The 72,089-nt window shown below is 35.5% G+C and overlaps 1 protein-coding gene and 1 pseudogene across 1 annotated transcript; both read right to left on the reverse strand.

Moving 5' to 3' along the window:
• Positions 1–2,801: 2,801 nt before the first annotated feature.
• Positions 2,802–44,957, reverse strand: LOC109436815 (transmembrane protease serine 11E-like). Its single transcript, XM_019715642.3, has 10 exons — positions 44,827–44,957; positions 29,625–29,749; positions 25,558–25,679; positions 23,519–23,586; positions 20,452–20,615; positions 17,302–17,340; positions 15,267–15,444; positions 14,098–14,357; positions 13,344–13,486; positions 2,802–6,813 (listed from the first exon to the last, which is right to left on the reverse strand). Exons 1-10 carry the CDS (start codon positions 44,832–44,834, stop codon positions 6,652–6,654), a joined length of 1,269 nt encoding a protein of 422 aa, XP_019571201.3. The 5' UTR covers positions 44,835–44,957; the 3' UTR covers positions 2,802–6,651.
• A 20,449-nt stretch (positions 44,958–65,406) lies between these two features.
• LOC148759283 (U6 spliceosomal RNA) lies at positions 65,407–65,495 on the reverse strand (annotated as a pseudogene).
• Positions 65,496–72,089: the final 6,594 nt, after the last annotated feature.

A 72,089-nucleotide genomic window follows, 5' to 3' on the forward strand; every position in this document is an offset into this window, starting at 1 on the left:
AAATGACATTCTTTCAAAAGGGAACAGAAAATTAATTTACTAACAATTGACAAGTGAGCTTGAGTTTAGACAGTATTCTATAAAATATTAATATACTAGAAAAGTGTTAGATGTGGGATGTGAGAAAAGGAGGGGGAGTCAAGAGAATAGCAAGTTTTGGGGCCTGAACAGCTGGAAAAATGGCATTGACCAAGACAGGGAAGACAATGGCTATAACATCAAGAGAAAAGACATGTTGCATTTGAGACTGTTATTAGACATCTGAATGGAGAGAACCAACAAGCAATTGGACATATAAGTTTGGATTTGCGGAGTGAGGTTTGTTCTGAAGATAAAAATCTAGAAATATCATGTGTATAGTATTTAAAACAATGAAACTGAATGAGATCACCAAGGAAGAGTAACAAGGTCCTAGCCCTGGAGTAACTCAACATTGAGACCTTCAGGACAAGGATAGCAACCAGAAAATAAGACTGGCTTATGAGTACAAAGTCTGAGGGTAGCAGGCAGTTGGGAGTATGTTGTGCCCTGGAAGACAAAGAAGAAGATTAATGAAGTGGCGAGGGGGCGGGGGGGGGGGGGGGATCACCTGTGCCAAATGCTATTGATAAGATATGTAAGATGAGAATTCACCATTAGATTTAGCAACATGAAGACTATAAATGTCCTTGCAAAGTGCAGTTTTAGTGAGATTATAGAGCCAAAGTCTGAAACGTGCTTAAGGAATAATGGAAGGAGCAGTGTAGGAGATAGTAAATATAGATCATTCTTTTCGATTTCCTCCAACAGTCTTGGAGCAGCAACTGATGGAGAGAGTGGGGTGAAGATAATATTTTTTCTTTTTTTTTTCTTTTTTTGGTGTTTGTTTGTTTTAAGATGGAGGAAATAACAAAAAGAAAATTGACCATATAGGAGAGGGAGGGAAGAGTTGCTGGAGCAAGTTCCTTAAGTAGGTGAGAGAAGGTAGGAGAAAGTGGAGAGAGTGCAGGTATAGAGATCAGCTTTCAATCCAAGTACCTGATCAACAGGTAGGAAGGCCAAGTGTGAGGTTGTAGCTGCTGGTAAATGGGTAGAGATAGTGGAGAGTCTCTCACAAATACTTCATTTTTCAATGAAAGTGGATGGAAGCAAGATCATCAGTGGAGAATGCAGATGGATAAGCAGGTGCTAGGGAGTTGAAGAGAGGAAAAGATGAGAAATAGACATCTAGGAGAAGGGGAGAGTGAACGGAGCAGTATAGTATGATGGTGGGGAAGCATTAAGAGTATGCTGGAGAATTCTGATCATGAATTTGAAATTTGACCATTCAGTGTGGTTGTGTATTCTTCTCCTAACAAATTCAACTTCATGGTATAGGAAAAGAGAAGGTGGAGATATGGATTTCGTTAGAGTTATAGTAAAAAGCAAGTTTCACAGAGAGGTAAAACAATAGAAAAGCAAGACAGGAGTAAAAGGTATATGCAAAACTGTTATTATAGTAATTGACTGTGGTATTAATTTACGCTGAATATGGCTGTGTCAAAGACGTACTGATTAATGAATGAATCATTGTCAACTAAGGAAGATATACTTGCATTTCATAGGCCTCGCTCTTTTACTCCACCTTGAGAGTTGTACAATAAAAATTGTATTAGAACAAATGAATTATAGAGTCATAGTTATAAAAACTAAGGCCAACAAATATTTATTGATTATATCCCTCTTTTGGAATTTATTCCACAAGTAGAGCATAGAAGCTGATACAGATGTATCAGAAAACCATGAAATATATTGTATATCAGGAAGTGAATTCAAGCATGAGGATACTCATCATATAAACCATGTCGTTAGTGTGTTTTTTTGTATGTGTGTGTGTGTCATGTGGGAAAGTGGAAAACAAGATTTTTATATAAACTAATATTGGGTATTTGGAGGTACTGTGTTAAAGTCCAGAATTATAGAAATTAGAGCATAATACATTCATAAAGGCAATACTGTTGGTTTTTTCTATCCAAAATAATTTCTTCTTTCCTATTTTATACATGTATTGCTATGTTTGCTTATTGTTATTACTATCTTCAGTCTTTATTTAATTCATCTTTATTGAGCACTGCTATAAATAGCATATTTTCCTATGGACCAGGAAGGTTATAAAAATGAAATCAGTCATGTTCCCTACCCCTCTGGCACTTACAATCTAGTGTTGAATTCAGAGCTATTCACACATATCTATAAAACATGAGTAGAGAGTATAGGTACACAGAGTATTAAAAATGGTAAGAAGCAGTCTGGAAAGAATATGGAAGTTTCTTTTTAAAAGATTTTTATTAAAAATATAGCTAACATGCAATATTATATTAGTTTCTGGTGTACACCATAGTTACTCAACATTTATATACCTAAAGAAGTGATCACCATGATAAGTCCACAACCATCTGACACCGTACTATGCTATCACAATATTATTGATTATATTCCCTATGCTGTACATTACATCCCCATGACTTATTTGTTTCATACCTGCAAATTTGAATCTCTTATTCCCCTTCACCTTTCTTCCCCTTTTTTCAATTGCAGTTGATATTCAATATTATTTTATATTAATTTAAGGTGTACAGCATAGTGGTTAGACATTCATATAATTGAAGAAAGATCCCCCTGACTAGTCTAGTACCCACCTGGCACTATACACAGTTATTAGCATATTATTGACTATATTTCCTATGCTTTATTTTACATCCCCAGGACTATTTTGTAACTACCAATTTGTACTTCTTGATCCCTTCACCTTTTTTACCCTGTCCCCAATCCCCTCCCATCTATCACTCCAATAAATCTAGTACCCATCTGACACCATACACAGTTAATATAATATTATTGATTATACTCCTTACACTATACCCTACATCCCCATGACTACTTTGTAACAACCAATTTGTGATTCTTAATCCTTTCACCTTTTTCACCCATTCACCTAACCCGCCTCCCATTTGGCAACCATCAGTTTTTTCTCTGTATCTATTACTGTGTTTCGTTTTGTTGTTTTGTTCTTTAGATTCCACATGTAAGTGAAATCACATTGCATCTGTCTTTCTCTGTCTGACACTCCACTCAGCACAATACCCTCCAGGTCCATACATGCCACAGATGATAAAAACCCATTCCCTTCCATGACTGAGAATATGGCAATTTCTTAAAACACCAAACATGTACTTACCATACAACTGTTAATATACTCTAGGCCATTAATCCCAGAGAAATAAACACTTACGTTCACAAAAAAACCTATACACCTACACGTAAATGTTATAGTAGCTTTATTCATAATATACCCAAAAGCTGTAAACAACTTTGCCCTTCAATGAGTGAATGCATAAACTGCCATATATCCATACCATGAAATACTATGCAGCAGTAAAAAAGAATGAACTATTGACACACACAACTTGGATTGATCTCTGGGGAATTAGGTGGAGTGAAAAAGCCAACCTGCAAAGGTTACATACTGTATGATTCCCTTATGTACCATTCTTGAATTGACAAAATTATAAACAAAAATAATAGATTAGTGGTTACCAGGGATTAGAGACTGGGGATACAGGGAGGGAAGGAGACAGGTGGCTGTGAGTAGCATGAGGGGTTGTTGTACTCAAACTATTCTGTACCTTGACTGTGGTGGTGCTCACATAAACCCACATGTGATAAAATTTCATGGAACTAAATACACACATACAGACATAATTGCGTGTTTTTAAAACTGGTGGAATCTGAATGAGGTTTATGGATTGTCTCAGTATCAACTTTCTTGTTGTGATATTTTATTATAGCTAAGCAAGATATCACCATTGAGGGAAACTGGATAAAAGATACACAGGATCTCTCTGTATTATATTTTTCAACTCTACGTGAGTCTACGATTGTCTGAAAATAAAAAAGCGTTTTGGTTCGTTTTTTTTTTTTAATAGTAATTTCAGAAAGGAGGAAGTCTTCCTCAACTTCATCCACTTGAGGGAATCAAGGAAGGGTTCATGGAGGAGGCATCATTTGAACTAAACGATAGATCCTGATATAATCCAGTCACCCTATGATGAATAAGGTCTATCATTTTTAAAAGTTGAAATGAAAATTAGAATAACAGTCAGAAAAAAACTGGACAACATGTTTTGGAATGATCCCAAAAAAACTTCTTTTGTAGAATCAGAATTAAAAACAAACAAGAAAAAATAGCCCATTCTGTTGGTCTAATTATCTCTTCATTTCAAAAACATTTATTCAATCTATTATGATCAAGTAAGACTGTAAATTCATTACAACAGTTACAATAGCACCACTTGTCAAGCACCTACTATGTTCCAAGAACTGTGCTAAGCACTCAAACGTTGCCTCATTTTAATCCCTACTGCAATCATTCCAGGTAAATATTAGTGAGTGTTTAAATCACAAGCTTTAGTCACACAGTTAGTGTAAAATCTGGCAGTACTCATTCCTTAAAAATCAAAGTGTAAACAAAGTGTAAACAATAATTATGTTTTCCACATCATACAAAAATAAAAGATCAATTTAATAACATTTATTGAAAGACTATTATTAGATACAAAGCACTTTACTAGGTGCTGTAGGAAGAGAGATAAAAGATATAGAACCGCTTGCCCTCTGTACAATTAATAAATATTATTTGTCATGACTTAACTTTCTCCGATGAATTGATTAAAACAGACATGTCTAAGAATACTGAAACCCTTTATAGGTTATCTTTCAAAAGATAATATCTTTCACTTTAAAAATATGAATCTGTATTATCTATTTCTCTGTGCATATAAAGTTTGAACTATTAGTCATATTTTCACTGTGACCCAAGCTCAAATTCTCCAACTTTTGTAAAAGAAAATATCAAAAATATTTTTCTGAGGAATATGATGCCATATTCTGAGGAATACGAGGAATGTGATGCCATTCTAAAATATTTTTCTGAGGAATATGATGCCATTCTAAAATTTGTCAATTTAAATCTCTTCAAGTTTGTTTGCAGAGCAGATTTTAATGTCACATGTTAATAAATTTTATTTTATTTTGGAAATACCTACAGAAATCTGCAAAATAATAATCATATTGCCAGTTTACATGGATTCATTTTTAAATGCCTTTTCAAATATGAATTGTATTCTTTCTGTTTTACAAGACACTTTTATTATTACTTGAAGATACCTTTCTTCCTTGTATCTTCCTGTAGCTTGCAGATGCCACCTAGAGGCCCGATTGCAGAATGTATGAAATAAGGGGGACCAATTTTTTAATGGAACACTGAAAGTAATTTACTTTGAAATGTACTTTAAATCTTTGTTTAAAATTCATCATTTCCTTTGATCTTGTTTTCTTCTCAAAATGTTTTATTAAATGGAATAAAAACAGTTTCTGCAAAATTTTTAACTATCAATTCATGCCAGTTTTCGTATTTTAGCCAAGTGCCTGAATTTTATCAGTTCATAGGCCAATGTTATTTGGGACAATAAAAGTCAAAATACTAATGTTGGTTTTCAAAGTGGTGTGGTGTAATACAGAACTTGTATGAGTAGCTTTATACAATTGAGGGAAGGATAAGGAAAGATTCAGTGAAATCTCGCCATCAGCATGATGTATGTCACAGCACCATACCTAACTTTATAATGGCCTAGACCACTTGAATGATGTGTCTCTAACAGCTCATCAGTAATTTACCAAAACTAAAATTATGAAGGTGGCTACTATTAGGCTTTTAATCTTTCATTTTGTATCCAAGCAGTTAGCAATTCAGTGCCATACTAGATTTAGCAGGAAGTCAGCTTCCAGGGTATCTGCTCTATACCTTCCCATCTGGACCCAGATAAGCCCGCCGTGCAAGCCTGGGATGAAACCACAGCAGCGAGGGAAGAAGATCTGCAATTATTTCAGAATGTTGGTATGAACTCCTAGCTTCATTGGCATGATTATAATACATAATTTTAAATAAATATTATTCACTTTAAGTTATTCAGAACAAATACATTATATAGAATTTGTATAAATATTGTCAGTTGCAAGAAAATAGAATCTTCCCCACATTTATTTCTGTAGTTGTTTGACACACACACACACACACACACAAAAGCTATATCTTGGTTTCTCTCTATATTTCCTTAACTTAGTTCCTATTCTTTTTTCATCATGAAGTATTTGACCTTCTGCTGTCTCTGTTTGACCTTCCATAATGAATATAATCATTTTCCTCATTCTGCTGAGAAAAAACAAAACACCCAATATTTTTATGTATATAAAGATGTAGTTTTTCCTTTTTATATTTTCTTTTATTCTTTGTCCTGCACCTTGAAAGTAGAAATTTACTGAAATGACAGAAGCTGGGAAAATGAAGGAAGGGATCACTACTTATTGTATATATGCATGAGAAATTTATGTCTACAAGGCAAAAATTTTAATGACAGAAAACTGGAAAATAAATGAATATAAGTTGAGACTGAATCCATCTCACAGAAGCAGGATGCTCACATGTGGAGCAGAGCTAGGATGGAAATTATGCATCAGGCACACAGTTTCATTCTATGGTCAGATCCAGGGGATCTGCAAAGCTTCTGCAATTCTGTTATTTCGAAGAATGGCTAATGAACAAAAATGCATTCCATTCTACTAGTTTTTTCTCTCTTAGATACCAGTTTGGGAAGTGATCCAGTCCCGGAGGGCAGTCACTCTTGTATAAACACCAGGCTTATTGGGTTGCCCGCATTCATCTCCCCAGCTCACTATTCCAACAAGGTACCAGATATCTCTAGCATCTGAACTAACCAGTGGTCCTCCGGAATCACCCTAAAGGAGAAGGAAGAGATTAGTAATTAATAATTCGTTCACTATGGAGGAGTTTACTATTTCTCTAACTTGAGTTTAATGAAAGGGGGGCTTTCAAACATCTTCAGTGTGTTCAAATGCACAAGTGATTCCCTCTAAGTCAGTAATTCACATAAAGGAAGAGCTCCACCACCTGGAGAATTGGCTTAGCCTCAGGGTTCAGAACACTGATATTAAAGTCTCCATCTCTTTGGAGAACAGTGTTCATAACCTGTCAGGTATGTCAGACAAAATAACTATCCATACTGGTTGCCTCTTTATCAGTGTGACACACCTCCCGAAAGAAGGGTGATGAGTCTATCACTGATAAAGAGCACAAACATTAGAGTCAGACACCTGGGTTTAAATCTCAAGTCTGGCTCTTCCAAGCTGGCTAAGACCTTTAATTTACTTATTTGTAATGCTCTTAATAATACCTACCTCTGAGGATTATTTTGTAGATTATGTAAAACAGTGGGCAAAGTGATTAGCATAGAGCCTGGCACAAAGCAGGACTTAGTAAATACATATACAAAACCACAAATGCCAATTGTGTATTTCTTGTGAACTCCAGAAAGCTATTTCCTTAAAAGGGTCATAAAAACAAGGGACTGACTGATTATTCCTCAAATTCCTGGTATCATTAAGTATTAAGCACTCTATGAAACTCTTAATTAATTAATTAGCATATTATCTCATTAACTCCTGTAATTCTGGCAATGAAACATGGGATTAGGTTTTATTTTCTCCATTTAACAATAAAGAAACTGGAAGTCATACAAATTCTAGGCAGACCAGTTTAGGATGAAGAAATAGTTGATGCCAGAGACAACAAAGTTTAACTCTGTTTAAGAGACAGGAGTAAAGGAGTCTGAGAATAAAGTAATCAAAGAAAAAAGACGGCAAAGTACTTAACAGCAATACAAGATGAAAAATACAGTGATGTCCAGCAAGTATCAAATAGAGAAAGATATAGTCTGTTCTGCTAACACTAGTTAGCCCACGCACTGTTGGTGAATTGGGAGTTGTGTCAGTATAAGATGGAAGTGATGGTTTATATGTGTTTGTCTCACTCAGGGAAGCCAGAATAATGGGAAGAGAATTATAATCTTTAGGAGAAAAGGAAAAAGCTATCAACTCAGCTATTCATAGGCAGAAGCCTTTGGGGCCCTATTTTAACAAAATGTTTAGAAAGTGCCTATGCCTAGAATCACCCCCCACACATACACCACCACCACTACCACCACTACCACCACCACCACCACCACCACCACCACACATACACAAAAATGCACAACCCAGCCTGGCTTAGTTCTTAGATCTTGGCTTATTGCACTGCCTTCTCTGCTCAGGGCTACATCCCCACATGCATTGTGTCAGCCCCAGGAAGCTGGTATTTCTCCTCTATTGTTTCTGTGCATTTTTAACATCCCGTAAGTCAGCCACCAGCCAACCTGCGCATTCTACCTGCCTACACCATCCAAGTTATTTTTCAAGATACAATTATTTGTTGTTGTTTGTTCTCTAGTTACAAAGTTGCATAGCTTTTGCAGGATCTGTTGGTCTGTCTCTAACCCTATTTTTCCCATAAATTCTAACATTTTTAGTGAGTGGTTCAGTGAGAAATAGAACCAGAAGTTTATTCAGGGATGCACATAACAGAAACTTTTAAAATTAGAAGAAGCCAAACCAGGAAACAATTTTAGTGATCAAGATAAGAAGTAATGAAGGAATAAAGTGTTAACAGAATGAATGGCGACAAAAGAAATAAATCTGGGAGAAATATTCTAGGACTTGATTAACTCCACATGAAGGAGATACAAGAGTGAAAGATTCCAAGAATCCTGATAACATAAGTGAGAAACTTGAAAATGGGAAATCCCGTTTAACATTTCATGATGCCCATTGAGTTTGTCATTACACATATACAAATTTTAGTCTTATATTTACAACTTAAAACATATACACATAAAGAAACATGGGTTGGGAGTAGACAGAAATATGAGACTAAATTTGGACAAAAGGTTAGTTCTGGACATGTAGATTTAGAAGTCATTAAAGTGACAGATGAGTTCAAAGAAAAGATAGCTTCTTTCAGTAAATATATAGAGAATAGAAAAATTTCATCTGAGATCTGAGTCTTGAGACAAAGCCAGGCTTAGACAGAGGGAGAGAAAGAAGAACCAAAAGAAGAGACCAGAACTGAGTGCTTGGAGAGGAGGGGAAGAAAACAGCATGTTTCAGAACCATAGAACCAAAAGAAGGATCATATTTTAACAAAGAATAGGTAGCAAAATGCCACTGAGATGGGAAAGAATAGGAGACACAAGTAAAGATTTTTGCATGTGAGGCTATTGATGATTTTTGTGATATTAAAACATAGGAAGCCAGTCAAGTGACAAAATTGTCGGTGCTAGACATAAAAGAAAAAAAACACACAAAAAAACGATGGGTGCCAGTTCCCTCCAGAGATAGCAAAGTAAAGTACTGTAATCCAGGGCTAAACTTGGTTATCCATCTTTAATTTCCCAAATTTTTAAAGAACATTCATCTTTAATACCATCATCAAAGTAGCATTGTAGAATACGGGATATATTTTTCAGATGAAATTGTATGACATCTATGATTTATTTCAAAATAGATCTGTAATTTTGGAGTGGAGGGGAGGGCTGAGAGGATTGTGTTAGGATGTACAGGGAGGAAATAAGATTTGTTATGAGTTTAAAATTGTTGAAGCTGGGTGATAAGTACATGGGGGTTCATTTTACTGTTCTCTCTACTTTTGTGTGCATTTGAAATTTCTGTAACAAAATTAAAAATGAAAGACTAAAAAATAATACAACTGTTCCTCTGATGCTTTTAGGAAGAAAGTTACTATAAATAGAGGCTGAGGTGTTTGAATGAAGATCGTAAATGATGATCACAAATGTGAAAGCACAAGATGTTTTCAATGGTTTTAGTAAAGTTGGAGGCAAGTAGGATGAAGGTGATTAAGATAGAGAAGATCTACAATAATGTCTAAATAATGATTATAGATTCTGTTTTCTATGACTATCAACAAGACAAATAAAATAGAGTTGATTCTCATTATTCATGGTAGCTATGTTCTATGAAATTGCTGTAAACACTGAATTAGTGAATAGTCAATCATTGCTCCTAGGAGAACTACAGGGCTAGGTTTCCATGAGTCTCTAGTCAGGTTTTTGTCAACTAATCAATACATAAGCACCTCTGATGTATGTTTTCTGTTTAAAGACACATTATTTAACATATATTATTGATTAATTAACATTGAACTCACAGCCAACAGAACTAAAACTCATGCCTAATGAAGTTTACCTAACATACACATTTTCTCCATAAAGCACATCACAGCCTTCTTGCACTTCAGAACTACAGTTGGGGACTATTTTAAATAGCAAAATCACCAACAAAAAGCAGAAAAATGTGGCACTACATAGGCCACAAAAAGGACATAAGTTTGTGGTACTAAAGCCAGAACAAGAAGGCAGCATCACTTTTTACAACCTGAGGTGGGAGCATGCTCATTGGGTGACTCAAGCTATTTGCCACTTTGCGTGTGTTCGAGAATGACCATGAAAGCGCCTTGAGTACTGACTTTGAGATTTTCAAACAAATCTTAACAAGTAGGTAAATTCACAAGTATGGAATCTGCAAATAATGATAATTTAGTGTATTTCCAGTGACATTTTTATTAAGTTGGTTTATTTTAGTACATTTATTTACAGAATCAACTTGAATTTTCTGTAGAATTTTGTAATGGACCCACTCTACATTGTTTCATGTCTTGCTTCGTGAACAAATAGGGCCTCAGAGCAGAAAAAGAAACACAGGGAAATAAGTTCAGTTTTGAGCATTTGCCAAAAGTGTGCAGAAAGGTTACAGTTGGGTAAAAGAGTTTAATGTAACCAACTGAACTAAAGTGACCGACTCAGAGGTAAACGTTGGAAAAGGACTATGGTGAAGTCAGCTGTGCATTAAGGGAAGTGAAGCCCATGAATGGAAAACACAGGTGCAGTGTGTATGAGAGAGAGGAAAAAATGGAAAGTTGCAAAAAAAAAAAAAAAAAAAAAATCTTAGAAATGAATGATATCCACTCTATGAATCCAAACTGGAAAACATAAAGAATACCATGAAATCTCAAAGACCAATATGAGGCTTAAAGAGCACATTAAATATTAAGTCTGTCAAATCACAAGATTAAAATTATAGGCGTATTTAGAGACATACCCAAGGAATCAATTATTGATTCCTTCAAAGATTTTATCAGCAGTGTTCATAAAGATGTAGACGTCATGGTTGTCATACCTGACGAAAGCACAAAGTTGACAGCGCTAGCCTATGTACTGGAAAGCAAAATCAAGGTTCAAAAAGATGTCTGTGCTCTGGACCCAGATGGAATAGACACTCCTTTTACCCAAACAAAATACAGATAAAAACAAAAACAAAAGATCCTGGGCATTAGAAATAAATATAAAAGGATTCTGAAAGGTAGAGCAAAGAAGGTCGATAAGCCAAGAACCTCAGGACTCAAGGAATGACACAGGAGTGAGCTCCCTGGACCCTGGTTTTTTGTTTTGTTTTGCTTTTGTTTTGTTGTTGTTGTTGTTGCTCCTGCTGCTGTTGTTGTTGTTGTCCTTTCATTTATCCTGGGCATGGAGCTGAAGAAACCAGCAACCTGGCAACAGGTGCAAATGAAAAAGAAGCCTCAAGAAAAAGTTTGTTTCTCTAATCAAAGAACCAGAAAGGAAAGTAACCTAGGAAGACAGAAAAACATTTAGACAATATCCTCTCTACTCTAGCCAAACACAGAAAACAACAAACAAAAAACATGTGGCCCCATCCCAGCCCCTGTCAGTACAGGCTATGTGGGGAACTTGGAATTCCACCCTTGCCATTGTATTGAGGCCCAACGCCCCCACCAAACTGGTGTCAGAGAAGACTGAGTGGGGAGCCAGACTTTCATTTTTGCCAGGTGACAACAAAGGCTTCCTCCAACTTCCCGGTGGTGACCAGCTGGGGAGATACTAGAGCACCATCCAGTGGTAATGAGGTATAACTCTCCCTCCCACTAGCGTAATACCAGAAGAGACCTAGAAGAGAGTCAGGACTCTCACTAGTGCCAAGCAGGAATGAGATCACTACCCCATGCTGTCAGTGGAGGCCCCAAAGGGAACAGTAACAAGGTGCTCCAGCCAGACTGATATCAGCAGAGGCCTACTGAGGAGCCTGAAATTCCACCTCCATCCAGCAAAATGAGGCACTACTCCTCCACCCAAGTGTCAAAGGAGGATGAGTGGGGATGAGACAGCACTTCTCTATCCCCTCCAGTGTCATGTCAGTAGAAGCCTGCTAAAATACAAGATTTAAATAACATCCAGACTCTTGTAGCAATACTCAAAATATCAAAGGTGCATTTGAAAATCACTCTCATACCAAGAACCAAGATAATCTTGAATGAGAGAAGGTGATCAACAAACACCGACACTGAGATGATACAGATGTTGGAATTGTCTAACATAAAATTTTGAAGCAGCCATTGCAAAAATGTCTTCACAAGCAATTACCACCATGCTGGAAACAAATGAAAAAAATAAGAAGTTTCCACAAAGAAATAGAAGATATAAAGAAGAGTCAAATGGAAATCTTAGAACTGAAAATACAATGATCAAAATAAGTATTTTAGAAACTTACTGGATGGTCTTAACAAAAAAATAGAGATAATGGAGATGATAGAATTAAAAATCAGTGAACTCGAAGATACGATGATAGAAATTACCCAATCTGAACAGAGAGAAAGAGAAGTTGAAAAGAAAAAAATGAACAACAGAAGCTTAGGGTCCTATGAGACTATAACAGAAGAACTAACATTCCTGCCATTAGAGCCTGGAAGGAGGCAGAAAAGAAGGTGGGGCTGAAAAATATTCAAAGAAATAATAGCTGAAAATTTCCCAAATTTATCAAAGAACATGAACATGCATCTGAAAAAGCTTAACAAACCCTAAACAGGATAACCCAAGAGATAGTCTAGTCAAAACACTAACAGATAAATAAAAATAGAATTCTAAAAAAAAAGCTACTGTATGATTCTATTTATATAGCACCCTTGAAATTACAAAGTTATGGAGATGGAGAACAGTTTAGTGACTGCCAAGTGTTAGTGATGAGAGAGGGATTAGGGGAGGAAAGTAGGTGTCACTCTAAAAGGAGATCTTTGTGGTGATGAAACAGTTCTCAACTGTAGTGGTGGTTACATAGATCTGTACATGTGACAAAATGCCATAGAACTAGAAGCACACACTGTACCAATGTCAATTTCCATATTTTATATTGTCCTATAGTTATGTGAGATGTAACCATTGGGGAACATTGGGTGAACAATACATGAGACCCCTTTGTACTATTTTTGCAAATTTCTGTAAATCTATAATTATTTCAAAATATAAGATGAACAAAAATTGTGCAGCATGCTAATAGGTCAGACTACTTACCTGGCATGCATCTCTTTTTCCTTTCAAGGAACCAGCACATAACATTCTAGGAGTTAAGGCATTATTGTAAACTTGAGGTTCATTACAGATTTTAGTGTCTATGAGATTCACCTGTACTTGCCGAAGATGATTTTCACTGTTACCTAAAGGGAAAAAAAATAGTCTCTATATTTGTAGATATACATATATTTTATAAACCTGAAGAAAGTCTTTCATAATTATTGGACAAGATGTTGGTATAGAATCTTAGGATATGAATTTTTTTTCAAATATAGTAACATTTGGGGAGAGAATTCTTTCCTGTTTTAAATAAAAATTTAGATGCCTAGGAAAAAACCTCAAGTTGTTTAAATAATTTCCATTCCATTGTTAAGCTTAGAAGGTATTTTGGGGTGGGGGTGGGAAGGAGGGCATAGTGGTTTTAGGATTCTCTGATCTTCATAATTTGATATATTAATGATCCCTAATCTCTTATGCTGTTAATTCCCTGGTTAAAAAGTTCAAAAATATTTATTCTTTCAGACACATTGCCAAGCACTATTGCTACAGTAGTACTGATGCACTTGACAGTAACCTAAGGCATAAAGGAATTCATGTATCTTCTAAGTGACTTGGTTTACCTGCAGGACCTGACTTGGCCCAGGTTGATATGACCAACCCACTAACATATTTTGGCATAAGACATTCCATTCTTTGAATGCCTTAGAATACTAAATTAGATTACTATGATTTGAGTTTCTCTTCAGATCCTCACCGTCATTTTTCCGTGCTCCAAATCCAGTCACAAATACCTCATCACCTGGCTGGAACTCATGGGATGCATCAGGGAGACAAATTCTGTGTACTGTATTTGTGTAGGGAACAGGGCTAGAAAGCTCTGCAACTGAAATATCATAGTCATGTGATGGATATTTGTATTTTTCATGGATAATTATCCTCCGGATGCCTTTTTTCATTTTTGGAGGATTTATTGTTACTCCAAAGGAGGCAGTCCATCTGGATGGGTCATTATACCTGGGGAGGAAAGTATGAAGAATAAGTTCCACTCTACCATGCTACCAATATAATGATTTCTACTAAGCAATTTAGTGTACAGGTGTCAGTATAAGTTTTTCTTTTTAAAATTATAGTTTCTGTGTATAGAAATAAACTCTTTCCAATCCAAGAATCAGGTTCATGGGTCAGATCAGGTAGAAATGCCACAATGACATGTTTCTTGGGATATACATGCTGCTTTGCATGCTGAGTCACCCACTCCAGATCCTAAGACCTTTAGACATTTCTGGGCATCAGTGACTCCAAGGGACTCACTATATTTCCAAGGATACAGGAAAGCATATCCTGTACAGAGAGAACTAAATGTATTCTATGTGCACCATGTTAACTAACTACAAACATACATACACATTTCTCTGAAAACAAAAATGGCTACACAAAACTTGAACAAAGGATTACTATACTGTAAGCATTTTACACTGGCTTGAAAGGTTTCCATTCCTTGGAATATAGCTATTCATCTGCATAATTTGTTACTACCAGATTCCTTCACATTTAATTGTCATCATGTGAAATTTCCCCATTGGGGTCAAACCTACAATCTACCTATCCTCCATCTTTAATAATATGCAGCAGAGAGATATGGCTCTTCTCCAGCTCAAAGTCCAAAGATGACATTAAAATTCCTGCTCCCTTTGACAAATTATTATTATTTATCAATGGATAATTTACCTACAGGGACTTCAGTGCCATTTCCATTTTCAGACTATAAAACGTCTTACTGCAGTTTGTGTTTCCCACTCTTTGTGACATATATGTTCTTTACTATATACTAAACTCTTTATCAAACTTCATAAGGTATTTCCTTCTTCCCAAGCCCCAATACACTCTGCTTACTCCCAATCGCTCTGGAGGTTCAGGACTTACGTTCTAAAGCAATGAGCGGCACTCACAAGCCATGTGCCATTAATTAAAGTCGCTCCACAGCGATGGATCTCATCCCATTGCAGGCTAGCTTGCCACGGCCATTCACCCTCTTCTACCTGTGTCCCACCAACAATCCTGAGACTCTGTTTTGTAGTTTTACTTCTTCGAGTCCCACAACCTGCCAAAGAGAGATGATGCATTAGTTAGCAGTTGTTTTTAAGTATCAAATTATGTTACTATGTCCCAAATTTCTGATACTTTGTGCTCAAATAGTATCAAACATTTTCTCTTGTTCTTACCTTTCCTTAAACTGTGTGTTTCATTATTTAACTTTTATTCATCATGTAAGATTTAAATCAATCATTACCTCCTCTAGGATGCCTTCTCTAACAATTCCCTATCCCAAAACTGCATTAATTACCCCAAACTGCATTAATTATGACTTTCTTAATGCTTCCATTAAAAAAAATTCTCTTTCTTGCTCTCTCTCTCTCTCTCCATATATACATATATATACACACACACATATATATATACACATATATATGTGTGTATATACGTATATATATACATGTATATACGTATATGTATGTGTGTTTGTATATGTGTATATATATGTGTGTGTGCGTGTGTGTGCGTGTGTGTGTGTGTGTGTATATGGAGAGAGAGAGGGAGTGCCATATATATATGTGTGTATATATATATATATATACTGGGGCTGCCAAAAAACTGTATACAAGTTGACACTTTGGACACAATGGAAAACAGATAGTTTTCTGTAATCAGAAGTGTCTGGGCACTGGTGGTAACCACGTTGAGCACCTCTCATAATTGCAAAAGTCAAACATGACTTGTATTCATCTTTTGTTATCAGTATATATTGAGTATTACAATTTTAATAGTTTTTTTCCTTTCTTAAAATGTGTATACATTTTTTTGGATATATATAATCTTCTTCAACATTGTTTATTACAAGGTTTCTCAACCTTGGCAGTATTGACATTTTGGGATGGATAGTTCTTAGTTGGTGGGGGGGAGGGGCTGTTCTGTGCATCATAGGATGTTTAGAAGGATCCCTGGCTTACACATACTAGATACCAGTAGCACTTCCCACACAAAAAATGCCACCGTGGGACATGATCTCTTGGGGATCAAAATTGCCCTTGTTTGAGAGCTATTGTTTTAGAATTATGTGTTCATGCACTAGTCTTGTACATCTAGTCCCATTAGAATATGAGCTTCTTTAGGCAGGGATAATGTCTCATCCTTTTTATATCCCTATTGCATAACATAGCACTAGCACATAATATGTACCTAATATTGGTGGCAAGAATATATGCCATTTAGGTCATGGGATTATCCTTTGGTTCCATGTTTATTGAGTAGTACATTGTCTTCCATCTTTAAAAATACATGTAAATGTATTCTGTACTAATTCTGTAACTATCAAATATATTCTCCAAATCCTGGTGGAGTACTTTGCTCTGAGGAAAGGAAATACTAGGCCTAGCATCAGTACTTTTAAAAAATGAGAAATATATTATCTGGGCCTTTAGTAATTTCATCAGTATATACTCCAACCCAATAATTGACTGTGGTTTCCATAATATGGGATTAAAAACATCAAGAAGATTTTATTTATTGTAGAGTAATGCCTTTCTGCCTGTAGTTGAAAAATACCGATGTACAGATTACTTTTGTATAATCTTTAGAAAACTTTTGTGAGAGTATATTATAGATATCTTTAATCAAAATATTAAGAAGTATTTTTTGTCTCTTCTTTAACAACTGCACAACTCACTTCCACTACACATCTGCCATGGGTCCCCCGACACATTCACTCCAAAACACTACCAATTTTATTATTCTTTAGTAATAAAATGTGCCTCAGAGATAAGATAAAGCACCATGAGCTGTGCACAGATGAATCAAACTTTGTTCTGACCCTATAACATCACACAAAGTAAGGCTAAATGATTTAATGTTAACTCTTTACATTCAAGTAATGTAATTTTAATAAATATATTAAACTTACAATTGTTCAGAAAGTTGTCTGTTTCTGTGTTGTTGATTTCTGAAATACACAGAAATGGTGAACAGGGTCAGCATATCAGAATTTCATAATGTCTCTGAATACTTCAAATACTAAAGGCTGCTTAATTCCATTTTAAGATAGTATCTCTAGATTGTGAAAAAAGTAACACAGTTAGTTTATCATAGATGTGGTATGTGCATTGCCTTGGGGGAAGGGGAGAAAAGGGGAGATCTGAACAATGTTTCTTAAACAGTGTGGATAACAGTCACGTAGGGAACACTGTCCTCATTTAAATTCCTGTTCCTCTTCACATTAATTCTGATTCAGTAGTTTCGTATTGAAGCCCAGGAATCTGAGTTTTATACCAGGGAATACATTCAAGTAGCCCGTCTCTTTGGGTTGAATATTGGTCCAAACCACAGTATTGATTCCTCAAATGCAATGATATTTTTATTGACCATTATTTCAGATTGATTTATTAAACCTGTAGGCATAGTCCCATTTGTATTAACATATCCAAGAGGCATCTCTATAAATTAGTTCTCACTCCCATTTGAAACCAGTGTTATCCCTTTATAAGTCTTCTTTTCTGCTGAACTTGTAGCAAGAAAATTTACTCTCATATTGTCATTCAACTCTAGCCAATGGTTCCTTAGCTTATTGACTTCTCAAAAATTGGGCCCAAACCATAAGCAAACAATAAGCCAACTAACAGATACATAAAGCTCTAAGCACTCAAATGTCCTGACTCAGGAGATTTCCAATGACCAAAAGTATTCTCTTTGAACATGGCAAGATGGGAGCTCCAAATGCAAAAATCATGATGTTATTTTTTCTTTTCGATTTAATAGTATTGACTTATTACAAACCTGTATTCTAGAAAGGCTTCTTTCTGACTTTTTCTATTCTGGCTGTTTTGGGGAGAAATGGCGAAAATAAGATAGAAGTGACAATTTGTTCTTAGTAAATATTAAAAAGCACCACCACTGATCTCCCTCTTTCAATTAACCTGTTCCCTTCTATCTTTAGCTCTTCTTAGAGAAGGTTCTGGCTTTGCATGTTGATGCTACTGACAGGGTCAGCTTCATGGATTTGTGACTTGTGTATCCACACTGGGTCCTGCACTCAGCATGGCCTTGCACTTGGTTTCATGTGTGCGGTCTTGAATCTCTTAATAATTTTATCTCATACTTGTGTTTTGAAAGTGAAGTCCAGTATGAAAATGGAGTATGGCATGAGCAGAAGAGATACATACAATACGTATATCCACAGGTTTTTGTCACCCCATTTATATATAGTATTACTAATACTCTACTAATTCAGGATTCTGGTGGACCCACAATGTTCAGCAAACTCCAGGTGAGTACAGAATAAGTGTGTGATGTCTACCACTAAAGTAAGCAGAGTGCAATGACAGTCCCAGGAGGCCGTGTTTTCTTTTTCAGCCAGAACTTGCTTAGAAGGCGGAAAGAAGGCAACAACATTCTAATAGACATGAATAACCAAGGGACCCTATCGTATTCTTTCTTGCTCTCATTATTCTTTGTATTACCCAACAACTTCTGCTAAAAATAATGACGTAGAAGGACTTTTTAGTCCACCCTCACTTAAGCTGAAGGTAGAGCGCATTCATAGAATGTGCATGTGTCAACAAGTGAAATAAAAAAGGTCAAGTTAGCCTTGTACAGTGTTTTCATTGATCTGGTAAAAACCGAAATACATGTATGTATGAGCTATGAAATACAGTTGTATAATTTTTGTGATTCCACATAGAAGTTAAATGCTCTTATATTTGCATTTTAAATTGACATTTCATAGTATGAAGGTGAACAGTAAAACTCATGGTAGTAATTTAAATTTTTAATTTTTTTTATTTAGAATGACATTAATTAACAAATAAAAATACCATGACAAGTCAAAAGACACCATGAAAGAAAAAAAGTCTTATATTTTAGTACCTTTAACAGTCTTTTTAAATTGCTTTTTGAAGAGTCCAATATTTTCATTTTGCGCTGGGCCCACAAATTATGTAGCAGGCCCTGACTAGTGAATTCTCCATTTCTAAGCAAGTAAGGGTAGCTGACCATCAGGTTAGGCCCCTACTTAAGTCTACCAGCTTTTATATTAGCACTATGTATTCACTCTTTCTATTTGCCCCCTATGGTCTAGTTTCTAGTGCTGCCATATTACATACTGTATCCACTAGCCATATATGCCTACTGACCTCTTGAAATGTGGCTCATCTAAATCGAAGTGTTCTATAAAAATAAAATATACACTGGATTTTAAAGTCTTAGTATAAAAAGTGCATATAAAATATCTCATAAATTATTTTTACATTGACTACTTGTTGAGATAATAATACCTTAGATATATTGTGTTAAATATACAAACTATTTAAATGAATTTCACATGTTTACTTTTACTTTTTTAGTGGCTACTAGAAAGTTTAAGATCATACATTTGGCCTGCACAGTATTTCTATAGACTTACATTGTTCTATAGCTCATGACTTGGCTCTTAACCAGATTTTTATTACTACTGAGGAACTCCAACGTTTCTTACTTTCTAGTAGTGAGGACCTATCACTGCTTAATTTGTCCCCTGCCCCACAAAAACATACAAACAAACAAAAACAAACCCTAAGACTTTTTATATTCAATGTAAAATATACCAAAAATATTATAATTTTTTTTCATTGGTAAATGATCTAAGGGAAGCTATAACAAGGTATATCAATAACATTAGAAGGCAAATATGTGGAGGGCATGAACCTTTCACACATCACACTTTCAGAACATAAAATATATAAAATACAAGCAACAAAAAAGAAGAGGAATAAATATACAATGCCACTTTCTCTGTTTATCATTAAATTCTATAGCTAAAGTGTAAGGTCCAATATAGAAATAGAACCCAGGCCCAGGAGTTAATGACAGACTTGTATGGGAGGCATAAGTTTGGGATAGTATTAAAAATTTAAATACTTTATTAGAACCAATTTGGTCCCAAAGAAATGTTCTGTTTGTTGTAAGACCCTATAACTAAAGGACATCCAAAATACTTTTTAAAAATCATTGCCTAAGACCAAACTTAACATGGAGCTATTCTATGTAAGAGAATTAAGCTATATAAGAAAAATAAACTTACTTTTTATTTCAACTGATTCAGGATCTAATTGAGGGGGTCCTACAGCATCTTGCAGCTTTTCATGTAGAACGTATTGAATATTTTTATTTATGGTTTCAGGATCCTCAGTAGAGCGAAATCTAAAAATCAGCAGCATATGAGCCAACACTCCATTTTCCTCTTTACTATAGACAAAAAAAAGAAAAATGTAGTTTCAAAAGATACAGTTCAGAATAAGATCTATGGTAATATCACAGTATGTTTTTTTCTTTATCATTCATTTTGAAACACAGAGACAGACAAAAAACAAATCCATAAATGTAATTTTAAAATATCCAATTTGTTTCCCTCTATATTCCTATTGTTCACCACCTACAGAACTCCCAAGTCAGCTTTCCCAATAGTAAGCTAGTATGCTCATGGTCTCTGTTACCACCAAAGGATCTAGGTAAGTACATGTTTATTAATATAAAAAGACACTTCTCTTGTCAACCACTCAAAATTATCAACTATAAAACATAATAAATATGAAATCAACTCTGGCTTTAACATTCAGGTTTAATTCCCAGTGGCTTAAATCCAATCATTTATCCTAAGCAACATTCAGGCTCTCCTAAACTCCTAATCCTAAACATATTAGAAAGCTTGACCAAACTGGATTGACTTCATGTGATTGTATTTTCAAGATAAAGCATTAGTTAGCCTTAGACTGAGTCACCATCTTTGACTGCTCTTTCTCATTGTCAGCTACTCCACCCCCTCTTTTTCACGCACAATCAGTTCCTAAGGAAACTTACTCCTCCTTCTACCCTGCACTGACCCCTACTCACATAAACTATAAATGGGAATATAAATTAGAATCTTAGTTTTAGAGGTCAGTTTTGTTTATCTGTTATAAAATTTATTATCCATCCTCCCTGATACTGTATTTCTACTTTTAGAAATTTAATCTTCAAATACACTCTTGTTTGTGCAAGGAGATAAGTATGCATGTTTTCATTGTAACCTTGTTTTTAAATCAGAAAAATATGTAAAAACCAAGTGTCCATCAAAAGGGCATTGGCTAAATCAACCCTGACAAATACTTGTAGTAAAATACTATACCGCCAGCTAAAGAATGGAATAGGTGTATATGCAGTCATTGAAAAGATGTGCAAAATAAATGTTTAAGACGTGTTATTTCTGAGAGTAAAGTTATTGGGAGATTTCACTTTCTATTTTATGTAATATTGTATTATTGAGATTTAAATATTTTGTGTTGCTTTTGTAATTTGAAGAAACAAATAGAGCTTTAAAGAGATTATTGTTATCTAGCTCATCACCTTTCGCTGCCTCAGCAACCCTGTACATCAATTCTTTCTTCTTCTTTTTCTTAGATGATCCCTATATTGGATGGCTAATGGAAATAAAAATAATAATAAAACACTCTGTCTACACCAGCCATTCAATTAATCTCTCACCTTCTTATCACAGCAAACCTTCTTGGAAGGATAAATTATATTCTGCCTCATATTTACTTCATAGCACTGTGCTTCCTCCCCTTCCATTCCACTGAGTCTTTTCTCCAAAAGACTTTCTTGTTGATATGTTTAGTTGATTCTTTCCAGTCATACCACATTACTTGGTCTCTCAGGAGTATTTGTCAATGCTGACCACTGTCTCAAAACTTTTTGTCTTTAGCATCAGTGGTGCCTCTCTCCGGACTTTCCTTTATTCCTGCTGCTTCCCTATCTATTTCCTAGGTTCTGTTTTTTTCTTACATTTTCTTCAATATTATTGTTCTTCAAGCTTTCTTCATCGAACATTTTTTGTCCTGCATTACCCTTTTCCTGAGACATTCCTTTTATACCCACACCTTCTGATACTTTGAGTTGATAAGCAAATATAAATCTTCATCTCAGTTCCCTTTTCTTCACCCAAGTCAGACTCATATTAAAGGCTCATATGTCCCCTAATATCTCAATTCAACACCTCTAAGACTATTTTCATCTTTTTAACAGTTCTACTTCTTCTTATTGCAGTAGCAGGAGAAAAAAATAATGAGTAGCAAGATTACTAGGATAAAGAGGTAAATTGAAAAGGGATTTGGAATCTAGAATTGATAGAACTTAGTTATTCATAAAATGTTAGGGGCCCAAGAAAGGAAGAAATGTATGATGACTTCCAGGTTTCTCATTAGTGTGATTGGGTTTTCCTTGAGTTCAAGAATTTTCTGTGGAACTCCCATGAGGAAATGTGCATGGGCAGGTGTACAGTTCCAGAAATCAGGAAAACAGTTTAAACTAGAAGTAAAAACTTAGATTTCACTAGTGTATGAAGACATGTGGGTGGATGAAGTCTCCTTGAGAAAGTGAAAATTTAAGGGTTAGAGAAGTAGATACAGATCCAAGAAAGAACAATATTTCAAACACCAGAGAGTATGGAATTTTCAGCAGAAAGTGGTCAAAGTAACACCTCAAAGTAACACTTCAAAAATGTCAGTGAAGTAATAGAATAAGAAATAACTTGGAGTTTTTGTCATTGGAAAATATTGGAAAAAACTCCTATCCTGTTTTGAAAAATACAAATAATTTGCATCAAAACAACATATTATTTAAGATCCTCATATAGTATTTTGCCTAAAATGTTATGCTCTGAACTTCTATTTCTTAATAGTTGATGGTCAGATCTGAGATCATCTTAAATATTTGGAGCAGAAAATGGTGGTATGGAAGAAAGTAAAGTAAATTCATAGGGAGAGCCAAGAGGTGAAAACAAACCTCATCTACAACACTATTTCCTATTAAACCAAATGATGTAGCTTAGGTCCCTTTTTGTGCTCATTGGAGTTTCCCAAAAAACAGTTCTATAACATAACTGCCGATAACACCTCTGTCCCTTGCAATCATCTTGCAAATGCTTTCTTTTGGATTTAGAGAAGGGGCAAGACACATTGTAACCCATGATTTACACAGAAAAGGTGCCAAATGAGTATTTGTTGAGTTGAATTGTATCATATCACAACACTTTAAACAGTATTTATTAAGGACCAGGTTAACAGCTTTAGCTTTAAATTGTATTCTGAAGTCATCATTGTAGATCTACTTACCTGAATCTGATAATGTGAGACTTGACAAATTCTTCCCTCAATGAAGATTTTTGAAATGCATTTTTCACCTGTTCCAAAAACATTCAAATTATGTCAACAAGAACAATTTTCTGAAATTCTGCAAGTTAATTCGAAGTTTAAAAACATTAAAAAATTAAAAACAAAACAAAACACATTGACTGACATTTCACAATGTGCTGAAACTTGAGGAATCTTTTTGGTATTCTATTCAGTGATTTCCACTGAACTCTGCCTTGGGAATTGGAGGAACCTGGGAACCATAGTAGAGGGGCCCAGGAGTAACATCTGCTGTGCTACACTCAGAAAGAGATTTAACATACTGTTTTTTGAAACAGTATGTTTCTGTTGTTCACACCCTGAGATACAGGCAAAGGTAGACAAAGGAAATTAAGTAATTCTGCCCAGTGATTGTTGAGTCATAAAAATGAGTACATAAGAGTATCACATGATTCCCAATCCTGGTGGAAAAGTTGCCCAATATCCTGGCACAGTCTGTACCCAATTCACTCAAAATGCTCATAAGAAGGCCCATGTGAACTGGGATATTTGGCCTAACACATCCGGTAAGGTTTACTCTAATAAGGTGGAAGAATGTATTTTGTGGAGATATTTCTTACTACTATAAAAAAGAATTCTAGCCAACTTAAATTTTTAAATTAGGAGTCCAAGTAAACATATCAAGTGTTTCTTGTTTTCTGTGTGAGGATATTTACTACACACAGTAACTACAAGCTATTGATTAAAAGAAGCAAAGCCTTTTTATTTTTATGCATTTCATTGACTTTTGAGTCTTTGTGCCCAAGGACAGTTATTTCAATTACGAGACAAATCAGCACAGTACAAATGTGTCCACTAATGACAGCATTCACTTAAAAATTGTTATTTAAGGGTTTTGTTAATCAAATAATTTCAAAATTACTCTTCATTTTGAAGAGTATTTAATAAAGAGCCCCGCCTATATTCCTTAATATTTAAGTCAGTCTGGGTCTCGTAAAATTTATTTTAATGAATGGCACAAAGAACAAGGACAAGAGTTTCATCTTTTCTTGACCTTTTTAGTTCCATTTCCTTTCCTTTATTTTACATATATACTTAGTTTTAAAGAAGAGCTTATCCACATATTTCCATGGTTGTTTACCAGTAGAGATACAGTCAAGATTTGACCTCCTCCTCACCAAGGTGTCCAAATCCTCATACTTCTAGTCTACTAAGCAGTTTCCAGGTGAGTCACTGTCATTCTGTTTTTACTCAGGGTATTAGAACTGGAAGACAATTTAGAAATTATCTAGTCTAATGCCTTCACTTCATACCACTAATTACCTCGCAGACTATCAGGAAAAGTCCAAATTATTCTCTAAGTAATCTTACAATGAGAAGTTATCACCTAGGCCCTTGTTCTTTTAGCCTATATTGCTTATTTTTCCACTTTTTAAAATTTTAATTCGTCCTTCATGACGAATATTGATGCCTTAAAGATATTAGGTTGGTGCAAAAGTAATTGCGGTTTTTACAATTATTTTTAACCTTTTAAACCGCAATTACTTTTGTACCAACCTAATGGAATGAGTATCCATAGATTTCCTGTAGATTTATGTACCAAACATTGGTCCAAGTTTAGAAAATTTTAAATACTAAAATATAATTCAAGTATGAGTTTGAATAGTTTCCATTTTGTGGTCTTTTGCTCAAAGTGTCTTCTTTAAGAAGGCTAGGATACAACAACCCTCACATTCCAAGAATTTCTGGATTCTGCTGATTAGAGTGTAGCCCTAGCTAAGGAAGGAGGAGTAGGAGGGACTTAAAAGAATGGCTAAGGTCATTTGGTTCATTTCTGCAAGCCATACTTTCCCAAGTCATGTATTACCAGTTTTGTTTTATATCTCTTACACAGTGACCTCTTCTTGTTTTGCAAAGATATGCAAGATCAGTTGAATAGATGTTTTAGAAGCTAGAGTACAAAAAAATTACAGTATAAACATGATAGAAAATGCCCTAGAAATGGAAAAAACAGTGCTTACCATTGATTCAATTTTCTGGCTCATTTCTGTGAAATTTTTAGAAGCCTCTTTTCCAAAGTCACCATATAGTTTGTCACTTGTAAATGACAATGTGCTGTAGTAATTATAGGTCTTTCTTTGATCTACAAGGAAAGAGATAAAAACCCATCATACTTTTTATCAGATATGTGTAAAGCATCGTCATTTCCCTATCTGGTCCTTACTGGAAAGACTGAGAAAGGAAAGAATGTCCTTACCCAGGTCATCATCTCCATCATCCTGCCCTGAGCTTCATGATTATCTCAGAAGGAAAGACAACAACATTCATCATCATGAGATTTAGAGTGTAAAAAGCCATAAGAAATGCTTGGTGTTCCTGTGGGCTAATTAGTCATGTGTTATCCATTCCTGAATAAACCACAGAGGTACCAAGTCACACTATCCTAGCATACACACAAGGATGGATTCAGAAGCTTCCCATGAATAAATGCATTTTTATATTCCAAAAGTAGATATCTTTCAATTCAGTAAACTACACATCAATTCTGGCCACAAGCACTCTAGTGTAAGAAAATTTATTTTGGCCAGAGAAGGAGATGAAGGTAGGGCTTAAAACGCTGCGAGTTCAGTATATAGAAGTTTAGGAAATTAGAGCTGCCACCTATTATGACCTTCCGGGGACACTACTTCATTTCACTTGGCTCCCTGGTCGCTCTATGTATTTCCTCCCAACAGCAACAGGGATTGGCTTGTCTGCTTTCTTAGCCACTGTCTCCACTTTCTGCATCCAGTTTAAGCAGCCTGTGTTTTGAGCCTGCTGAAGAATCAAAGCAAAGATTCTGTCTACCCTCCTGTACATGAACCAAGCATAGAGCTCTCAGAAGATTCATTCAACAATCATTAATGCCAAACGACCTTTTCTGTGAGAGACTCAGTGCTGAGCATTAGAATACAATGGTGATGAAAACTATTGTGTATTTTTATTACAGGAAAATGGGGGATGCCTCCTCACTCAGTCTCAATCTCTCTCCTCTTCTCTCTTCTCATTCTTTCCCTTTTTACTTAAACCCCAGAAGAAAAGGAAACTAACATTAGGCATTTGTGTCCCAGGCATATATACATATTTCATTTAATATACAATAAACCCCATAGGAAGACAGTATTATCTACATTTATCAGATATAGAATACAGTCTCAGAAATGTAAATAAATTGCCCAATCCTAACATGACATAGCCAGAAAAGGTAGAACTGGGCTTCAAGCCAAGGCCTAACTCCCAAAGCACAAACTTTCTTTACATACTGCTTCTTGGGGTGGGAAAAAAACAAATCCACACACTGAAGCTACAACTTATGCAAAAAAAAAAAAAAAAAAAAAACACTGGTAAATTTCAAAAGAACACCCTGGCTGTCCAGAATACTTGGTGGGACAGAGAGGGAAGCCACCAGTCATACTCTGACAAGGCCTGGAGTGACACATAAAGGAGATGGATGACAGCCTAGAGACACTGAAAGGTCAGGGTCTTCTGAACATTAGCCACCTAAGTGAGGGCCTGGGGGGGGTTTTGCCTTCCTCCCTCTTTTCTCACTTCCCTTCTGTGAATGGCCAGTGGAAGCTGAAAAGCAGACAGGTCCCTGGAAATATACACAATTTCAAGTAAGGTTTTTAACTTATTGAAATAGTGACCAATAGTTTACCTTAGGTTAAAGTTGGGCCAGAGACTCTGCATTTCTAACAAGCTCCCAGGTGACACTGATGCTGCTGGCACCTAACCACATGCTGGATAGTAAGTTTCTAAAGAGAAGGAGAACACTCTTCTATATCCTTAGACCTGTTTGTGTTTGTTTGTTTGTTTTAATTATTATACTGGATCATTCGAAATTGCCATTTGTATAAGTCAAAAATGATCAAATATCAGCAATTTCATATGCTTCAACCAAATGAATAACTTATCCACAGTCACTATTTTACTTTACTCGATAGACTCAAGCAGGTCTCTCAGTGTCAAAATATATTCTCAGTTGCCAGAATTATATGACATGTGTAGTTGCTGAAAAATATTAGAAGAATATTAGCAGAAAATTAGCAGAATATTAGCAGAAAAGTAAGAAAAATAAGGATGAACATGAGTTTGTTAATAATTTTCTAACTCATTTGTGATTCCATAACCTGCAATGATGTTGCTCATAGTAATAGATTCACTGTCTGTCATTCAAATCACAGAGGGGACAGAAATGCAGTCCCAAAGAACACTGGACATAAACTGTATACACAATTGTACGCTATCCTGGGCTTTATGCCAAAACGATTTTTCTCCAAGTCTGATTGCTTCCGTTTTTATCTCTCTCTTTCTGTAATAGATTTATTTGTTTAAGTTTGGTTATCTAAGTTTGCCATCTTCTAAATGCACATGTGCTATGTCCACTCTGTTTTTAGTTTACATCTCTAAACAGAGCACAGGTCACAAATATGACAGTAACACACATCACCACAGTTGATGTTTATTCAGGTGTGCTGTGTGGGTAGCGGAAGCTGTGTGTTCCATATTACTCAGCTGATCATCGAAACAATAGGATCCAGGAACAGGTTACTGAAAAAAAATCTTACCAGGTTTTCATTGTTTGTATATGAATGAGATTTGTAAGCCTTATAAACCTTTGGCTTGGGAAGAGGCAAAGGAGAAGTAGTAAGAAAATTTTCCTGTCACTGAACTAATGAAACCTGCCCCCCCCGCCCCGCCCCAGCATTACTAGAAATTCCTTTTGAAGTCAGACAAGCCAAAGTATGCCCCCAAGAAACTATCATAGGTATGACTCACTCATTTTTATCATTCAGTATTCAATAAACATTAATTAAGTTGTTAGTATGTACCAAGATCCTCTATTGTTCTGGAAATACAGAGGGAATAAAATGTAGTCCTAGGCATCCGTGGAGAGGAATAATGATACTAACAATACCAGGGGACTCTATATATTCATAAGAGAACTGTACAATTGTAAACTTATTTTAGCTATTTTTTTTTATTAAAAATATTCTCCAGAGAAATTATCAAAATACAGATACTCCAAATTCAAAGACCTGTATGTCGGCAAATTCTACTGGAAAAAAAAAATCTTTACATGAAATATTTTTTCCTTTAAACTGCTCCGAAATGATCCACCTTGATTGGAGAATTAAGATTGTGTCTGCTAGCAGAAGAAGATCACCAATTTATAGATCACCATTTCTCTTTACAGGAAGACAACTTCTGCAAATTCCCAATTAAATTAGAATCAAGTGATTAGCTTCTTTGGTTACAGGGTCTTGAACATCAAAGCATTATCTAATCACTAAGGGAGATATTAAACCAATAGGTCATAGTGGAATTGGCTAATTAAAACCTGCGGCAGATTAGAAGGAAACTTCAGAAGAGTTGTCATATTCTGGAAGAACAGTTCTGAAGTACCCTGGGGACCTTTCTAATAACATAGCAGTGTTCATGTTCCATCTAGCAGTAAGGTACCCAATTACCACAGAGTGAACCTCTTTATCATTAAGCTTCTCAGTATATCCTATCCTCTTTAATCACTTGTAATATACCCCAACATGAGATTTAAAATAACAGAAATAGGCACTTATTCAACAATATGTCACTGTGAACATTTCTCCAACTTACTAGCACAGAATAGAGCCTACTTATTCTCTATGATCCCTGATTATGCAATTAATTTATTAGACTGTCAGGATTTCAGTGAATTGGAATTATTTTGAATCAAGGTGATTGCCCTAAGACCTCCAACAGCTCAAGACACTGGACTCTAGTCTGCCGTGTTCTTCCCCTAATTAAAACTTAATGATTGCGTATCAATGAATAAGAAAACTGGCATGCTATTCCCAGCAGGAGACATTGCTTCATCAAACACAGAAGAAAGAATCCTCCTAGGGTTGTGAGGATTAAACATGAGACAAGGCAGGTAAAGACTTCTTTGTACCAGCTATGCAAATGAATTGTACTAATGAATGAATTCACCTGAGGCTAATCAAAATAGGAAGGTACGTGAGAAACTATTTGGGATAAATCACATGACGCCAGCACGGCCCATACTTACTGTATCTCACATAATGAACAGTGAGTCCAATGCACACTGCCAGGACAATCAGGGATAGAAAGGTGATGAGGCCAATAACCCACGGCTTGAAACAAGCTCTCTTCCTGGCCCTCACCACAGAAGACCTGAGAAAGAAAGCAAATGGATGGATTATATCACAGTGCACACCACACTCTCTCCTTAGGTGAAACAGATACGTATTTCTGGGGAATTCAGGACACTCATTTAGATGGTAGAGTACTATTTTTGTTTAGAACACACCCTGGTTCCAGTCTGCTGAAACCAATCTGGCTCTCATTGCCTGAACTTTGGCAAGGAATTTGACTTCTCTGTGCCTCAGTTCCTCTCCATAAACTAAAAATGATAATGATAGTACCTATCTCATAGGATTGTTATAAGGATGAAATGAATTACTGTATGTAAAGTGCCTATAACAGTGCCTAACATACAGAAAGTGCTATGTAACTGTTAGCTGTGATTTACTGAGCTGGCTCTGTGCAAGACATTGAGCTAGGCACTGTAGGAGCGATGAAAATGTTTAGCCTGTTTCTACCACTCTAGAATTTTAAATGGCCTATGAAATGCGTTAGAGCTTGAACCATACCAGGTTCCAGATAGAGTTTCTAATTCAATCTCTTTCTATTTTTCTGATTTATTTCCAAACAAGTTTTGAGGACATAAGAGTTAACCAGAGGTCTCTTCTGAAGAACCTGAGTGTTTGAGCTAATATTTACCTCTAAATTTCATCAATGTTGCAAGAAATCTCTTCTTCATGAGGCTCCCACAACCTCTCTTATTTGTACTACCTTCAAAAACATGTTACTGAAAAATGTTGGTCAACCTGTTTTTCGTTTGATTAGTAAAGTTGGTGTTTCCTTGTGCTATAGTAGTTGCTAAGCAAACTCATAAGCTGGAGAAAATGAAACAATAAGTCATAGTTGGCTGAAGAGTTTTCCTATGGTGCTATTTAAATTTCTTGAAGTATTTATCATGCTGGTAGAATCAACAGCATGTATTCATACCTCCAGAGCACTGTCTGGTACATGAGAACTCAGGGGAAAGTGTGGTGTTATCCTAGAGGAACATCAGGGGTTGGATCAGAATAAAGAGAATTCCAAGTCCAGCTCTTTCCTTACCAGCTTGGACAAATCATTTAGACTCTGAGCTAAGTTTCTCCGTCGGTTCATAAGGGACAGGATACCCATTCTGTCTAAAGCACAGGGCTGACTGTGGTACCCAGAATGAGATCATGAATGCAAAAACTTGCAAACTGCAAAGTAGTTTGCAATAACTATGTTTTGCTTACAGAAATCAAGGGGATTCTGTTTCCTGGTGATATATGACCTGGAAGTGATATTATCATTTTTGGTCCCTGCCACACCATCATCACATCCTGTCTCTGCCTCCATGTTCTGTTCTATGAGAACATTGTTGCAGAATTTAATAGCATCATTATCACTACATGACTCTGCCTCTGCTGAAGGCTCTGGGCTGTAGTGGAAGGCTCCCAGGACTCTCTACTTTGTCTCCTTCCCTTCCTCCTGTGACTTTCCCACAGGGTCGTAGTCAAGGAAACTTCCTCTTCCTCTTCTCAATCTCTTCCATCTCCAGTTCTCCCTTGAGTGGGATTCCAAACACCTGTTCCTAGAATAGCAATTACTGCAAGACACAAAGACTTCTCCACAAGGAGGTTATTTTTTTATGTGAAGATGTGCCTAAGAAGCCTAAAAACTGACTCCTGTTCCTTCATCCCTGAATGCTTGCTATCCCCCTGCTACAGAAGAAAAGAGATGTATGTAGCAGATGTAAGCAAACTTGGGGGTGGGGTATACAGGGACAGAAGGGCTTCTCAACTAATATCAAAACATACGAGGTGAAGAATATGAATTTATAATTGTAGGAAACATGATACAATTATCGCAGGTATATGATCACTATGGAGAATTGTGAAATATAAGACAGGAGTTCTATTTGTTCTATAGGAACTTTTAATCAAGACAGAAAAGTGAAATAATGAAGCCACAAAGTTGATGAGGTAGAGCTACATGTATGAACATGCAAAAGGTCAAGGATATATTTTATTGAAAAGATGTTACAGAATAATATGCATTCTGTGTTCAGTTTCTGTAAATAATAAAATGATATGTGTGTGCATAGCAAAATATAGAGACACAAAATTATGAACAGAAATAAGAGATAAACTTTTATTTTTATGTATTTTTTGTGTTATGGTGGAGTTTTTCTAACAAGAAACATCATAGCTTTTGAATTAAAAAAGAGACAGACAGAAAGAGAGGGAGATTGAATTTCAAAAAACAAAAAAAATAACAAGGAAGATTATACACCTTTTCATGGAGTTCCTATCACTGTCATGCCCAGGGATCAGTGTGGAGCCTGTCCAGACCCCACCTCTCACAACTATTTCAGTGATGCTGTTTGGTGGCTTTGAAGGAGGTAAGAGGAAAAGAGAAAAGACAAACCATCAAAAACATTTTGAATAAACAAGAGAGTATGTTGCTGAGTCCTGCCACCAACTTATTTATTGTATAGTCTTACACCAGCAGATTCAATCCACTCTCTTTTTTTTTCTCTGTATGAAAAACACGGATAATAATTCCAGACCCCTCCTAGCCTGATGAGCTATGTAGAGATAAATATGATGAGGTATGTCGTTACTTTGAGCTTCCAAGTAGAAAATCATTGTACAAATAGCAAGGACTATCATTATTATCATCATTATTTTAATTATTAATAATAATGGTAATAACTGCATTACTGAGATGTTTGTCATTTGAAATATCTCTTCCCTTTCCAGTCTGTACAGCATTGCTTTTAAAACAGATTCACCCTGTTTCTTAATTACTTTTTTGTTGTTCTCTCAGCAAGTGATTCAATACTGAATTGCTCCAAGTTAAATGTAATAGAAGTGCGCTAAAAAAAAATAGTAAAATGAAGAAATAAAACCATTTCATATATCAACAGACACGTTTAATTAACCCCCTTCTGCACATAAACCCTTATCCAATCATTATTGGTGTCCTGTTGAAACTTATCCGGACCTCCTCATGTAAAATCACCTTCAGGCAGGCTGTCTAAATTCTAATAGCTTTGGTGGCATCAAATTGCTTTCTTTCTATTATTTTTCTATTCCATTTGGGGACATGTGTGATTAGACAGTGAATATGCCAGGTGAATAGAGCAATTAAAATATGGGTACATCTTTATAAGCCCCAAATTACCAGAAGACAAGTAATATGTACAGTTGCATTGTCATTATCACTTTCTAATGTGTCGTTTTAGAATAGTACTAAAAAAGAAAAGCAATAGCAACAACAAAAAAGCAGGGAGGAAAAGGATACTAACACAAACTTCATGGTAAGCACTGGAGAATAAGTCAAGACTCACGGTGCTTCAACGTAAAGTTTACCAGGAAAACCCCGTCTCAATACCACCACCGTGAACTGATTGATAGGGGATTTTGAACTCTTTGCTACTTCTCTGTAGTGGTAAGCAGCACTGATATTCTTAGTTTGCATGTTTCACCAGGTCAGTCCAGCTGAGGTATTTTGAATAAATATGCACACGGTATCTATAAAGCTGGTGATGCCAAAGCATTGGTATCAACTACTTACGTCAGAGGTCAGCACCCTTTTCTGTAAAGATCCAGTTGGTAACTATTTCAGGCCACATGTTCTCTGTTGCAGCTACTCAACTCTGCCTTTGCAGCCATAGGCAATATGTAAACAAATGAGCATGGCTGTGTTCCAAGAAAACGTTATTACTGTACATTGAAATTTGAATTTTATAAAATTTTCACTTGTCATGAAATAGATTTCTTCTCTTCATTTGTTTTCAACCATTTAAAATATAAAAATTATTCTTAGTTCAAGCACTGTACAAAACAGGTAGTGGGCAGGATATGGCCTTTGGGCCCTAATTTACTGATGGCTGGCTTAGCAATAGCCTGCAAGTCAATGCTAATTGTGTTGGGAAGCGAGAATGAACTTTTCATTTTCTAGCCTCACTCTCATGGCAAATCTCATGTAATCTATCTCCAATCCCACTGCCACTGACCTTGTTCTGGCAATTCTCACTAAAACCTATCTTATAGCTTGATAATAGGTTTCTCTTGCGTCTCCCCAGTCTCTAAATCATTCTCCATTACAGTGAGCTGTGTTTCTAGAAGTGATCTAGTCAGTGGCTGAGACTACTTGGAACCCAGTCAGCCTCAGTTAGCCTGGCATTTCCCCCTCTGTCCCATGAGCTTTCCAGCTCTTTGCTTTTGCTCCTGCTGCCCCCTGTGAGGAGTAACTTAGAGTGTATTCTTTGCTTACATCATAAAAACCTGTGTGTATTAAAGAGCCAGTTCAAAAAGCCCCCTCCCCTTCAGTTAGGTCTATTTACCCTTGAGTATCACATTGAAGTATGCATCCTTGGGGATAGGGTCTGAGCCTTACTTATCTCTGTATTCTCTGACCACGTGCTCAAGGGTTGTTCTCAGAGGGAATTCAATTGAAGTTGGCTAACTCAAATTGAACCGACCCTTTGTCAGCACCACATTGTGGATTTTAATGTCTCTCAGAGCACTTCTGCTCTGCCTTAGTTTTAGAAAAGAATTGGAATGTTATACACAATGAAAGATAGGCCAGACATTGTGAAGAATAATTACTATTTAAGCCTGATTTCCATAAAACACTTCATATAATGATCAAGCCTTATAGTTAGTATTTCTGTTTCACCACTGTTTAAAATACATGATTTTCCACTGTGATTTGACCTATCAACTGTAAAGTGCTATCATAGTACAGAAAGTGACAAATGCAAATAAAGGGACATTAATTTCAGGAGACACATATTATTTGGGATCACTGAATGTCTGTATATTACAATATCCAAACAAAAGCAGAAAGAAAGAGACCACAATGAAGTAACAGCGTAATACCTTATGACATTACTGATTACCTAAGTCTGCACTTAAGATTTAAATTTTAAATTAATAAACTTTTTTTCAGTTTTTGTTTTGTGTTTGGCTGTAGTTTATTTCTTTAGCTCATAGGATTGACTCCTTGTCCTATCCAAACAAATACTTCAGATGCTTTTTACTTTGTAGAAGACTCCTACCAGCAGGCATTGGTAAGATTGTCAATCTTTTTTATACTTTCTAGAATAAGATTATAAAAAACTCCAGGGTGGAACTAAAATTTTGTCTATGTGTGCATGGATCATATAGTTTCATTGCTATTAAACAAAAGGAAAGAAATTACTCCTTAATAAAATTATAAGGAATATATTCTGTCCTGTCTACTGTTAACACAGATACATCTATAAAGTGTCTAATAGCACCAGCCAGGTCCTTGGACTGAATCATGTGTGCATTCCCTATGATAATAACTATGAATAGTTCTCATAGAGAAGGTATAATTACAACAAAGTAGTCATCTGATTACCAGACAACTCTTTCCATTTTCTTTTTACAGCACCAAGACAAATGGTGGGAAACTCATTATATTTATTATAAATGTTTTAACTTATATTCCACCTTTTTCTACTCTGAATTAAGGTGACTTATAAGGAGGTACATGGAAAATATACAGTATTAAAATAAGTTCGGAGATACAAGAAGAAAGCAAAACAGAAGTGAAAATGTAAGATGGGAGTACTTCTAAAACTATATTTCATAATTCCCACCTAGACATTTCCTTAAGTCAGGCCACAAAATTGTAACTTTCTAGCAGTAATCTCAAAAACAGAACTAAATAAAATAAACAAACAAACCTTGCTCAGATACATTATTCACAGCACCCATAAGATAAAAACTGAGCAGTTGTTCAGTGGCAATACAACTGTTTCAATTCCTCATAAAAATTTGTAATGTAATGAACTATGTACTCTAAAATATTAGCACAGAAACAAACATTAGTTTTATAATACTCTTAGAATGTTCCTCAATACTAACAAATAGCATCAATACTATTTAGTAAAAGCAATTTGACAGGGGAGCAGGGTGAAATAGTTCAGATACTAAGCTCTGATAATTTTAAAAAATATCTGACAACACTTCCCTAATTATTATTGAAATGCCTCCATATGGCGTTTTCCCATTATAAAGAATCTAAAGACTATTGAAATTTTACACATGAAAACATAGTATTGCTTATTACAGTAGTAAGTTTTTAATAAACATAGTATTACTTAGCACAGCAGGAAGCTTTTAATAAATATTATCAATGACAGAAAACCCTACCCCTCATTAGCTGTTAACTTAGGCAAAACCCATAGCAAAACCCATTCCTGTATTTAACCAACCGTAAAACTCTAGTAATAATATCTTTCCTCCCACCTACTTTAATAGGAAGTTGTGAAGATAGCATCTGATATCATCAGACTTTGCTAGATACATTTATTACATAAGTATTTGTAGGAACTCAACACTAAGGAATGTCTCTGATCTCCAGTGTTATCATCAAGGTCTTTATTGAGTTTCCAACCAAATATGGGGCAGCATGGGAAATTACAAACTGAGATTTAAGTTGACACTTTGCCTGACCTCTACAAATTTACAATCACACGTAAATGGGGTGCAAAAAAATTAAAGTTATTAAGTAATTGGGTATGAATTCATAGACTTATAAATTGAGATATTTTAATCCTTCATTCCACTAATATACTTGTTTTTTTCTTCAAACTCTTTCCAGTTAAAGATAATAAATTGGTATGATCTGAGAGTAAACAACTTTAAAAGCAGCAGTCTCCCCGCAGAAATACTGACAAGGAATGTCATTGCAGCTTGTCATAGAAAATGTACACACTTTAAAATGTGGAATAAGAACAAGAATTAATAGGGAGTGTGTGAGTATGTCATGGCAGGTCTATCAGAAGAAAAATGATTGAGAAACCTGAGCCACAGACACTCTTGAGGCTGCTAACATGTAGCACAGACTTTCATTAACCTTCTGCAGTGTTAGATGTCTTCCTACCAAATCTATCATGACTTCGTGAGTTGGCGTGATATAGTGTAAATATCTCTGCAATGAAAGATCAATGACCTGCATCTGAGCCCTAAGGGTTTTCATTTAAGGACTCAGTGCTTTCACCTAAGTCCTAAGTTTCTCAGATGAGAAATCCAAGAGCATATTCAACAACACACAAATTTCAGCCTCCCCAAACCCCCAACTTGTATGATGTTGAATGAAATCTCATTTCCTTCATTTGTTAAAAAAAAAATAATGGGGATTTTAATTGACCTAGATGCTCTCTAATTTTTACCAAAGCTAGTATTCCATGCCTCAAATAACCTAGAAATGGTTAATATTATTATAATTAAAATTCAGCATTTATGAAACAATCAGCTGTAACATAATACTTAACATGCTTTATTTTTCTGGTGGCTATCTGCCGGATAATTTGGAATGGTCAAAATAAGGGACTGCTAGTCACTTGAAATAATCCCAATATCATACATATGAGGAAGACATAAAGTTTATTATTTGAATCCTAAGTCAGTTTTAAAATCTGTAGACCATAAAATTTCATTTTATGTAAACCACTGAAGGACCTTAAAATTGAAATATGCCAGTTGGAGCACATGCTGAAACTCTGTGGTATCCTCCAGTTTGCTATCTCCCTGGCAAGCACTATAAGCCATACACTAAAAATCCTTCAAATAATCTATAAATTTCTGTATATAATAAAATCGTGTCTGAATTAACTTTGTAATGAAAGACAATTGGAAAATGTACTATTTTAATGTTTATATTATTCTTCCAAAAGTGGTATTTCTTGATTATTGTATTTCCTGCCCCAATTGCTGACCTGTAATACGTGGAAGTATTGAGTCTTAACTTTTGGATGGAACACAAGATTTGTGGAATTGATCATTATGCACTCACCCTGATTATACTCTAATATATTGGCATTTTAATAACATGCAGTGAAATACACTCAGATTCATGTTAGAATAAAGTAGAATTTGCTGTGCAAATTAATACCATAATATTATAAGGAAAGTGTTGTTTACTCCAAAAGAACCAAATATTTTCAGTTACCAACATGCATGGCTTTAATTCATATCTATATGGTGATGGCTACTAAATCTATAACTGCAGATCAGATCACTTGTCTAACTTCAGACCCATATATCCACTTGTTCACCTCAACAGAATATGACTCTCATCATTCAAACTTAACATGTCTGTGGTGGAGATTCACAGGAGCCTATCCCAAATATTTGTCCTTTTTCCTTAATAATAGAATCTTTGATTTTTGGTGGGGCCGTGCCACCTAGAAAATAGAATAATGTCCGTTGTCCATAGGAGTTTCCATCTGAGTAAGTTCTGACCACTGGAATCTCTATTCCAGTGGCTAGAATCTTGATACGTGTGTCATAACCAGAATACACATGTGCCAGTTGGAGGTCAGGCAACCATTTTGAACAATGATTTGGAGGATAGATGTTTGTGTTGGTGGGACAGCATGATAGTAGGAGCCTAGATTCCTAATTACTTTGTGAACCTCCCTACCAGCCCTTACCTGCTTACCTCCAAACTTATGTAACATTAAACTGAAATAAAATTACATTTCATACACGACAGCTACTTTACCCTCGGTTTCCTGCAGGTCACAGCTAAATCTGATACTATTGCAATATGCAAAACAGATTAGTTACAATTAAGGTAAATTGTTACTTTTGTGTAATTATCTTTGGGAAAAGAGGACATCAAGAAACGTATTTACTAATTCTCTTACAATTTCTGCATATGAGAAAAATGATAAAGATATTTTTACTTAATATTCTCCAGCAGCATGATTTTGAGATAAATAAAATACATCTAATACTAATAAATCAGCAGATCAAGATTCCATCAAGGATCTCATTGTAACTAGCTCTATGACTTTAAGCAAATGACTTCCATTTTCTAGCTTAGTGGTTAAAGGTCTGGGCTTTAGTGTCAGATAGATTGGATTTAGTCCTGGCTCTGCCTCTCTCTAGCTAGGTGGCTCTGAGCAAGTTACTCACCCTCTCTGTCTACATTTCCCTACCTATAAATGTGGATGACGATAGGACCTAACTATAGGGTTCTTCTAAGAGTTAAATGAAGTAACACTTATAGAGCAATTGGCATCCTGCCAGGCATGCAGTAAACGCTCAACAAATGTTGGTTTTGTCATTATTCCTCCTTCATAATGAGAAATTAAATTGCTTTTTAAAAATTTTTTTAAATTACAGTTCACATTCAATATTATTTTACATTAGGTTCAGGTGTACAGCATAATGGTTAAACATTTATATAATTTAGGAAGTGACCTCCCCAATAAATCTAATACCCATTTGGTACCATACATAGTTATTACAATATTATTGACTATATTCCCTATGCTGTACCTTACATCCTTGTGAACTATTTTGTAAATACCAATTTGTACTTCTTTATCCCGTCACCTTTTTCACCTAGCCCTCCAACTCTTCTCCCATCTGGCAACCATCAGTTTGTTCTCTGTTATCTGTGAGTCTGCTTTTGTTTGTTCATTTATTTTGTTCTTTGGATTCCACATATAAGTGAGGTCATGTGGTGTTTGTCTTTCTTTGTCTGGCTAATTTCACTTAGCATAATACCTTCTAGGTCCATCCATGTTATCACAACTCCACCCATAACAACTCTGTCCCATGTGACATGGCTTTGCATTAGGCCTTACATGTAAAAGAGATTCAACTGGTAAAGGAAATGTGGAAAACCACCCATATTTGGACCTGCCTGATTCTAAGAATCTGTGAGTGAGGCCAATAGTCAGCCATGAAGTATAGTTTAGTGCAAGGATTTAGAATTCTACTTAAGAAGCCCAAATCTAGCTTTGCTGTTGAATCCAGTACTATATGTTCAAGTGCTTACTTATGGCTTAAATGTATTATATAGATTGAAATATTGGTTTGAAATATTTTGGATTTATTATTTATTATCTCTGGTATTCTCTTGATTAGAAAGTTGAGGCACTGAGATTAAGCTAGTTGTTCGAAAAATAACGGCAAGTTAGCTTGCTTAGCCAAGGGAGCACTTGTAATTTCGGGGATCATGACGTGGTGCAAGCAGCAGGCAGTGCTAGGAAGTACAGAGCTGGAGTGAGAGCACGCATGTTCAACCCCAGATGGACCAATCACTCCCCAGAGATGTGGAAATCTCAGTCTTTCTAATCTTTGGTTTCCCTGTCTGTAAAATCATGCTAATACTAACATTGTCTACCTCACAGGTTTATTGATAAGTACCAAATAATAAGAAAATATATGTTGGAATTATGTATAAAGAACATATAAAAGTATATATAAATACATATATGAACATACTCGTATGTATTCCTACTATAAATACCTTCTCTGACTTTTACTACATGTGACCTGACAAGCTTTTAATCTGCAAAAACTAATTTTTCAAAGGCCACATGTTGCTGTTTAAATGGTGATAGTAATAAAAATTGCAATAATATCTTCTGGGTCACGTAGACAGCTGTGTTAATTTCCCTCTTCTACATGACAATATTGGATTCAATATACAGGTCAACTGGGAGGACAGATTCTATCTCAAGTATTGACTGGCACCCATTCCTGTGACCACATGCAAATTACCTAATCTTTGAATGTTATATCCCTTACTTTATAGAACGCACACAGCAATGCTTCCTGTCTACCAGCCTCGGAGGTCTATTTAGAAGATTATCTATTGAATAATAACATTGCTCTTTGCAAAATTAACATTTGTATCTTTAAACACACAAGACAATTAAATTAGCGTAACAATAGAACCACCTCAATAGATATAGGAGGATGGTATAGCATTGTGATTAAGAGCATAGGTTTGGAGTCAGATAGACCTGGCTTAATTCCCAGTTCTGCCATTTATGGCCTCTGGGCAAGTAATGTTACCTGTCTGAGCCTCAGTTTCCTCACCTATAAAATGGGCATAATAATATAACCATAGGTTGTTATAAAATTAAATGTGCATGATGTATTTGAAAAGTAGTTGGCACCTAGTATGTGTGAAACAAATGATAGCAATTATTTTCTTCTGTACTGACTCATAGTTTGATTTTGAACAGTGCCAAATCATTCTATACCTGCTTTTGCAGCTTCAAAAATAAGATATCATCTGACAACCTCAGATAAAATGTTGCAAAATAGAATTTAATAATGACAGTATGGTATTTTGGATTCCCTGAAGCTTAGTTCTATCATCTCAGAATTACTATTCTAAACATCTCAGAAATTTCCTAATAATACAGGTGATACATGTGCCTGGGAGAAGGTTGGGTTGGCAGGTTCTGGCATGATTTGGTGTCTCTGCAGCCCATTTTTCTTTCTCAACCTCTCAAAACTTTCCTAATCTCTAATCCACTAATTCCAAATCTATTAAATTATACTTGAAACTGGACAGCATTCTTCACAATTCTCACCCACCATCTTTGACGAGACTATGTCCAAAGGAATGTGCTTGGAGAAGTTCTTAGTGCAGTTCTTTTAAATCCAAACCCTGACAAAGCCAAGATATACAACCAAAGCACCCAATTCATCACCTACCATCTTAGAAGACCTGCTCAACTACTGCCCAACTCACCCCATTCTCAAGCACTAAAGCCATCAGGCATACTTACAAACCTCAGTGCTGATACTGAAGCACATTATGTTGCTTTTTTCTCCAATGTTTCTATCTATTCCCACTTTATATAGAAACAATGACATATTTTTGGAGAAAAGCAGACACCAATAAAGAATAACAGAGGTCTATTGGACAGTTATGGTTACTACAGACTGACAAATTCCTTCAATGTAATGCTGCACTAAGATGAACTTTGTGTTCACACAGTAGCAAATGTTGTAATCCTTTTTATATAACAGTGATGATGCAATTGAAGTGCTATACTCTCAATCACTGATCGCCTTTGAGATAGTGCGGAAAAGTTAGGTCACATTCTTCTTATCTTATTTAAATACAAAGACAGTTTAAAGAAAATCAAATAAGGGCAGTCTGTGCATTCTTTAAAATGTTGTTAAAACCTATCAATAAATATAAAATTATATCACCACCCTTCCTCCTTGAGCGTGTCTGTGCATTATTTCACATTAATCTGTATATGATCTGTTTCTCTGCCTATACATTGCATAGGCATATATGTGTATATATCCATATACATTTTCTCCATTTGTGGGTATATTTGTGTGCATGTTTTCCATTTCTCTGTTAGAGTAAATATGTTCCCCACACTCTTCTTTTAGGTCCCCACACATGATAGACAATGTGTTGCAATCGAAAAGGTGTAGACTTTAGAGTCAGAAAGACCAAGGTCAGATTCTAGATCCAACACTTACTAACCCTCGACAATCTGAGCTGCAGGTATTTCATTTGTTAAAAGAATAATCACAATAACTGCTTCTCAAGGTATTGTCAAAATTAAATGAGATAGCATTTTACAAAATCTACAATCTATAATCGGTGCTCCACAGATAGTTTCTTCCACACAGGACTGAGTACATAGTAAGAACTTGCTGAAAGCTGTTATATGGACCAGGAGTGATCTCGGTTGAAGGAGGAGTGTGACCCCGTGTTACTCACTTGCGGCACAATCATACAACAATTCTGGGCCTAACCCTCAACAGAGTGGCCCTTCAGCATCACTGTCTGTTGCCCAATTTCAAGGGGACTATTACTAGATTAGTTTTATGTTGAGGTTTTTCCCTGTATGCAAACAGGTTTTTAATCCAAAAAAGATCACGCTACCTGTTTGACACCAACTACATAAATCACGTCAGGATTGTCTCTTCAGTTTCCCATACCTTCTGAAATTATCCTCTCTTCCTTACTCATCACTATGTTGCATAAATGAGTACTCTTTTCCTTTTGTGGGAAAGGTGGGTAGGGAGAGAACATCTCCCATTAAAATATAATTATACCTATTTAAATAAAATAAAGAGCTACCTCTTTTAAAAGCTGACCCATTTCATTTCTGCTTTAATTTCTTTCCGTCTTACAAGTTTTTCTTTTTTATAGCTTTACACTGTAGCAGTTCTTCTCAAACTTTAGTGCAAATAAGAATTTCCTATATAACTTTTAAAAATACATTTTCCAAGCCTCAACCAGAGATTCATTAGAATTTCTGGAATGAGAACTGGACTTTTCTATTTTTAATAATCATCCAGTGAATCTAATGCAGGGGGTCCATGGGCCATGTAATAAGAGATAGTCTTACTCTACTGAGGAAAAATTAAAGTTGTCCATTATGGTTAATTTGAATATTATTCATTTAACCTTCATCTATATAAAAGTATATAGATATTAATATCTATGAATTTTGTCTCATTACCTTTAATTCTTATCAGTGATTGCTGATGAATACAGTTAGTATATATCCCCATCACCAATAAATATATTTAATAACTATATCTTTCTCTTCCCAACTGTCTTCCTTATAAACTTATTCCTGATAAAATATTATTTAACCTTCTACTGCAGACATGTGTTTATAAAATCCATGTGTTGATCTCTTCATGCTCAAAGAATAGTATAAAATAAGAGTTTGGGAGAAATAACAGCATAAGAAGAATGTTTATCTGATCTAAATACTATCTTCTTACCCTTAAACTCTAAAATAGTGGTTCTCATTTAAAACAGGTAAAGTGAGGGAGGGACTATCAGAAATTTGGCAAAAGAGGAAGGAGCATGCCATTTGATAAAAGCTCTCTGCCTGTTTCTTATATGCCTCTTCCCAGTTATGAACAAATTTCCTTAAAAAGAAATTGTCTACATATATCCCAGTATTTCAATCATACCTCTTTCATCAAAGCATTCTTGTTGGTACACTTACGCTAGCAAATGTGCATAGTAAATTTAATCCCTTTCCATTCTAGTCCATTCTCTTAACATGTCCTAGGTCAACTCAAACTTGGATGTGCTCCACTTTTTATACAATTTTTAGATCAGGAAGATGTTTTCGTTTGTTTTTTTCCTTGTGAGTTACCTTCCATCTACTCAGAAGCAGAACTAAAAATAGGTACATATTTGCCGTCAAATTAGAGACTATATGCAGAAAAATTCACTCCAATACCCCCACTTTATAGCTCCTCTACACAAATTCCAGACTCACCCACATCTAGCACAGAAAAAACCTGAAATCTACTTAATATATTGAATTTGATAGAGATTATATGTTTAAATAAAAGCACTCTTTTCTATGGTACTATTCTCAAAGATAATGTAGGTAAAAAGGGTAGAACACAAAACCATCATGGATTATAGGGAAGTACTTGCAAAAGGCAGGGTGTCTTAAAAAGTCTGACTGAATTTGTAATATCTGCAGTTCTTAGTTGCTTCATTAACATGTATAGAAAAGTATTAAATTTCTCATAACAAGTACGTAGAACTTTCTATCAACTACAGAGCCTGAGTGTTTTTCCCTATTAAGATTCCACTGGAAGTTTTAAATTTTTCAATCTATTTTCATCTCAAAGCAGAAATAATTTTTTTTAAATATGCCAATATGTCAATCAGAGGAAATAAAAACTTAAGCTAAAGATAAAATTCTTTTCAGGATCCAAACTAGTACACTGAAACCTTGTTATTGTTTAGTTTCAAATTTGATAGAAAACAACCACAAAATAATTATGATTTACCTGTTAGAAAAGTTGACTGTGGCCAGGTACATCATTGGATTTATTTTAAAAATCCAACTATAAAAATTTAGTCACATTGTCTTCTTATTTTGTATTCTTCCAAAACATCTACTTTTCTAAAAATTTAAACTGTTTACCTACAGAAATAAATGTAATTTGGATCTTCATGATTTCAGATTATTTTATCATGTATACCTTCTAAAACAAGAGTTTTTTCTCAATAAGACAAAGCCCAAGCTAAAAGTATGTTCTGTTCTTCTTGAAACAAACAGAAAAACTAACTAAAAGACAGCTGTAAACACCATGTAACTTTATCTTTTGTTGAACTCTTCTGAAAGGATATAGAAAAACATTTTGGAAGGGACATAAGCGAACAGGAAACACTAATATAAAAATAGTAGAAATCTATTTCTTGACAATTTCATGTTAACTATCAAAAATATTTTTCTATATTAAACAAATAATAAGTCAGAGATCTACACATTCTTTGGTGGGGTTTACATTATTTTTAAACTGCAAGCTAACTTTAAGAGGAAGGAAAAGGGAACTCACGGATACATTGTTGACCAGCAAGGAAGAGTCCTGTGGAGATCGAGGTCTGCAATCAAGTGTGTGCATTCGAGCTCTATCAGCAACTTAGTGGGTTGGATGGAGGTGAAGAAAGAAGTCACTGATGATCTAAACAGAACCAGTCTGACTGGTCTTGCCTAGTGTGGTGGGGCTATTTGTGTAAGTAGTAGGACGAAGTCAAATTTATAGGCAGCTAAAGAACATAAATCATTTATAAGCACTTTCTAGGAGTGGGAACTTGAAAGCTATTGTCTTAAAATTATAACTTAAAAGGGTTAACATAAACCAGAACATGTACAAAAGTCAGATGTTTAAATCTAGAAAGAAACTTTAAAATCATCTTCATCAGCCTCTTCATGTTTCCAACAAAGACACCAAGGTTTACTTAAGTTAAATGACTTGGTCAAAATCACATAGTTTATGAACCACCAAACCGGGAAAACACCCGTATTTTTTTAACTCATCTGACATACATTCCACTCTACCATTCATATAATGAAAGTTTTCCTTGGGTATTGACTGTAAGTCAGTTGTTGAAAATATAACAGAGATTAGAAAAGCATTAATATTTTTAATTATGTGGCATCATTCTTCTAGAAAAGTCAAGTAGTTTGTAAATGTTAACTGCCAGTTGAGACGGTATATTTCTTTCATTATACTGGAGACAGCCATATCAGCCAACACGGAGTCATTACTGTCTTATTTCTGGAAAGTAAATAATATACTTTTTAAAGTGTGTTCATACATGTGTATGCAAATATCTGTGTATTTGTGTGAGGTATAATCTTTAAATTGCCTTTCCTAATCGCTGTAAACTAGGTTAAGTGTTTCTCCTCTGTGCTCGCATGGTATCATAACACACACCATGTTATACTAGAGTTTTCTGTTTACTTGTAGCTCAACTCCACTAGACTGTGAATTTTTAATAGACAGTAACCCTATTCCTAGCACAATATGGGCTCTCAAAAATATGTGTGGGAAGGAAGGAGGGAAGGGAGGTATAAATGGGTGTGTGTGACCAGTCCTGAAAATCACCATAAAGAAAGTAAACAGATACTGTTTAATATTATTACACATCCATTGAGCCAATTGCTCATCTGAACAGATGTTGAAGTTGGGATGCACAACAAAGTGTGGGCTTAAGCTGCCAAGAATTAAATCACTCTCTAGAGGTACCCAAAGAAACCTCTATATTGGGGCACACTGTACTTGAGACTAGAGAGAACAACTCCTCTACCCTTTGTTTCTAGCCAATAGATCACTTAATACTTTAGAATAACATGTATATTTACTTGAAGTTATTCAATATTTAGTATCACTTTTCTGTTTACTCACTTAAAAGTATAATTTAGTCAAAAATAGAGGCAACAATAATGAAGTAAAAACTTCCATGTTATGAGATTAAACTGTTCTTATACAGCCTTTAAAAAGTGAAATCCTCACTAATGAAATGTTAACTCTGGCTTAGTAATACTATATTGTATTTTGTACTCATATTCTATGAAAATATTGATTACACTCTTGCTTTCAAAGAAAAACAGATTCCTTCTCAGTGTAACTTTGGGCCAAGCCTTGTCAGACTCATTTTAACAGAATCTCATGACTTTATATTATTTTACCAAAATCCCAATTCCAAACCCAAATAAATCTTTTTATATGGTCCTATGGTCCTGTATATTTAGGTTTATGTATACCTAAAGATGATTTTTTTTAATCCTATGAATGTAAGTTAGAATTTATAGAAAATTAGAGGTTAAAGCAATATTAAATAGAGGCTAAGTGGATGTCGGCCTAAAGATATCAAAAGATAATCATGAGAACTTGCTATATTAATGGCCTTCATTCAAGCTACTCAAAGAGCATTAGCAGTGTGTGTTCTCAAATTTCATGATATTACTTACATTTTAGTAGAAATTTGAAGAATGACAGGGAAAAAAGGAGGAATGAAAGATCAGATCTAAATTCTTCATAAAATAGAGCGTTTCATGTATTTAAGTTTTTCTTTCATAGTTATTCTTCAAGTCGTAGGATACTAAAGCAAAGTCAATCATTTTAAAACTCATTGATCTCAAAGAGAAAACAAAGGCTCTTAGAGCAAAAGTTTGTCTTTTATTCAAATATTTATTTCCTGTGTTCCTGTTTTTTCTGAAATCACAAATATTATTCTGCAATCCTTTCATCCTAAACTATGGCATAAAGAAAATGTATGCAAAGATTTATTGTCCTCTTTGTCTCTGAGGTCAGAGCAGTCTGTCTTCCTGTGTCCTTCTGTGTAATGTGAAAGCAGAGTCAGAAGGAATATATTTGTGGACTTGAAACCCACAGGAGATATGTTACATTGCATAACTAGTAAAATAGCAACATGACCACAGGTGTTTTTACCAGCCAACAAACTATCCCATAGGCCTTCCTGTACTTATTAATGTCATAACAATGAGGCATGTGATGGCTGTAAGCATGAGTATGCTAAAGAAGTACAGTGCCAGTGTGGCTAGTCATGGATGATTTTTATCACTGTTTAAATATCCCCTACATTGAAACAGGTTTCTTTTTTATATGCCTGATAATACATGCATGTGTATACATGATAGTCTGATTAATTTATGGAAGCCCTTAAAGTTATACCTAGGTTATGTCTGTGTAATGCTAAAGCAATCCTTTTATTGGTCAATTTATTGGGTCGTACGTTGCAGACTGACCAATGTGAATAAACCAGTAAATGAGCTATTTATCAGATAAACACAGCTATTGTCATTTTCCTCCTATCATGTGTTGTTTTGAAGGAACCTATGCACCTTAATTTGTTTAAGTTGAGAAAACAAAGAGCATCAAAATCATTAACCTTCTATCTCAGCAAAAAGAGACCATGTAAAAATACCGCTGAAGAACAAGCTATTACTATTTTGTCACTAACTTTCCTTCTCTCTGTCTTATTTCCTTAGCCAAAATGTGGTTTGTTTTCTCTGTTCCTCCATTAGATATTCTGCATCTGCTATAACTGTCTTCATGATGCTGGAGATATTTTTTTGCATTGATGGGAGGCTCTGCTAAGCGTTACAGTACATAATGATACACATAGTAAAAACCAGAGATAAGATTTTTACAATTAATAGACAATAATAATGTTAAAACAATATTTTTATTGTGTAATTTATTAGGATATACAATACAGACTGGTTAATATTATTAAACTAGTGAGTAAAAGAAGATAACATTTTGGGGTCCACTTTAATTTTAGAACAGTGTTTTACAGTTAGTCTTATAAAACTTTTTAAGATTAATCAATTTCATGTTGAGGGACCAACTTTCAGTCTTCTCAACAGACTCTTCCTGGAGTATGAAGTAAATTTATCTATCCGCCATCTCTTTATAAGCAGCCACTCCCCAAAATATAAAATAAATTGATAAAATAGGGATCAAATTAAAGAAAACAGAACAAATGCAGATAGGTTCTACACATTTTTTTTAACATACTTGCTCTTAGAGCTGCAAATTTGGCTTTGAACTTCCTAGCAGTAAAGATAACAAAGGAAACTTAGAAAGTTTATAATTCTCATTATTGAAAGGAAAGAAACATATCAAGAGAGGAATTTCCCTGCCACTAAGTGGATGAAGATATTTCTCATATATGGTTACACTGAGCAATGCATTGAATAGTATAAGTAATATTTTATCAAAAACTAGAAGAGTTTTATATAACTATTTCTTATAACAATTTTTTTAATTAAAGTTTATTGAGGTGACAATGGTTGGTAAACTTACATAATTTTCAAGTGTACAATTCTGTAATACATCATCTTATAACAAATTTAAAGAGACCTAAGAACATAACTTTGAGGTTGAAGTTGGTGACAGATTTTTATAGGAGTTGTATTTATGTGGTCATGAACATGTATTTCCACTGATCTAGCTGGATACAAAGGTAGAACTCAAAGTACCTAAACTAGAGGTATCATGTTCCTTAGATGAACTTTCTTAAATATCACTTCTCTCAGAACAGACTAGGAGATAGTCTGAGTTCACATCCTGAAAAAGGCCTGGAGATTTAGTATTACATGTTGCTGATTGAGGGAAGATGCTGATTGAGGGAAGATCAATCTTTCTTAAACCAAAGGGGCAATTGACAGAATCACTACTTTATCAAAAGAGAAGAGCAGGATGAAATTTCACATTTAAATAAAATAAAATCTAATCAGATTGTGATTTCAGATTTGTGTACTTAGTAGATCTGATGTGGTTTGTATTAATATGTTTCATTACTGGGTTACTTGTGTAATGTATTGCAACAGGTACATAAACGAGAAATAGTTTTATTTGTATTCCAATCAAGGCTTCTGTATTGAATCTCCTTTTCATGTTCCTTAATGAAATCTTGGCACATGCCATCATTTTCTACGAATTTCAGTTATTAGAACTTTTGTCTAGATTAAAACTTTAATTGTGCATCTGATATAAATATCACCTTCTTTTCCCCTCAATTCAAGCTTAAACTGTGTTGCTCGCTGCTTGGAGTGGAGAAGTTGGAAGGAAGTCTGGCTTCTCAACTCCTCTCTCTTCAGCTCCTCTAACTTTGGAATCAGAGAGAGGAGATAGAGGTAGTAGACATCTTACATAATCAGCCATTTGTACAGTGTAGGAAAGTTCCCAGGTATTTTCCTCATTCAATTCAGTTTTGTCTACTGCTAATTGAGTCTGCTATTGAGAGCTCTGTGCTGCTGATATGCTTGGTTTTCTTTGAATGGTGTTCAGCTTTACCCTAGCCCCTCAATCACTGAGGAATCCCTCAGGGACAGCGACTATGTCCACTTTGGGTTGTGACACCATTTCTGCCCCTAACTCCTTCCCGAGTGGAGCCATCCTGCCCCTTTGCTTTGTTCCATGCTACTTTGCACATAGCCATTGTAACCACTGAGATCATCTTCAGAATCCTCCAAGAGCCACAGAAGACCAGAAGAGGGTAGAGGCAGATATTTATTCCCTCTCAGGAACTCTATTCCCTCTCAAACTCTAGACTACAGCCCCTTCTTACCCCGTTAGTATCAGCTACTCCAGTGGGCTCTTCTTCAAAAGTCTGAAGACTAGAAGTAAACAACTGCCTGTGGTTCATAGGTGGCTCCCACACTTCAGGTGGCAAATACTGAACTTCTCCAGGAAAACTCTCACTGTACTGCTCTGCCAAAGCAACTCTAGATGGACCTGTGCATTCAGTAGTTTCCAGCCAGCCAGCTGAGGAAGGAGAGGCCAGTCTCCCCTCTTGCAGACACACTGACACAATCATTATACATGATTCTCCTAATGCCTTCCACCATTGGGCTTCAGGAGGAGACAAGAATACTCTTTCTGGTTCCTTTGTGAAGAGGAGTAACCTTTTCCTATGAACACTGTGCTCTCTAGGAGTTTGCTGATTTTCATCACCCTTCTCTCTAGTTTTCTCCTTATACATATTGGAAGCTGGGTGCTGGCTAATGTTAGGAGAGCAAGTTATTTCACCTCACTTTATTCCTACCCTTGGTAGGGGGGAGTGTCGGTCCCGAATTTTTGGCATCTCTTTGGAGTCTCTCATAGGAGGTAACTTAGCTCTTCTTTTCAATCATGAGCAACAGAAAAAGCCTTACTCAACATCCTAAAATCTTGTTTACAAGTGTATCTAGTTATGTGCCTTAATTTTCATAAGATTTTATACTTCTTGTGGTGTTTTTTATCACGATGTTCCATGATTTCTGTTGATTCATTGAATGTATCTATTATAAATCTAAAATTATTGTTTACCTACGATTTCACTCCACTCCACCACGTGGGCCTTCTGTGTGCTCTTAACCCCCTGAATTCAGTTCTGCCTTACAGCCTTTATACTTGTTGTTCCTACTTCCTAGTATTCTCTTCCCATTGATTTTCCCAGCAATTATACAACTTAACCTAGGTGGCACTGGTAAATGCCTAGGCTGGGATTTGAACCCAGTCAGGCTAATTCTAGTTTATTGGCAGGGTTGTTAGTTACTATACTTTAATAGTGCATTTTTAACTTCTGGATTGGTGGTTTTCCGGTCTTGAAGTATTTTTGATAAGTCATTAAATTCAAGACTTTTAAAAACACCTATTTTTCATCTGTAAGACTAACCAGTAGAATATATGTATTATTTAAATTGCCTGAGGGGAAGCATTCACTATTCAACATCCAGTCAAAGATACAAAGTCTAGGTGGATTTCTTTTTTAAATTTATTTACCTATAGTTTTATGTAACTCCTCATTCTTAAAAAAAAAAAAGAAAAAATGAGAGATAGAAAGGAATATTTAACAATATTAATGATTTGATGGATGACTGTATAAAAGATATTTTCTAATACAAGAAGTCCAAATTAAATGAGGTTAGGTGGTACTAAATTAATTGAATTTGAACTGCAAAACCTAACAATGTTTGGCACATATGTCTCTGTTTGGAAGTTATAAAATGATTTTGATTATAATGAAGGGAAAAGGTAACTGATATTATAGTCTCCTTTAAGGAAATAACTTTGTTCTTATTCATTTTTTATTCCTCATAGCATCTAGCACAATAACTAGTACAGCAGAGTCACTCAAAAGCATTTACAGAATTATCAGAAATATTGTTATAAAATATGTTGTTTTTACTTAGTATTTAAAACTAGACCTAAGTGAACAACTCTTTTATTTTTTTCTCTAAAAAATCACAAGCAAAGCTATTTTGATCACTGGAAGCCACAGCTTCCTGTCACCATCCTGAACTCTAGTTTACTATAGTAATCTGTTTTTGTATGTATTAGTGACTCTTATTATTTGTTATAATAAAATTGTAACAAATATACAAGTGATAATGAGACCTGCCTTAGATGTGGAATCTCTAAAAGTATGAGATACAAATTATTAAAATAGAACCCTTGAACAGGCTGTCAGAATGAACATGCTATTTCTTCATGATTTGAAAAGATTAAGTATCAAAGATCCAGTATCGAAAGTACATACGGTGGTATGTAGCATTTTTATGCCTGGTGTATATATGAAAGGAGGGAGAAGGGAGAACTAAAGTTGCAAAAGAAAAAGTCCAGACATAAAATAGTCTTTTGCTGAAATAATTTGAGGTGCAATATGTACTACATATTTGCGGAAGACAAGGAAAGGTTAAGTACAGGCCTTTCTGCCTCTATTTTCTCATTCAACTCCGTTACTAAGACCTGATTAACTGTACATGGACGAGGCCTATCCCTCTATCTCCACCGTAGATGAGTTCATCATAATTGGGTGTGTTTGCTTCTGAATTACTCAATGGGAAATAAGTTTCCTATCATATTTACTGAAGCAATATGGCTTCAGAACAAATGCCAACGTCACCACCATTACCCCATTCTTTTGTTGAGAAACAAGAAAAACTAAATGTAACATTTCTGAATACTGAGAGAGTATAGTCTTTTAACGATAAAGTAATCGAAATAATGAGTTGAATATGAAAATAAAATGATATTCGAATTAGTTGAATCCATATATTTTTAATATTTACTATATTTAATGACTATACAGAGTTCCGAGGTTAGAAGGTAAAATGATTAATTGATCTCTGCAAGCAGGAAGGCAGAGCAAGAGAGGGAGATACAAACGCTCCATGTGTGGTAAGAAAACAAAGGGCTGAGGGAGGAGAAAATGAAGCAATTGATCCTGCTTGTCAGGGACTTCACAGAAGGCCAAGGATGCACAAATGATTAAGATTTCACAAGGATAACAAACAAAGTTAATTCTGGGAAGAAGAAGCACCCTGAGCAAAAGTACTGACACTTGAATAAAATACACAATACGCTCGTAAGATGTTCACCAAAAAAGTTCAATGTGAAAGAAATATAGTTCTTTTTTTGAAGTCACACCCCTAAGTAATCAAATTCTTCGTGCTAGCCCATTCTTGATAGATCAATGTATAAGAATCCTGGAAACATGTTCCATATTGAATGCCATTTTTTACAATCCCTTTACTTCTAAGAAACCATTCTGCATGGGGCTGAATAAGAGTAAGTTTTCATTCAAATATAGAAAATTACCACCAAGACATCCTTTCCTTTTCTCTCCTCTCATTATATTGCATCACTTTCTCTGAAGACATCCCTGAGGCACTTAAGGGACCCGGCTTTGTGCTCCCTAGGACATAGTACTTCACCTAACGTAGCACTTACTAGCCCATTTTGTAATTGTCTCTACATTTGTTTGTGTCCCTCATGACAATGTACAATCCTTAAAAATAGGGATTTGTCCTTTTTATCCACGATATACTCGAGTCTTTCTTAAGTACCAGACACATAGTTGTTACTCAATAAAGACCTATTGAATGTACAAGTACCTTCACACGTGTGGTTTGTGAGTCCAGTATCCTCTTACAGGGTACTGATCCAGGCCTGACCAGGACAAGATTCATTAGGGTTGGCATCTGAGGAATAATTCCTAGGGTAGGGTACACAAGCTGAGGAGGTCTGTGGTGGGAAAAGCAAGAGGACTGAATTGAAGCCAAAGTCCTTAAAGAGAATAAAGTTTCAAAGTCAGAGAAACAAAATTGAAGGGCAGAAGTGTGGTCTTAAGTGGAGAGAAAAGTCTAGGCTGTGCCTCTGAAACTAGGAACCTTGTGTTCATAGTGATGTTTGTCAGGGTGCCTCAGAAGACAGGAAGCTATAAGACCAGCATGGACCATCATCCTACAGTGTCAAATGTATTCAATGGTGAGTAGTTTTAAAACATTCCATTTCTATTCAACACATATACATGCAAATTTTCACAGATTTTGAAAATAAAAATGAGATTTCAAAATAACTCTACTTTCAGTGAGCCATTTCATTTCATATGCCCAAGTTCCTAGAGTCATGTACTTTCCCCCCGATGTCGGAAATACTACAGTACAAATTTTTGAGAATCATACGTAGGGTAAAATGATGAGCAGAACCAAACTTTCAAAGAAATAATTGAACATAATTTGAGAGGGATTTTTGGACAACTGACAAGAAGAATATTGAGCTATCCTTAACTTAATTTCTCTGATTTGCATAAAAGTGAGTTGTATGGATTAAAGAAAAATGTTACGTAGGTAAATACTTCATAACGTTCAAATGTTTCTTGTTATAAAACATTACATAAAACAAAATTGATCATTGAAGTTAGGTGATGGGTACATGAGAGTTCATTATATTATTCACTTTTTGGGGGGATTTATTTGAAAATTTCCAACTAAAAGTTTAAAGAGACAAAAATAATTCATGCTTATTTATAGAATAATATTACATACAGGTAAGCAAAAAAAAAAAATGTAAAAGAAATTCTATTGTCCATATATCAACGTTTTATAGTATTATTTTTCCAGACTATTGATAGATACAGATAGACTGATAATTTTTAAAAATCTCTAAGAAATGTAATTCCATTGCCCAGATACTGTCATATTGTAGGACTAATTTTCTAGTAGGTAGGTAGATAGATAGATAGATAGATAGATAGATAGATAGATAGGCAGACAGATAGATAATTTTTTAAGTGGTGTTAGACTCTCCAAATGCATTCCATCCTACTCTTCATTGACAAGCAGCACTCTGATTTGGGAAACTGACTTTAGCTCAATGAGTGATTCTGATTCTGACTGGTGTAAAGAGGATCACATTCCCTTTGCCAAATGAGTTTATTAATCAGCATCTGATGCAATTCTAGCAAATGATAAATGAGAAGATGGTTGCTAGAAACTTCTAGATAAATTCCTTTTATGATAGCTATTCTTGCCTTCTCTATCTTAATATGAATTAGGAAGCAAGTAGTTATACTCAATTGCACCTGCAATCTATCTTGCAATTATTTTGGGAACCAACTATAGGATGAAGCAAATATTTTGGGTAACAGAGCAGAAAAACAACCTGGTTTCTTGATAATATTGTTGGGTCACTGAATCAACCAACCCTGAAGTCTGCTTTACCTCTAGACTAGATCAATTGGGTTTATAAATCTAATAATTATAATTATAAAAATAAATGTATTATTTTTAATTCATTTTGAGTTGGATGCTTTGTTACTTGCTGCCAAAACTATCCTAGCTGACACCATATGGTTTTGTCTTTCTGTCTACTTAATGTTATACAATAACATCTGTCCATATCAATAAATTCAATTCCAAAGCATCAATTTGAATGTCTCCACTGTGTACTTGCCCCTTTCCAACATCTCCAGAGTTAATTGTGAATTCTTATTATGCTGTCAAAAGTATGAAGTTCTTTAGCAGTGAATCCATTAAGGACACAGTCCCAATATCCGTACCCTTTCTTCAGGCAGAACTATCCCTCCAGTGAATGACAACTATAATAAGATAACAACTTTGTGTTTAAAACCATTTTATCTAATTTCAACCAAGATAGCAGACTTTTCTTGTGGATCCATGGAAAGTTTCAATTGGGGAATAGGTTACTATAACTTGATGTTAGAACAATTTTGCCAGCGTGTGTAGGATGCTATGCAAAATTCCTCCTCACTGAGCTCCAGGCAAAGGTAGGGCTCAGTGGCACAAGATTTCTTATAACAGTTTTCCCAGCATACTCATGCATTATTCAGAAGTGTCAGAAAGCAATGACTCCCAAAGAAATGTTGGCTGTAATAGATAAAGGCAAGTTTTGAGAAGGTCCCATTTAGGGAATTTTAACCTTGATATGTCATGTTAACCAATTATTCTTTGACTGGCTGCAATCTCCTCAAAAAAGGACATTGTATTACCAAATTAGTATTATCTAAAGAGAATATACAATAATTTCTCTTTTAGTCATAGCATTCCTATATGTCATTCAAAACCCCCAATATAGGTGAAGAAAACATGAAAAAGAACAATAGTTCATATGTGAATAATCACTTCAATAAATAGTCATATCAAATACTATATCATGATAAAAAGAATATGATTATACTATAAATATTGCAAATATCAGTGATATACTGAATTTGACTGCATCTGTGCCACTTTCCTGGTTACTTTCCTTTATTTAAGGTGAATGTTTTGTCAAAAATCTCAAATACTCATATCATTTTGGATTTCATGCACAGGCAGGTCAATTTATGTCGTATTATACCTCTTTGTTCTAATAAAACAATGCTGCTGGGGTCCAATTGGCAAGGGTTCTAATCCAGATTGCTTTATAAACAGAAAATTAACAGAAAAATTATTGGCATAAAATAGAACTACAGTGGCTATTTACTACAATTTACTCTTCAATTGCCTAGAACATAACCAAAGACATACCTATAGCTCCAAAAATATCCCCACCAAGTATAATCCATGTGGCTCCAAAAACACCCCTCTCTCCAGTGGGAAATTACACAAAATCATGTCTGTTAGACTTTCACAAGCAAAGTCCCAAGGTCAGTGGTCAAGTCGAAGCTTTCTGTACAATTTCTTTCAGTACAGTTGAGTTGGACTCTCCTGTGCAGGTTCAAAATACCAGTCTTGGTCAGATGATGAGTTTCACTGTTCTATCAAATCAAGGCCCCAAGAAGAACTAGATGGCACAACTAAAGAGGAGGAATTGTTTCAAGGAGGAATTGTTTACAAAGGGAATATTTACTAAGGTGTGGATGTGGGGGAATTACAAGGTATAATGCAGGAACCCAGGGTTTTATAGCAGCTGAACTATTGCCTCTAGGCCAGAAGTTACCAAAGGAGAGAGAGTCACATAGAGTGATTTGGCTTGAGACAAGCAGTGACCTTCAGTTGAGGGACACAGAAGGCAATTTTGAAGGAAGGGAATGAAGAGATAAGTACCCTGACCTTTCCTTTCCTGTCCTTCTGATCTGCTTCCCTGCCTCCCCATTAGCTGAACCCAGTTGGAATCCCAGGACATAAGAATCCTTCGATGTTGTCTATTCGGTCAACCTCCCAGGAAAAAGAGTAGGGTAGAGAAGCGTGGAGGTTGGACAATGGATTTAGAAGGACAAATAAAGGCACATCAAAATCAGAGTAACTATAGTAAAAGACCTCATTTAGAGAAAAGAAAGGGGGAAAGTGATTTGTTGTTAGAAGCATGTACTATAAAATGTTGTGACTTGGTTTCTGGGAAGTAGGGAAATGTCCTTGATGAGCCAATCTGCACCTTGCTTCCCAGAAAGACTCCTTTGTCCTGTAACTTTCAAGGCTGCTTCCAGGAGCAATATTGGGGGAGAGTCTCCCTAGATTGCTGTATTACTTTTGCAAATCCAAATCATTCCCCATAGGTGTAGATATTTCTGACTGAAGATTGCATTGCAAACTGAGCAGTATCTGTTTCTAGGTCTAGGGCTTTTACCCCTCCTAAAAATCCAGTTATGAACAATCCCCAACTTATCATGGTTGACTTACAATTTTTGACTTTATGATGGTGTAAAAGCAATACCCATTCAGTAGAAACCGTACTTCAAATTCTGAATTTTGATCTTTTCCTTGGCTAGCAATATGCCGCACATTGCTCACTAATGATGCTGTGCTGTAGCAGCACCACAGCTCCCAGTCAGCCACACCGTCATGCAGATAAACACCCGGTACTCTATAGTGTACTGTGTTGCCAGTGTTTTCTGGATTTTGTGTTCTGAGCACATTTGTTGAGATAGGCTAGTCTGAGCTATGATGTTTGGTAGGTTAAGTGTGTTAAATGCATTTTCAACTTGACAATATTTTCTTTTTTTTTTAATTAAAGTTTATTGGAGTGCCAATTGTTAGTAAAGTTACGTAGATTTCAGGTGTACAATTCTGTATTACATCAACTATATATCACATTGTGTGTTCGCCACCCAGAATCAGTTCTCCTTATCACCATATATTTGATCCCTTTTACCCTCATCTACCACCCCCCTTCTCCCTTACCCTCTTGTAACCACTAAACTATAATCTGTGTCTATGAGTTTTTGTTTCTTCATTGTTTTGTCTTGTTCCTTTGCTGTTTTCAGTTTTATATCCCACATATCAAAGTTGGAATCATATGGTTTTCAACTTTTTCTGTCTGACTTATTTTACTTAGCATAATAATCTCAAGATCCATCCTTGTTGTCACAAATGTCACTATTTCATCTTTTCTTATGGCAGAATAGTATTCAAATGTGTATACGTACCACATCTTCTTTATCCAATCATCTATCAAAGGACACTTTTTTTGTTTCTATGTCTTGGCCACTATAAATAAAGCTGCAATGAACATCGGAGCACATATTTTCAACTTACAATGCATTTATCAAGATGTAACACCATCATAAGTCAAGGAGCATCTTTAGTTAAAAACCTCCTCTGGGTTCAAGTCAATTTGAGTCTCTATTTGCTAATTACTAAGGCAGAAATCTTGTGGGGTAATGCCCATTGAAACCTTTGGTTTCCTAAAGAAAGAGATAGAATTGGGCCCTCTCTGCATGATACCTGTGAGCTTTGCTTTTCCCTCTAACTCTTGGATTAATGTCCTTTTTGTAGATGTGGATGAGAGTTGTAACAAGATACTTACTTGGATGTAGAATAATAGCTATGGATATAGATATTATTTCTTTTTAAAACAAAAGCCTTTTCCAGTCAAACACAGATTCAGTTCATAAAAACTCAGAAGACATGCACAGAAAGAGTCTATTTCTAATTTGCTTGTGACATTTAAGAATGGAAAGGAACTCAGAAATAAAATTTCAAAATAGCAAATCAACAGAGTTGAACAGAGCTAAACTCTCCATGCCAAATACCTAGTTAAAAAGAAGTGTATGAATTATGGGTCCACTGTATTAATAACTTTAAAAATAATATTCTTGGAAATAAAAAAAATTTGCCTGTTAACAGTGTGACTTGGCCTGAAAAAAGATTCTTTCCCATAAACCTTAATCTTTTGACATTAGGAAAAATTAAAAGAAAGACTATTATCAGGCTGTAAATAAATAACTTAAAATCTAAATGAGTGCTTCACCCACCTCTGTTCCATAGTCATGACTACCGTGTTTCCCCAAAAATAAGACCTAGCCGGACAATCAGCTCTAATGCGTCTTTTAGAGCAAAAATTAATGTAAGACCTGGTCTTATTTTACTATAATAAAAGACCAGGTCATATCATATCATATCATATCATATCATATCATATCATATCATATCATATCATATCATATCATAATACTGGGTATACTATAATATAATATAATACCGGGTCTTATATTAATTTTTGCTCCAAAAGACACATTGGAGCTGATTGTCCGGCTAGGTCTTATTTTCGGGGAAACAGGGTAATAAGATTAAAAGTCAACTGTTTTAATACTGTCAACCATACCTCCCAGTTGGCCTTCATTGCTTCTTCATCATCATTTAATGAAGGGTTATGGCTTGAAACTACAGTAAATCTACCTGTAGTGTATGTCTTTTCATATCCTAAGTGTATGATGTGTATGTCTGTGTACATGTATGTTTTGGGGGGAAATGGACAGAGCTGAGGAATGAGAACTGAGCTAAATTTGTAAAGAACAAACGTGGAATACAAGGGAATAATCTAATTTTTTAAGTTTAATTTTTGAGATAATTCCATGGATAATTAATTATTTGACCATAATATTAAGTACAAAACACACATATTAATGAATAAAAGGGTGAAGGACATACTTCCAGTTTCAAAATGAAAATTTTTGATGTAATCTCCCCTCTGCTAAATTCATAGAAATTAAGGAAACTGTATTCTTAAAATAAATAAAAATAGCCATAGTAAAAAACAAACAAATAAACATGAAGTTCTAGAACTACTGAAACAGTAATTGACCTTTGAAAAATACAGACAAGGGAGAAGTCACAGTCCAGGATTCTCTTGGGAAAGTTTTAATCTAGAAGGTGAGACCAGCAACACAAATGTTCCATGCCTATAGATGATGAAATCTAGGAGAAGAAGCTATGTCTATAAGCAATTGGCAGGATGATTAGTTGGAGTATCACAAAAGAAGGATCCAGACAGGGCAATCCTGGCATATCTCACTCTTCCCCTTCTTGCAAGAGAAATAGCAGTATTTGCCTTCAGGCAGGAAAGATGAATATGGGCACTTAAGACACTTGAGAGCAATAGGGCCGTGTCCTAAACAGATGGTGACACTAACAGGAACTGAGAGCACTCATAACCCAAAAGACCAGTCATCAAATTACTCCACCAGGCATAACATCTCTCAACATGTTTAGAGAGAATGTGGTAGAAGAACTATTCAGGAGGTGATCACCCAGAATTTTCCACAACTACACACAAGACATAAAATCTCACAAAGGGCCAGAGAATGCCATGCAAAATTAAAAACACAGAGACAAGATGGTAAAATCTTAGAATATCAACTTAAAGAAGAAAATCCTGATGCTGCTGGAGGGAGAAGACAGATTCCTTACAGAATAATAAAAACAGATTTTTCATCAGCACATTGCTTGCAACAAAACACCAAAGCCAAATATTGAGTGAAAAAAACTTTGAACCTGTAATTCTATGCCTCATCCAATTATTAAGTTACAAAGCTACTTTCAGAAAAAACAATAACTGAGAATTGATGGTCTTATTTTCTAGTACTGTGTAAGTTTAGTTTAATATTAAGTATTTAAATAAGTTGTAGCCATATTTCAGATCTAATATGTATCTGACCCTATCCTTAGGCGTCCTGACAATTGCCTACTATGGAGACATGTATTTGTTAGTTTCTCTGCCACTAAATTGATTCTTTGGAAGCCACACTCAGTTTGTTCCTTTGACTAATATGCTTATTTTCTACCCATTTCCCCGTGCCTCCCAAAACCTTACAAAGAATGCTCTAGGTTTTAAATTTACTTGAAGCCTCAGGCCTCTGGCTTGATTCCCAGATCTCTAAGGCCCATCCTTGTACAACGTCACATCTGCCAGACTTGAGTCATGGCCTCTCCCAATCTGGTTCATTCAAATACCACTTAAACCTTGGTTAGGGCACTTTAAAACTTTTAGAAACACACACAAGATTATATGTTCTTTCAGAATTTTAGGCTACAATGTGTCAATAATAAATCAGAAGAAACAAAAGAGTCATCCAGCCTCTTTAAATTTAAATTCCGGTCCTGCAATTTATTAGTTGTGTGACTGAGGGTAAATTGTAGTAAACATGCCTAAACCTGTTTTTATAAAATAAGGAGAATAACTTTTTTTACCCCAGGCTTATTGTGCAAATCAATGGCATAATATATTTAAGGGGCCAAATAAGAGTTGGCTGTCAGGGCCGGCCCGGTGGCTCAGGCGGTTAGAGCTCCATGCTCCTAACTCCGAAGGCTGCCGGTTCGATTTCCACATGGGCCAGTGGGCTCTCAACCACAAGGTTGCCGGTTCAACTCCTCGAGTCCTGCAAGGGATGGTGGGCTCTGCCCCCTGCAACTAAGATTGAACACGGCACTTTGAGCTGAGCTGCTGCTGAGCTCCGGGATGGCTCAGTTGGTTGGAGTGTGTCCTCTCAACCACAAGGTTGCCGAGGGATGGTGGGCTGTGCCCCCTGCAACTAGAAACGGGAACTGGACCTGGAGACTGTGCCCTCCACAACTAACACTGAAAGGACAACAACTTGAAGCTGAACGGCACCCTCCACAACTAAGATTGAAAGGACAACAACTTGACTTGGAAAAAAGGCCTGCAAGTACATACTGTTTCCCAATAAAGTCCTGTTCCTCTCCCCCAATAAAATCTTAAAAAAAAAAAAAAAAAAGAGTTGGCTGTTAATAAATGTGAATTTTCTTCACTTCCTCCCTCTTAACAGCAGTGTAAATTCTGCAAGTAGAGAAACGTGAATTTGTTTAACCTTGAAAAATAATTTGAGAAATAAAAATAGAAATTTATTTTTTCAGTCCATGAATAAAGAAAAGTTAAAAATGAATAGTATGCACAAGGTGATATTTTAATTTACCCATGTTGCCTTCTGTGAATCCCTATTTAAAATCAAATTATCAAATATTTGAGTATGTAAAATACATAAAGCAGCCCCAATGTATTTATACCATATAGTTATATAATCTTTTTGTGTAACTAAAGTATATAACCAGAAAACTTGTTTGTTAATTTACAATGAGAAATATTGACAATCTAGTTAAGTGGGCCTTATTTTTCGGTTTGGCCTGACCAGCACGTTCTTTTCTGGTAGGCAAATCTACGGGGCAAATCAAATTATCAGAATATTTTCTTGGGAGCATGAAATCACAACAATAGACTTTAGTTATATAATTCCATGTACCTGACACATCTTCCCCACAGTGGATATTTACCTGCTGGTTTATCCAAAAACTAGAGGTGGCCTCTCGCCTTCTCCCCAGCATGATGTTGTTTCTTATTACTGATGGTAGACTTTGGCACTCTGCTTATTTCTGCTTCTGTGGCTGAATTGTTCTTTCTTTAAATCTATTTTGCCTTCAGTTGAGGTTCCTAGACTATCCAGTGGAGAATGAACTTTAAATAATCATTATGATTATTTCTGTCATTATATCTCAAGTACCTAGCACGATGCTTAACACATAGTAGGAGTATACGTGATGTTTGATGGATGAATGAATGAATGAATGAATGAGAACCAGGATTTGTTTACCATTGTGGCAGTTCTTTTCACTGTGAGGACTCAATGAGATTATCCATTTAAAGGACAGCACAGAACCTGGCACACAGTAAGCTATTGGTTCATGTACTTACACTTATTTATGCAGCAGATATTTATTCCTAGAAGTACTTCCTAATGCAGAGACTTAACACTGTGTTCTTGTGACTTAAACCAATCTAGGGTATGGGATACATACATCCTAGAAATGTACATGCAAGCATGTGTATATACAGACCTATCTACCTATCTTTCTCTTGAGAGAGAGAGAGAGAGAGAGAGAGAGAGAGAGAGAGAGAGAATGTATGTTCTTCTTAGTACTAGAATATTTTGCAACTGCATACACTTGTGCCTGGATTATCTTAGAAATCACTAGCAGGAAGAGAAAGAAGAAAGATGGGGAGGAGAAAAAAGGTGAGAAGGAAAAGGAGAAAGAGGAGAAAAAGGAGAACGCATTAATCCAATGATATTTTGAAATGATTCCTTTCCATTTTTATTTTCTGTACGGTCTGGGTTATTTTTTAAAACTAATTGATGTACATTCTAATTTTCTCAGTTTTTCTTTTTCATCCTCTCATTTGTTTTCCAATTAGCATGTATAACTTTAGAGAGTATGCAAAAAAAAAAAAAAGTAGAAAAGCTGAAAAAAGAGGAAACAAGATAACTTAGAGGTTATCAGTTACCACCATAGCCCATTTGGGCCCTTATATAGACTTGGTGTATGGGCCTGGAAGGGTGATCCCCTTTGACAAATTGTAGTTGGCTGATTTTGGCAGCTGATGTGTGGGTTGCCTCAGTCATAGGCATTATGAAAGAACAACAGCCGATGAAACCAAATGAGGGCAACAACGACAGACAAGCAATAGGTGAGCCACAAAACCATCCCCGGATAGTTCCAATCTACTAAAAAAGGAGTAGGTGCCTGGGGATTTTAACAATCAATGGTAAGATGTCCTTTCCTCTCAAATCAACCACAACTAGGAGCCAGGCAAATAATAAGCCTTGTCCAAAGAAAAGAAATAAGTCATCCGGGGCTATCTCATCTGAAAACTCTCTCACCTGTTCTCCCATTATTTATTAATTTATATCTTTACCTGGATTTTTAAATAATTTAAGATATTTCTTTTACTGCCACTGGAAAGGGATATACGTTAATAATTTCTACCTTGCCCTTTTTTTTTGAAAAGTTGTATAACAACATTTTTAATGGATTAATTGCCAAATGGTTCTGACACAACCACTTGTATATAATACACAATACACAAGTTCTCATTAGGCATGACAAATGCTGAATAATATATAGAAACTAACTTTGGCAAAAATCCCGACATGTAGCATGTGCCCTTACAGTATACTTGCCTAGTATGACACATAATGCAACTAGAGACTTTGCCTTAGGGAAAGTACTGTTCTACTATAGGTACTGTAGGTGCATCTATTTTGCTATTCTTCCTGAGAGGTGATTTGAAAACATTCATTTACATCACACAGCAGAGGCTTTGTATTGAGAGAGATATGTCAAAGTAAATTATGCATTAGAAATATTTGCCAAAAGAATAAATTATTTTTCTTAGGTCAGCCTATGATCATAAAGTTTCCTTCTGACATTGCAGAGGGATAAATATTACAAGGTAAAAAGGAATATCTACTTTCTTTAAAGCCTGTATACAGTCTTCCTAGAAGAGAAAGCTGAGACATTTGGGAGGGATCTTTCTATAATCTTCTTTAATATTGGATATATCAATGTCTACGCTTCAACCAAACTATAGCCAATGGTCAACGTAAGGAAGAAATAATCAATAATGTTTGTAATATGCTTCCATTTGCCTTCTAGTCTCAAAATTAATTGAAAGTTTTTCCTTGATTAAATTTCTTAGTTCAATAAGTATTTATTGTTTTGCCGTTGAAATTGATATGCCTAAGACTTTAAGCTAAAATGTATAATACAAAATACAAAAACAAAAAATAAACAGATGTCTGTCCTTACAAATTAGCACTTGAAAGTTGAGATTTCTATACATTTTGCAAACCAGAGAGGCAGACTTTTCTATATCAATATCCCTTACCTGGGGGCAGGGGGAAGCCTTAAACAATGTGAGTACTACAAATAAGACCTGATTCTCCACTTAAGCAGTACTCCATTTTCAATGGAGACAAGGAAACCTGCTTATTCCAGACTACCATTTGGAGAGTTTACAAATCAGATGTTACTTAAGAATCTGGGGCAATTAGAAGCAGAAAAACAAAATGATCAATTTCTATAGAAAAGTTGGTATCTTTCCAAGTTTGCTAGTCTTAGGATGAAATACATTTTCCCTCTGTAAATGTCATTTAGGGGGGAAAAGTTGGCAAATAAATCCCCTAAATCTTGGAACTCATAGCCAGCCTTTTGTTTTCCATTTCCGGTATTGAGTTCCTCATCCTGAAAACCACATATAAGTGTATATAGGTTTTCGGTTGAATAATAGAAGGTTGAAGGAAAATTCTTCCTCCTATTTTTGAAATTCCTCAATTCTGGGATTATGGTCTCTCCAGCCTCTCCTTTCTTGTCTACATGAGGTCAAGGCCAAATGCTTTCTACTTGAGACCTCTTTTAACATCCTAATTCCAGCAAGAGTTTCCTGCTTTATTCAAGGACAGCAAGGAGAGAGACTGAATCTGTGATGACCCAACCCTATTGCAATTCAAAAGTAGAAAGGTGCTCTGGTGAAGAGGGAAGACAGTATCCTGCCTTCAGATGCATCGTAAGGTGTCAGGGGTATGGAGCATACAAAAGCATTCCCCTACGTAAATAAAGCCAGTGAATACATGCTCATTGGCTCAGAAGCCTCTGCAGCCAACCTCTGCCATGACACCTATGTTTATAGCTATAGCAATTATACCATGTCAAAAAGGATTATTTCACGGTCACACTTCATTAAGCACCAGTCTTGTTATAAGAAAATTTAGGCTTCGACTTTTTTTTTTCAGCTTTATTGAGGTATAATATTCATCATGTATAACTGAAAAATAAACCATTTTCCACGTCATCCTTGGCAGGGACCATGCTAATGTCTGTAAGTTTTTAATTTTAGTATATATGCTGTGGAAGCAAGCAGTAAGCTTGCTAAAATTTTTGTTTGGATTTTTTAATTATTATTTTAATATTATTTATATCTGAAAAATCACCAAATCCCTAATTAATAAATTAATATGCTCTTTGAGAAAAAAAAGATTTTCACATTATTTTAATTGTTTCTTTATATTGAACAAAGTTGATGCTTTTTTCTTAAAATAGTGTATGCTGATTTAATTATTGCATAATTATCTTTTTTTTTTAAATTTCTGACAGTACTAGTTTCCTGTTCAAATACTCTTCTCTTCAAATATCTCTCAGCTATTATCCTGTATAATTCTTCCAGATAAAACTGAATCATTTCATCAAGTCCTCCCCTTAGGAAAAAAACCTCTAATTCATCTCTTTCACCAAAATATATTCCAGATTATCTTGAGTTAAATATAAATGTACAATCAAGCACCAGAGACAATTAAGAAAACATAACTGATTATCTCTCACCTCTAGGCAAAGAAGGACTTTCTAGGCATAAAAAGCAAAAGAAAAAACACAGGATGAAAAGATTGATAGAATATGTCTTACTATTCTTGGTCTTCTCCCCTTTTCCTGGATTAATTTTGCTAGCTGGATAATCTTGAGCAAGATACTTATTCTTTCTGTTCCTTTGTGTCTTCATTTATGTGGTTGAGAAATAAACTCAATAATGGTGAGTTTATGAAATAATTAATTGTATGGACTACCAAGAAGGCATTTAAAAACATATTGAAGAAGCATAGGGATGAAAGAACACTTCTGTAATCCTTAAAAGTAGAGTGGTGTAGTCATAAGAATTAGCCTTGGCATTGGACAAACCTGGTTTGTAATCCTACCTTTGCCACTTTAGTAGCTCTGTGACTTAAATATGGTGATAGCAATTTAAAGTGTTGTTTGGAGGGTTAGAAATATAGTCATGTGCTGCATAAGGACGTTTGGGTAAACAGTACACCACATGTACTCAGTGGTCCCATAAGATCATAACGGAGATGAAAAATTCCTGTCACCTAATTATGTCGTAGCTGTTTAATATCTTAGCGGATTCAACATTCACGTGTATATGGTGATGCTGGTGTAAACAAACCTACTACACTGCCAGTCGTATAAAAGTATACCACATACAATTAAATAGTAGTAGGCTATGCCATATAGGTTCGTGTAAGTACACTCTGTGACATCCGCTTAACAATGCATTTCTCAGAACATATTCTCATTGTTAAATGGCACATGACTATAGTAGAAACTATTGTACCAAAATTATAATGTCTTCGTCCAAAAGAGTAAACCAGTCGTCCTCATTCTAATCCAATCCAAAACCACTATTCCTGCCCCCAACTTAATCAGTTCCTCCCAGGCCAATCATCTGTCTCTGTCTAGTATTTCCTCATAACAAGGTTACTACCACCATAATCTACTCCAAAAACATGTAAACCAGATGAGAAGGAAACTTATAAAAAGAAGAAATATTTAAATGCACATGACAAAGTATTAATAACCTTAATTAAATAAAAAACCTCCTAAAAAGTCAATATGAAAGATGAGCATATTCAATAGAAAGAAAATAAATAACTGGCAATTCATAGAAAAGATCTACAAAGGGTGAAGCTATTGAAAGATATTAGTTTCCTTTGAAATAAAAAATGCAAATTAAAATTAAAATGTACCATTGTTCACCAATTAGCATCAAGTTTATTAAAAAGAATGATAATATTCAGTGTTGCAAACAGTAGGGTAAATTAGAAAATGTTAAATGTTTAAAATGTATGTTAAAAGCTTAAATTATCTTTATTTTGTCATACCACTTCAAGGAATTTGGCCCAAAAAAAGTCAGAGAGAAACATAAATATTTACATATATGAAAGTTCATTAGAGCATTATTTACAATAAAATTACAAAAATAAACTAAATTTCAGTCACTTGAAGAATGGTTAAATATTTTATTTCCATCTGTTTGACTATTATACAACTACTAAAAATCATGACCTTGAGGCCTATTTAAAACATGAAGAAATGCTTGTGTCTAGCATTAAATGAAATAAATGGGTTTAAATATATTTCTTATGTTTTCCAGTCCTGCAAATAAACTGCTTGACTAAACACACACATACACAGAGAATAACAAAAAAGAAAAATACAACAATGTAACATTGGGTATCGTTATATGAAGTTCAGATTAATTTTTAACCTCTTTTTGACTATCAATATTGTCTGAAGTTTCTACAATGAACATTTATTACTCTCTTTAGATTAAGACCCAACACAAAGTTTCTTTTTTCTTCAAAACTATGATTATCTCATATACAATGATTTTTTTCTTCGTTCTGTTTATTTTTCCAAATGTTTGCAATAAATGTACCTATAATAAGAAAAAAGTAATAATTATTTTATTTCTAAGAGGACCTTGATGATGAAGATGTTCATTTTTATACCCTGAGTGCAAAGGACCATATAAAGATGGAATATAGGCACAAGCACAATAAAAAGACTTATGCACACTATTAAAAAGAATAAATCAACAAATGAAAAAATATTATGGGAACAATATAGAAGGATGTTCTGAGCCCAGCTGGGTAAGCGTTGGCTCAGACTCAGGCAAATTCACCACTTCTACTAACGTGAGCTGCTATACCAAGTCCTAGCCTCCACCTGACCAGAAAGGCAGACAGTAAAATGAGGGTGTAGAATGGAGCGAGCAAGCCCAGCTTAATCACAGTATTGAGTACTGGTCAGTGGAATGTCTGATCACTTACATAATGTTAATTTGAGTTAGAAATTGAGGTAAAGAGCCCAGGAATAACTTAAGGAAATTTACACAACCAGAATGTGCAAGTCACTTCACCTCCTGGACCAAATACATAATCTATTCATTAGTAAAATTAACATTTCTATGGTCTTTCCCAATTCTAATAGTCTATTATGTTGTGTGTTGTTTTATTATAAATTGATTTACATACATGCAGGAAATTCTTGTCTTCTCATTTTAATTCTGGGAAATATTTAACCAAGTGAAATTAATAGAGAAAAAAATGTTGATGACTAGTTAGCTTAGTTATTGTATAAAGGCATAACAAAGCAGCTAACTAACAGATGGCAACTTTAGCTGTGGTTCTTAAAGAGGAACATTTCTTAATGTTCCCCTAAAACACTGCGTGACATTCTTTATGTGGAAAAACCTCAAAGCAGACAGTATATGGCTAAGGCAACAATCCTTACAAATCCCTTTAATTTAGTTCTGAAGTGCCGAGCCAACAGCATCACGTTGATGGAATCTTCAAACTTGGTCTCTTGGTTCCATCATAACATTCAAGCACTTTAACAACATGAACATTAATAACTGTAGTCACATAATTTCTCTAGGAGTTTGCCTACTAATCTTACCACTCACTGAAGTACTTATGAAACTGTTGATGTATGTAGTTATTTTTTTAAAAGCTCCAATAGAGTAATTATAATATAAGGGTGGGTGGATGCTCGTCATTTGGGATTTTAACTCAGAGATCCCTATCTAGAATTTTCCTGACAATGAAACTTTGTCTGAGAAAGAAATGCTTGTACATGTACAGGAGAGACTCTAATGCCTGGAGAAGAGAGGGTGTAGTCACCTCAAAAAGCAGGGTGGTGCTTTGGTTGCAAAGCCCTGGGGCAAATACTGAAAACTGCTTTTTCTCTTTGGCTTTCCTCCCTTTGTTTTTAGCCTATTAAATGCTGTGCAGACTAATTCATAGAAGAACATGAAATTTTGAAAGTCCCTTGGGGATAAAATTGAGAAATTAACAGTTTTCTGATTTTCAAAAGGTGAAGAATCTCACTTATACAGAGACGAGGCAGTCATTTTTCAGTGGATTAGTAAACCCTTTCATTCTTACCTGGAAAAGACTTCTTACAAGTTATTTGGTGTTTTGTAGTCTTTAAGCTAAAATAGTCCATTGAAATTATGATGTGTGATTTAAACATCTTTTTGCCCACCATTAGAGCTAATGTCGTTGACTCATTTCTAAGAAACCACCATCACACTCTCAAGTGAGGAGCCACTGGTTTTTACTAAGTTGAGCAAGTTTTAAAACTAATAACATGGAAATTTCTCAAGTGTGAGTCAATCCTCTTTTTTACTCTGAATAAGAATTAAACTGTATAACTATTATAAGTACAATATAAAAGAGGGCGAGAGTGAAACTGGCTTTGTAGACCAAGTTGTAAGCATTACGCTTAATGTAATAAAGCTGCTTCTAGTCAGATCTATTTCTATAAGACCGCAATAGGCATAAATACTCATTTGGCATAATGTCATCCTCTGAATGATGAGTTATGCTAAAGGATTCATCCAGACCACAGTCTCTAAAAACTAACACTGTCTGTGAAGTCCCTCAAATGTAATTGTTGACATTAAAAATAAACTGTTATATTACCATTGAAAATGGGTTTATTCAGGAATAGTAGAGAATTGCAATTTGGGACATGCAAGCTATGGCAAAACCATAGACAAATCCAGAGAAGAAAGAGAAAAACACTCTTTTATAAAGCAAAGGGGAAGTTGGAAGGAGCTGTTATAAATAGAGTCTATTGTAGGAAACTGGGAGTTCGAAGTGTAGTAGGTTTTCATTGGCTGGGTTATGACAGTCTCTCATTGGCTGGGACTGTCTGAGATGCCAGGCACATCTCTTCCTGTTTGGGGCAACCACTGATGAGTGGTAGGACATGAGAGCGCCATAGACATGTCCTCTAATGTTGGCTGTGGTCTCCTAATTAGAGTAAATTAAATACCTGATTTTGAACTCAGGCTATCTGGCTTAAGAGTGTTTAAGAGTCCATTCACTTAAACACTATGCTAACTATTTCACTGGATTACTATCGTGTCTTTACATATCTTGGTCGGAAGAAAGGTAACAACCTGGACTTGTGACTGAATCTGAAGTAGAGAGAAGTGTTTGCTAGGATCGAGCTCTTAACCTGTGGAATCGGATGCTATCTATGGATGGATAAGTGTCAGAGTTGAGTTGAATTGTAGGATACCCAGCTGGTGTCCTACACCACCAAGAATTGCTTGGTGGTGTGGGGGAAAAAATCCACACATTGGAGTTGGGTGTGTTACCAAAATAAAAAGGGATTTGTTTGCCTGCACGCATCAAAGCCAAACAAGATACAAACAGGGAGTTGCAGCAAAGTAAGTAAAGATTTAGCCTAGAGACACAGGTGAACTAGTGTTCAAAGAGCTGGCTCCTCCATGGCCTGTAGGGGATAAGTTATATAGGGGAAAGATCATCAGTCATGGCAGCTAAGGGAGTTGGGGTCATGGGCTCTACTGATTGGCGAGGGCTAAGTAAGGCAGGAGGATTTGATCATTGCGTCAGGCCCTGGTGCCAGTCATGGAGTCGTAATGTCTGGTTTCCAGGGGATTTAGTCAGTGGAGTCAACTCACCTTCATGCATCTGGAGCTGAAACACAACAGAGGTCAAGATGTTATCTTCAGTTGGACCGAAACTCTGTTGCTGTGGTCAACAGCCCTGAGGCTTTTTTCCTAAGACTGTTTGAAGCTGACCTGAATCTGATGTCCTAAGGGCTTAATGATTAAGGGAGTGGTACACAGTATATACAAAGGTGGAAGGATAAGGAGAGAAAAGAAACAAGTGAATCATGGTGCTATTAGACTACACAGGCCAGTTTGAATCAAGGAGAAACAAAAGAGAAAAACTCATCTTAAAGACGTGAAATGTTTTGCTGTGACAGGTGCAGAATAATAGTTCTTAAGAACTGACTGTTCACTCCTTGAGGGTAGGGGTTGTAATTCATTCATGTTTATATCTTCACTGCTGGGTAGTGTAGGAACTTAATAGTTTTCGTTGAAATGAATTACAAACTCTTTAATGACTAGAATATTATTTTAACACTCATAGTATACTGTACCCTTTGAATACTCTGAAAACTAGAAATGATAAGTAAGCACAGATAAAGGAGTGAATGTATCTCCTTATGAATAGAATAAATCTTAAAGGGAAGAGCTAGTGCTGCAAAATATAAAATATGAATGGAATATATCTCTAAAGATGGGAAACTAATGAAGGTTTAAAAATCAACAAATCTGACTCCCTTTCAAAAAGTTAGTTTTTCTTTCTACTTTACAAACTTCAATAATTCACTTTCCTTAAAACCACATTTCCATCATCTTATTGTTAAGCCACATTTAGGCCAGGAGCAGAAACCTTATCTGAAAAGCCATCTTGTCTTGATCCTGTCTTGCTTTATCTCTTAGGGGCATGTGATCAACTGGCCTGGGAGGTCTGGACTGCGACCTGGGGCCAGGGTGTGGAGCTGGAGGGCTTGGTCATGCCCTGAAACTCTTTGTCAATGAAACATTGAAGGGGGAACTGCCTTGTTTACCATTTACCCCCTCCTATAAAACTCCATACCCCTCTTTGCTAGGGGAGGTTATGGTCTTTTCTAGCCTGGCCTCCCATAGCTCAAACATGCCAAATAAATTCTAATAGACCAACTTTGGTCTCTCCCGATTCATTCCTCCAGCCATGCCTAACACTATGCACTAACTAAATTTTGCCTGGGGAGGTCTTAAACACTCATGTCTTAGATGCATAATTCTGAGCCTTT

Source organism: Rhinolophus sinicus, chromosome 1 (genome assembly GCF_057876585.1).
Source record: "Rhinolophus sinicus isolate RSI-liver-muscle chromosome 1, RSI-T2T, whole genome shotgun sequence".
In the NCBI taxonomy this organism is placed as follows: domain Eukaryota; kingdom Metazoa; phylum Chordata; class Mammalia; order Chiroptera; family Rhinolophidae; genus Rhinolophus; species Rhinolophus sinicus.

Coding starts and splice junctions, on each gene's coding strand:
- LOC109436815 (XM_019715642.3), bottom strand. Junction 20,616..23,518: donor TCTCACATTATCAGATTCAG/GTAAGTAGATCT, acceptor TTTTGTCTATAG/TAAAGAGGAAAATGGAGTGT. Junction 14,358..15,266: donor GCCGCTCATTGCTTTAGAAC/GTAAGTCCTGAA, acceptor TTTCCTCCCCAG/GTATAATGACCCATCCAGAT.